The sequence below is a fragment of the Pollicipes pollicipes genome, unplaced genomic scaffold (genome assembly GCF_011947565.3).
Source record: "Pollicipes pollicipes isolate AB1234 unplaced genomic scaffold, Ppol_2.1 Scaffold_4219;HRSCAF=4965_pilon_pilon_pilon, whole genome shotgun sequence".
NCBI classification, from domain to species: domain Eukaryota; kingdom Metazoa; phylum Arthropoda; class Thecostraca; order Pollicipedomorpha; family Pollicipedidae; genus Pollicipes; species Pollicipes pollicipes.
The window spans coordinates 25,777,569-25,843,021 of record NW_023596448.1 but is presented as its reverse complement, the minus strand read 5'-3'; the positions used below and the strand labels follow the sequence as shown (position 1 = coordinate 25,843,021).

General features: G+C 50.3%; 5 protein-coding genes across 5 annotated transcripts; 1 reads left to right on the top strand and 4 right to left on the bottom strand.

Moving 5' to 3' along the window:
* The first annotated feature begins 15,282 nt into the window (after positions 1 to 15,282).
* Positions 15,283 to 35,722, top strand: LOC119095068 (caskin-1). Its single transcript, XM_037217964.1, has 6 exons — positions 15,283 to 15,463; positions 28,316 to 28,560; positions 33,811 to 33,941; positions 34,405 to 34,616; positions 35,102 to 35,348; positions 35,625 to 35,722. Exons 1-6 carry the CDS (start codon positions 15,446 to 15,448, stop codon positions 35,720 to 35,722), a joined length of 951 nt encoding a protein of 316 aa, XP_037073859.1. The 5' UTR covers positions 15,283 to 15,445.
* A 733-nt stretch (positions 35,723 to 36,455) lies between these two features.
* On the bottom strand, positions 36,456 to 43,541 carry LOC119095473 (uncharacterized). The gene is made up of 4 exons (XM_037218303.1): positions 43,495 to 43,541; positions 40,593 to 40,771; positions 37,878 to 37,994; positions 36,456 to 36,841 (listed from the first exon to the last, which is right to left on the bottom strand). The coding sequence occupies exons 1-4, from the start codon at positions 43,501 to 43,503 to the stop codon at positions 36,700 to 36,702; spliced, it is 447 nt and encodes a 148-aa protein (XP_037074198.1). The 5' UTR covers positions 43,504 to 43,541; the 3' UTR covers positions 36,456 to 36,699.
* A 3,327-nt stretch (positions 43,542 to 46,868) lies between these two features.
* On the bottom strand, positions 46,869 to 47,992 carry LOC119095067 (larval/pupal cuticle protein H1C-like). Its single transcript, XM_037217963.1, has 2 exons — positions 47,962 to 47,992; positions 46,869 to 47,639 (listed from the first exon to the last, which is right to left on the bottom strand). The coding sequence occupies exons 1-2, from the start codon at positions 47,971 to 47,973 to the stop codon at positions 46,869 to 46,871; spliced, it is 783 nt and encodes a 260-aa protein (XP_037073858.1). The 5' UTR covers positions 47,974 to 47,992.
* A 6,245-nt stretch (positions 47,993 to 54,237) lies between these two features.
* Positions 54,238 to 55,413, bottom strand: LOC119095881 (cuticle protein 64-like). Its single transcript, XM_037218741.1, has 2 exons — positions 55,383 to 55,413; positions 54,238 to 55,060 (listed from the first exon to the last, which is right to left on the bottom strand). The coding sequence occupies exons 1-2, from the start codon at positions 55,392 to 55,394 to the stop codon at positions 54,341 to 54,343; spliced, it is 732 nt and encodes a 243-aa protein (XP_037074636.1). The 5' UTR covers positions 55,395 to 55,413; the 3' UTR covers positions 54,238 to 54,340.
* Positions 55,414 to 61,712: 6,299 nt separating this feature from the next.
* On the bottom strand, positions 61,713 to 62,830 carry LOC119095066 (cuticle protein 64). Its single transcript, XM_037217962.1, has 2 exons — positions 62,755 to 62,830; positions 61,713 to 62,432 (listed from the first exon to the last, which is right to left on the bottom strand). The coding sequence occupies exons 1-2, from the start codon at positions 62,764 to 62,766 to the stop codon at positions 61,713 to 61,715; spliced, it is 732 nt and encodes a 243-aa protein (XP_037073857.1). The 5' UTR covers positions 62,767 to 62,830.
* Between the last annotated feature and the right edge of the window lie 2,623 nt (positions 62,831 to 65,453).

Genomic DNA, 65,453 nt, shown 5'->3' with positions numbered 1-65,453 from the left:
TCTCTCTCTCTCTCTCTCTCTCTCTCTCTCTCTCTCTCTCTCTCTCTCTCTCTCTCTCTCTCTCTCTCTCTCTCTCTCTCTCTCTCTCTCTCTCTCCTCTCTCTCTCTCTCTCTCTCTCTCTCTCTCTCTCTCTCTCTCTCTCTCTCTCTCTCTCTCTCTCTCTCTCTCTCTCTCTCTCTCTCTCTCTCTCTCTCTCTCTCTCTCTCCTCTCTCTCTCTCTCTCTCTCTCTCTCTCTCTCTCTCTCTCTCTCTCTCTCTCTCTCTCTCTCTCTCTCTCTCTCTCTCTCTCTCTCTCTCTCTCTCTCTCTCTCTCTCTCTCTCTCTCTCTCTCTCTCTCTCTCTCTCTCTCTCTCTCTCTCTCCTCTCTCTCTCTCTACTCTCTCTCTCTCTCTCTCTCTCTCTCTCTCTCTCTCTCTCTCTCCTCTCTTCTCTCTCTCTCTCTCTCTCTCTCTCTCTCTCTCTCTCTATCTGTTTCTCTATCTATTTATATCTCCCTTTCATACCTCTGCTCCTGGCACCCTTTCCCCTTCTCCTTTCCCTCGTCTCCCCTTCTCCTTCTCCCCTCACTCACCGTTTCTCTCTCGGGATGGGCGGCGCCGTCGGCGTGGCGCAAAAACGCCGGTGCCGCCACCGACGCCAGGATTCTCGGACGGACGAGGCCCCGCGGCGCGGGTGTGGGGACCGACACAAGGTCACACCGGCCCTGCCGCCGACAAATCCGGTGCACTAATGTGCGGCAAACACTGATGGACAGCGGCCCACTCGCTGCCAACCGGATGGGAGGAGGGGCCGGCATCTGTCACCGGCGCTGACAGACCGGAAAGCCAGCGGGCGGGCGGTGTCTGCAGAGCAATCACCGCCCGGCAAGGAGCGCCAACCTAATATATATTCAGGCAGACTGGATATTAATTTGGGTAGCACACACCTGCATGATGTCTGGAACTAAACATTTAGTAAAAATAAATTATGGTGCAACGAGGGCACGCTTGCAGGTCGACTGACGGTGAGTGTATTGGTAGCTTATATACTATGAGCGGAAACTAATGAAACGGTTGCGTCCTCGCTCGTCTAGAACTGGCAATGACTGGCAAGGTTATGCTGGTCATCAACGTTCACGGTCAAGGCAAGCGCCAGCGCTTGAAGCAGGCAGTAATGTTATGGTTATGGGTGCCAGCATTTTAGCAACGCCACAGAAATCCACATCCTCTGATGGACCGCTGTATGGATGTGAATAACATTTCTGTCCCATGCACCGCGCATTTCGCTGCCAATGCGATGACGTTCGGCATGAGCCGCTGTGGCTATTGCGGCTGAGCGATCGATTACATTGACAAGAAGCCAGCGGCCGGCGTGTTTACTCGACAATAACTCTTCTACAACGACGACTCGGCTCAAAATGGCCAAACTCAATATGTGGGTGGGGAATGATGGCAGAAACATCGGCCCACGAAACCATCATGCGTTGTTAACGCTAGTGTGATACGAACAATAAAACAGCGAAGCACTTTTAAAACAAAATACTTCGTGAGCTTTTCTCAAAACAAAAACAGCGCTGTCCGCCGCGTTTTTACACTGCTTCGCCCAGCTGTTTCATGCGACCTTGACGTAACAGTTACCAGCTACGCAAAGGTCAAGCGGCACTGAACCCGTGACCTTCCTGGCGTCTATCGTCTGATAACACGTTTGACCCGCTGATGCATGGCGCACGCGTGCGGCTGCTAACCCCGGCAGGCAGGATTTCAGTCATGTTTCGTCTCTACCCGCCAGTGGCCATCACGTGCCTCGTCGACATAGCAGGAATTTTTCCGCTGCTGTTCTGCTCGGCGACGACTGACCTCTCCCCGATCGGTGGAGACGTCAGCTGTGCCAGAGCTGGCTCATCCCCCAATCAAGGGCAGCGGACGAGGGCGGACGTTTTTTTATTCCAAGACCGCAGTGACTCCATTCCAATATGACAGCCGCGTCTTTAGAGCTTCATTCTCCGTCCGATCTACGCGTAACTTGCGTCTTACCGGCGCATAACTTAGGAGACGCGCGTTCATGTGGCAGCGGTTGCGCGTCGGCCGCATTTTGCCGCTGGCGTCGCACATAAGTCACAGAAAAGTCCGAGCTAAGCAAAGCTGGTAAGCGCAGTCCCAATGACAGGTACTGTTACGGCACGGGCCGAAACCTTATGGCCCAAACACTCATCTGAGTTACATCAAATTCTGGCCGTCGATAGACGTATGTTTTTCGTAGTTTTGGAACCATTGATTTCCTTGAAGAGCGCATGTTGATGAGAGACGATTGGACGTATAGATATATAAATGGAGAGCTGGATATGCAGTTATAAGCTTTCAAAACGTGGATTTTCTAGCCCCGCGCCAATGTACATGCAAAAGCCACGGAAGATAAAGGTACATGCAGTAGTCACAGAAGATAAAAACGGATAGCACAGATGAAAGCGGCGCACTACACGGCTCAATTTGTTCATCTCCTTAGCAAATTGGAGGTAGAGATTGTCCTTAACATTCTGAAGGTCGCATTGTTCGCGACCGCTTACACTTGCACGTCTGCAGGTAGTAAGCTCCAGTCGCCAGATATGCGAAACATGAACGATGGCGCCCAAACTCAGCTCGGACATGCGGCAGCTGCAGCTGCTCGACGGCCGTCCCTCGAGTGGTAGCTCAAAGGTCAGCTTTCGTTTAGTTCAGAATCATCGACCAGCCCGAGATTCGCGGAAATATTTCGAAGCTTTTCAGACAAATATCGCGTTAGTGAGCATCGAACAATAAGTTACCAAGTAAATTTACCTTCTGGATGAATACCATGTCACGCTTCAACGCGTTTCCTAATGCGTTCATGCTTCAATTTCGTCGGCCGTGTGCTCAAGCGAGGCACGTAATCACGGCTTTATGTTGCCAGTGAATGAACTGCATATCTGGCGAATGATGAGGCTTGTTTCAACTTGTCATGCTCAGTATACAGAGGCGTAGCTTCAGCTTGTCGTGCTCAGTATGCAGAGGCGTATCTTCAGCTTGTCGTGCTCAGTATGCAGAGGCGTAGCTTCAGCTTGTCATGCTCAGTGTGCAGAGACGTAGCTTCAGCTTGTCATGCTCAGTATGCCGAGACGTAGCTTCAGCTTGTCATGCTCAGTATGTAGGGCGTGGCGTCAGCTTGTCATGCTCAGTATGCAGAGGTATGGAGTCAGCTTGTCATGCTCAGTATGCCGGGGCGTAGCTTCAGCTTGTCATGCTCAAGCTGCAGAGACGAAGCTTGAGCCCGTTATCCTCAGTATGTAAAGGCGAAGCTTCAGTTTGTCATGCTCAGCATGTTTTTATCGAGAGTGTGACATAAAACTAGAGGCAAACGACATTGTCATCAGTGGTATTCAGGTGCGAATTCTGCATGGCTACATATTGCTATCGCCGTTTTGAATCGATGAAACTGAGCCAAAGGCTTTTGGGAAATTGTCCAGGAATCCAAATGTATATATCCTCCCTGAATATTCCGTCCCAATCACAGATTTTGCGCCCAAATCACTTGAAATTGGCAAGAGCCACTGGCTCCCGGATGAAAACCGATCTTTTCCCCTAAATGAGTTTTACGGCGCTCCATCTTTGATGATATGTGAGCGCTACATGGAATGCAGGGATACAACGCAGTACGTTGAATAGCAGTCGCGTCAGTCAGTACTCAGTCCAAATGTAACAGCACATCACTTTGGACAGCGGTCAATTGTAAAAGCACAGCACTTACGACAGCGGCCAATTGTAACAGCACAGCACTTTGGATAGCGGTCAATTGTAACAGCACAGCACTTTGGACAGCGGTCAATTGTAACAGCACACCACTTTTGAAAACGGTCAGTTGTAACAGCACAACATTTTGGAGCGGTCAGTTGTAAAAGGACAGCACTTTGGACGGCGGCCAGTTGTAACAGCACAGCACTTTGGACAGCGGCCAGTTGTAACAGCACTTGGAAGTGAGAAATCATAAGGGGAGAACAAGAGCACGGCGTTGGAGAATTGAATACATTTAACCATGGTTTAGTGTTTTCATTACATTTTGGTCGATTTGTATGCTCTTATGCCATTTAGACAAATTCATGTTGCTTAGCTCCAGAACGTAATGTCATCTGAAAACAGCTGGTTTTGACTCACATATGGGTATTTTGTGCAACCTTATGAAAATGACACGCAGCCTGCGACGTCCGACGTCAGATTTGCACGTGGGGAAAACGCTTGCAGTACGGAAGAACTCCACCGACATCTTAGGAATGTTGCAGCCCTGTTTGAGTGAGGTGACAACAGACATGATCGTCACTACCACGTGGATGATGGATACCAAGCATAAGCGATGGAGCCTGTCTGGGAATCTGTCTGTCTGGAAACCTGCACACCTCTGGAAATCACCACCACCACTACCACCAGCACCATCACCATCTTCAAACTCCTCCTCTCCTCACTCCTCTTCTTCTTCCTCCTCCTTTTCTTCCTTCTCATCCTCCTCTTCCGCTTCCTCCTCCTCTTCCTCCTCCTCCTTCTTCTCCGCCGCCGCCCCCTCTTCCTCCTCCTCCTCCTCCTCGTCCTCCTCCTCCTCCTCCTCCTCCTCCACCTCAACGTCATCATTGTCCTTATTCGACATCACACTCAGGCATAACGCCGCTAAGTGACAAAATATAATAACAACAATTATTACGAAGCAAAGGCCTGATAACATACGCTATATCGGCATCAGCCCCACAATGGTGGCGGGATTCGTCGCAGGGCACCCCCAGAGGGAGCCACCAGGTGTCCACCAGTTTGAGTTAGCTGACGACACATGTGACCAGCGGTCATTTCAAGTCCCGCTGAGACAGCAGCTGGCTATCCTGTGCGTTGACCCAGAAGCACAATTGGCAGCTCAGTTGAGACAGCAGCTAGCTATCCTGTGCGCTAGGTCCAGAAATACGCGTGGCACAATGTAAGCAATACCAAGGAGGGCGTCAACGCTGGAGTTATTCTCTGCCTTGATGTGAATGTCTCAGTTAGGCATTACAGAACTCTGCCTCGTTTTCCCGTACCCGCGAAATATCAGGGACAGTCATTAGAACGGCGTTATTCACATAGAGAGGCAGTCCAAGCGCAGGCTTATGGGCACGTTGGCCATGCCTTCCAGTGAGCCGCACCCGCCCCCTGGAGGGAGCTAGATCACAGACAAATGTCAGGGCCGGTATCGCTTCGGCATTTCAAATGCCACTTTCTCTAGAACAGCTAGGTCGTTGCTGAGGTCTCCAGCGGTCTGAGGTCTCCAGGTCTCCTACCGCTGAGGTCTCCAGCGGTAGACAGATCTAAGACAGTCTTGAGCGGTAAACAGACCTTAGGCGATCTTGTTAGCGGTAGACAGGCCTTAGACGGTCTTGTTAGCGATAGACAGACCTTAGACGGTCTTGTTAGCGGCAGACAGACCTTAGACGGTCTTGTTAGCGATAGACAGACCTTAGACGGTCTTGTTAGCGGCAGACAGACCTTAGACGGTCTTGTTAGCGGCAGACAGACCTTAGACGGTCTTGTTAACACTTTTCACCACCTTACGGCTGTGCGACTGCGCCATTCAGGTGTTCATGCCATAGTACACTGACAGGCTCGGACACGGTGTTTACGGCTAATTCTTGGCTAGATAGTTATCAAGATGCTCTTCGCGGTGTGGGGCCAGTGAGGCGATCGCCACCGCGACGCGTGATGAATGATGTGTTAAGTGCTTATCAACGCATTGGAATATCCGCCGTTCACGGGTTAAGCTGGTGGAAGGTCTCTGATGCTTAGCGTCTGAGCGTGAATTTGCAGATGACAGTGCTGAAATCATAAGGCAGGCGCCATCGCTGGAAAATGGCATTAAGTAAATATACTGTTAAATTTTTGTGACATTTGGCAGGGCTTTTCAAGTCCCAAATTCAACAAACTACGTCAACAAATTTGTTCACGCCGTCTGTGCTTTGTAATGGTGACAAAAAAGTTGCAAAACATTCTTTAATCTCAGATGAATATTGGTCATAACTTTGCTGAGCCACGAGTCTATGTAGTTTCTATGGTCCGGCTTTCCACGGTTTCCATGGGTCAGGCCATAGTAAGTTGTATCCAAGACCGGCCTCCGAAAAGGTGGCGTTGGCTGCCTCCTAGCCTGTTGCTGACGTACCATTGGTGAAACAGTGAGAATGGTTGATGATTTGCGTAGGGCGCATTCAGGCGCCGCGTGCAGTCCGCGTCACACCTTTACCTACTTTGCCGAGACTTTTACTAGTCTACTACTCCGAGTCTACTTATTTGCCGAGACTCGACGCCAGTCGTTGAAGGGAATGCTCCACATTTCTCTGGAGTTTTGAACTAAAAGTGTGGTTGCCAAGACCGGGCACCAATCATCAAAGGAAATGTTTCACATGGTTTCACAAATGTGGAGCTCTCCCTTTAAAATACGCGCCGAAATGCGGGTATGGACAGCTTCGCCTGATATCGCCAATCTGTACTCATCGGATGTCCTTTTAGTGCTATGATTGTTCTTTTGGTGCCAGCCTTGTCCTTTTCTGTATCATCAGTATAAATTTATCACACGTCGCTGCGAAACCTGGTTGCCGAGTTTTGGACCTGTTTCTGGCACCCGTTTTCCGGCTTGTTCACAATTTGAAAATGTTACGTTCTCCATATTAACCGAACGAGGAGGTCGGGGCAGTGAAGCAGCAGTGGCATCGCACCTTTGCAGAGGTACGCCACGCGTTGGGACAGCTTGCGCGCCTGGATAATACTAAAGCACGACTGAAGCAATTGTGCTACGTGTAACTGAAAGCTTCATGGAGGCCTGACCAACGTTTACAGATGTATAGGCCCATCAACACCTCTTTGGTATGCCTCTAATGAGCCGGGGTGCCCCGGATCGTGAAGGCTGTACAATTTGCGGTCAGTTGACGCTTAAACTTCTTTGGCCCCCAGCCTCGCTCCTGATTGCCGTCTCACTCAGCGCCAGTCGGTACCATTTATTTGCTGGAAATTCTTCGCTTTATCACTGTGCCACTCTATTCTACTCGACAGCGTCTTGGAAAAATGCGTGATAGCGTCATTAAAGCGAGTGAGAATGTATTTGACTCACGCCGCTTATAATGAGCATAATGCTGCCGTCCCCTCTTAAGCGTCATGTGGCGATTTAACGTTTACCTTCATGTTGCCTATGACCATAGTCTGGCACGAAATGCACGCTGCATGGCTAAGTTGTTTTCATAAGCCTTTTACTGGTGCATTTAAGATGTCGTTACCTGATCCACGCCTGTTCGCCCCCGCTGCAAACAGAAGCACCCGCGCAACCGTTTTCTACATTAAATCGATCGCACCGTCAGAAACGTTGGTCATGAACCCGCATTTATGGCAACGAGGCCGAAGGAAGCCGCTGCCATAGCAACAGGAGGCGGCTGCCGCCGGGGGCGCCGCGAAACGGGCCTGTCAGAAAAGCCCCGAGGTACATGAGTGGTGGCATTAAACCGCTCCGCCAGGCCGCGGGAGAGGTAGCTCAGCCCAGTGGCTGACGGGCGGGCGGGGCGGCGGCCCCAGCCCTGGAGCGGCGCCGGAGATTGATGATGGAACGCCCCCGTCTGGCGGCCGGCGCTGCAAACTTTGTATTACTGCGGACCATGGAAGCGATGGAAATGGTCCGAGGTATACACGCGATTCACGGGACGTGCTCTGTGCGCTGTGGCCGCTGTGTGACAGGGGAACATTGCGGCCTCCTGGCACCCAGAAACGGTATACGGGGGCACGGGAACACCTTGTTGTCATTACTCTGCCGCCGACATTGAGCGCAACCCAGGTGTAAAGCATCTGTTCGTCTTGCTTCCCTTTTCTTTTGGTGTTGAGCTTGAGTCCGAAGCCGGTGATTTATGATGCCTATAACATGTATAATGCTTTGTTTGATATGCTTGATGAAATGCGCATCGTGTTTTGTGAAATCATCATCGAAGTAATCAAATGTTGTGCTGCACGTTTGAAATGTCATGGACAAGCATGACAATTACTAAGATTTGAAATGGCAAATGTGATTACAGCAATGCATAGCTATTCTAATTTTCACTGCTTCGACAACCAATTAATGACAAACAGACTTGCTGCACCACCGAAACATAACATAAATTTAGAAAATGAACTTTGGGGTCGCGTGCGGTTTGCATGAATTTATTTCTATGGTGCCTCTGACCTAGACGCTTCTGTATCTTTGAACCGGTGAATTAAGTTTGCTCCAGACTTCTTTGCAAAATCAATGCATTCATTAAGTTCCAATCCAAAAGGGCTACCGCTTCAGAATCTATTGCAAGTCAACTTGGCCTTCATTCCATGTCGGATTCGAGTGAAAAAAAGTCTAAGGTACCTTTGTGAAACGCTTTGCATAGAGCCTAATGGGATGGTTGGTACACGGCGTCAATACCACGGAAGGAATAAATGTTTGACTTGTCGCCTTGCCAGGCGGGTTCTGTCATTCATGACGTCATAAATTCGTCACGCAAATACCGTCACCTCATTGCCCTCGTTGTGCCTAAAGCAAGGAGCAAATATGATTCGTTCGTCAGCTTGATTTGCAACATTACCGGTCGTCAATTTTAGTGTAACATTACCTGTCACAAACAGCCTTCGACCGTTTGTGACGAGTTGAGTGCAGCTTTTGAACACAAGTCACGTTTGGTGCTATATAATACAGGAACCTGCTCAGTGGTACGAATTATGACGAAAGTAAGGCTGGGAGTCGGACAACTTAAAGGGAAAGCTTCACATTTGGAGGTATTTAAGCAAGCATCAGGTATGATGAAACGAGTCCACTTATAACTATTGGTATACTTTTAAGAAGAAACGACTGCTCTAGACCGCAAAACTCTCTGTTTAGTAAGTATGCTCCTCAATGTGTCATAGTTTGATTACGTCATCGTACCTTGTACGACACTGACTGAGAGCTAATTAATGGCTGCTTTAACCGAACGTCGCGTTCATGAACGCCAGGTATGGACGCCTTGACAATTTTGCTTTTCTTGATCTTTCAGATTTATTGTGCCAGCTATATTTTTCTTGGCTGTCGCATGACTTATAGAGTGGCTGGATTCGAATGACGTTATCATGACGTCATGAACGCCAAGGTAACTTTGAAATACTCTACCCGGTATATCTTTCTCATTTTCGCGGGCGTGTGGCTCAGAAATTAGAGGGCCCAGGTCAAAGAAGGGCGGGATTGTGAACAGCACCAAAAGGTCTTCAAAATGGCTAGTTCAGTTCAAAACCCCATATCAAAGTGGAACACTCCCTTTGATACAAGCGCCATAAAGGAACATGTGAATGCAAGTAAAAAATATAAAATCACCAAAAAATATTCAAGAAAATCAATAAAAAGGGCAAAAAAGCGCAGATAATGATATAAGGGTTTCATAAACACGCGCCAGCACGCAGGCCATCTCTCGGCATGCTGAAGTACTACAGTTGAGTTAGCCGGTCTGCTACAGTGGTGATTCCGACACGACCATTTGGCAGCAACCCTGACGACACATCAGCGTTCCATTACGCAATCAGGCAATGATGAAACGAGAAGCTTATTTATTAAATATTAAAGTTTTGTTGTCTGGAGGAGCCTTTTCCACTTATGCGCATAGCAATATTAAGAAGTGGGCTTATTTGCATGCATCTAATGGTTGTCTCAATATCTCCAGATGTTGAACGCTCCCTTTATCTCATGGAAGTCCTGTGTTTCCGGCTAAGCTCTGTCCAGCACAATCACAGTGTTTGCGATGTATTTGAAATTCAATTACTTGTGCTGATTAGAATACTTATTGACATTTGATTATTCGCTACAAATAAATGGCGAACTCTAATAGTTTGCTTTCAATGCATTTGTGCTTGCATCGAAAGCATCGAAATCCGGCGGCGCGTGCCGGAGTGGACATTTTCGTCCGGGCTGGGTCCAGCCGGCGCCACTTGGCGCGTTCAGATCACATGGCTTGGCAGGACCGTTCGTGGTCACAAGCAACGCGACGTTACGAATCTACAAACGTACGCAGCACAAAGGCAAACCTCAAAAAGGGGTAAAGCTAATGCTGGGAGGGGAAGCTCGGCTGCTTTGTGCCTAGCGATCGCGCAATCTCCGCAGATTCGAAGAACACCCCAAGTTATTGAAAGGGAACTTGAAGTGTTGTGTAACACAGGCATAGTTTACGAAGAAAGGACCCTTCGCGTCTGCCAGAGCTATCCAATACATCTTCCCGCTGAAAATTTTGCGTGGTTTTCCCGTCCGAATGCGATTTATGGATGGAGCCGATTTACATTGTTTCTATAACCCAAAACGGCTTATACCGTTTCTTTAGCATTGGATGAAACAGTTGCGCAGTACGTGTTGCTATGCGAACGCGTGCAGAGCATGATCATGCAGTTGTGCATTGGCTGCAGAAGTGCATCACAACTCATCGACCATTACCCGCTAGTTCTTCGGGCCCGCGTCTGGATGGTAGGAGCGGCAGCGCAAGGGCCGAAGCAGCCTGAGCGGCCGGAGGAGCGGCCATTTTCGGAGACGGGACTGACAACGAAGACGTTCACCTTTCAGGTTTGATTTTCTGGAAAATGGTGCTGTCTTGACGTCCTGTGACCATTCAAGATGTCGGTCTGGACACGCCATTGCCTCATCCGCACGTTTCGTGAGGCTTGCTGGCTCGGCCATTGACCCCAGTGAACTTGTCCAGGTTAGAGCTGGACAAACTGAGCGTCCCGAATATTTTTACTAGTTCAATAGCATAATATTTTCGCCAGTTCAAATACTAGAAGAAGCGTCTGGACGAGTCTCGTGAACGACTGTGGTAGGTAAAGGATTTATGGGAGGGTACAATATCCGTTTTTTGTTAGTGTCCCCTGATTCTCCTTAGCTACAGTTGCAGCTTAAGGCTCAGAAATAAAAAGGAAACATCTAAATATGACGGTTTATAATGACTCATCCTGCAAAAATATGTTCGCATATCGTGTTATTGTCCATGACCGGGAGCGCTAAGCTTTGTTTCATAAAAAGGACTGATAGGAGGGGGGGGGGGGGGTCGATGTGACCACCTGCTGTTTCCCTAAGAAGGATGGATCGAAGAAAAAAGTGTGCTGGTCTCAGCAATATCTCGCGATAATTGACGAGCTTTCTATTGCTAGTTCCGTAACTGACCTTACTGTGCCTAGTCATGGGCAAGTTTTCCTGAAAATCTAACTTTTCCCCTTCCTGAAAAGCTCATACGTACGAATATCTTATATGTGCACATAAAAACTTCATATTTAAAAACCTCGCATGTACGAGGCCTGCCATGTATCTACACCAAATCTAACCAGGCGTGTTCTTTAATCAATTCCTAATAAATTGTATGTGGTTTCATGTATTTTGAGCATATTAATGTGATACATACCTCCGGCAACAAAACAGCGTCGGCCCGCCAGGCGCGTCGCGCGAAATCGTTGATTCGCCGTCCGCCGCCCGCGCCGCCCGAGGATTACGGCGCTGTGTTTCTGAAGAGCCGCCGCTTTTCCGAAGCTCGAAACACCAGTGTTCGTTTTTGTTGCCAAACACGCGCAATGGATGCTCCACACTCTGCTGAGGATTTGGGTGCGATTTCACGACTTGCCGGAGAGGTAACGCCCTAGAGGGGCGGAGGTATCAACCTCCTACCCCTTTCTATCAGGTTGAGGGTTAAGCATCATAATGCTATTACACATAACATCAACTTCTTGCAAACGACAATGGGGTTAGCCTATCAATGCTCAGGGTCCTTATATGCAAGCAGGCTAGAACGCAGTCCCCCATCGCGTAAAGACCCGATATTTTATCACACGCGATCACTTTAACCTGAATTGAACACATGGCCGTCGCATGTCATCAAGGTTCTATGACAATATTTCGCTGGCAACCTTTTAGAAGTGTCTAATTCTAATCTGTTCACAAAGCAGTCAAGGGATTACACTTGTCGTCAAAGTTCATGCCAAATAAATCAATTCTGTATGGTTGCCTATTAATCGCTTTATGAAAACACATTATAAGCATTTCACTATCAGGATTCGCATTTGATCATTTGGTTGGATCTAGCATCACCACAAAGTCTTCGTAAGCTCCGTTTGCGCACCATTCATCAAACGTGAGCTGTCATGTTGAATGATGTGTCCTGGATGCTCGACGCATTAAGTTATTACCAGTAGAGCTTTTCGTAATAAGTCCATCTTAAGGCACCGGTCATGCGCGACGGTACCTTCGACCTCGATAGTTACGGGGCTGGATGCCAGTGTTTTCACTGCGTATTTGTGACATGTTAGTCGTGCGCTTAGAGTGTCAGAAGGTGTGTCCCCACGTCTCACGACACTCAAATTGCTCAGTGCATGACGTGAGTACCATCTGCTGCTCACAAGCATGCATCGCATTGCGTAACAGAATTTCCAGGAGCGCATGACGCAATAACCGATATTGATAAAAAATAGCCTTTTATCCTCTGTTGTTTCATGCTGCACTAAGCTGGGGTGTTCGTGATCGGCTACTTGTGACCGAACTTAACACCAGGACACAGGCTCTGACAAATCTGTTGATTTATACAGACTAGCAATGTTTGTTTTGTCAGGGCACTTTCGTTCCAACGACACCTCATGCACCGCTTCAAGCTCTGTTTAAGGTGACCGAACAAACCAACAATCGCCTTCAGGACCACTGCGTCGGGAATTGCGGCGTGTTCCCTGACTTTTTGGTGGCCTTCCTTGTCCCAAAAATTTGATTCAAGCTGTATTAATGTTACAAGGCATTGGTCTGCACAGTGATGTGAAGATGAGCGACACCTGGCGATTCATCTCTTGTGACAGTGGTTTAGTACGAAGCGTTACGGCCCCAGACAAAGAGCAAATGACAATGTGTCGGTTGTTCGGGATTCATCGCGGTTGAAAATTGGCCTTTTTAATATCAATGCTCTGCTAATTAGAGTAAATGTGAAATTGCCACTCTCTTGGCAGTCCCAATCCATCTAAGACCCTGTCCACAATGTTTTACATGGAACCATGGAAGTATTAGCTCGGCATGATATGTTGACATGTATTCGGCGATTTTTTCCATTTCGTATGGCAATTACAAGTTGATAGCCAGCTACGATAGAAAATCATAGATAAGTCGACTCAAACATGCCAAAAATACAAGACATGTATTGACATGTCTTGATGACACATTCAATCATGGCGGCCTGCAAGCCCGGAATCTAACCAGCCTGTGCGAGCAGCGACTCGGACAGTTTAGCCTTAAACCGGACAAGTCCCATGTTGAGAACCTTAGATGGCTGCCTGCTATAAGCCTCGGCGCCGACAAAGCACAAGCCCTCCTTCCCCAGAGGCGGGAAGGGCCGTGTTGGGCTATAAACCTCGGACCACGTTTTTTCTCAAATGTTGCAAAAATTACCGGCTTTCATTTTTGCAAGTTTTAAGTGATGTGATGGTGTTTTCTGTTCAAATCTGTACATCTTGACAGGCGAGGGTATATATCTTGGCATGAATGAAAACCTGATTTTGTAAGAACGAGGGCTCTCGTTCCGGTAACGTTAAAACGAAAAAAGTTTTGTTTACCTCAACCTGATTTTGACCGCAATAGAAATCACCGATTCTGCAAGGAACTATCCCCTTTTTGTCGAGAAATGAATGGTAAACTCGGCACTGATTGTGTGTTTTTTATATTATAACGGTGATATATTTATACCCAGTTTAGCTGGATTATTCACCATCCTCGCTATGGCGGCCAGCCCGGCGCCCGGCCGTTAGAGCGGCACGAGTGGCCGATAGGCGCGTCAGTCCCTGACGATTCTTTGAGGGCTTAGAACGCCGTAGAGCTTCTAGAACGTTAAAGAGGGATTTCAATGCACCGAAACAGGATCCAGAGCTTAAAAGATTATACCCATGAAAAACAAGGCCCTGTTGCGACGAAGAGCAGCCCCTTGGCTAAGCCCAAGTGACTCGATTTGTCCCCTCCCAAGTGGGATCCTGAACACCTGCCTGATCGCGTTTATTCTCGCCTATGGTCGCTAGAGCTTATCACACCACCGTGTGTTACGTTGGTGATGAACCGTTTTGAAATGCCCTGTCATACCCGGTGACTGACCAATTAGTAAAACTCATGTCATATTACATCAATGTTATGATCCCTTCACAGTCGACTACTGTCCAGCTCCAACTCAAGATAACAATGTACATCAAATCCGCTAGCGTCGGCAAGCACAGCCTAATCTCACGGCTGCGTTTTAATGCAGTGGTTCGGGTCACCTTGGCCAATGGTCACGGAGTTAGTGGAGGCGCCAAGTGTGTTGACGAAGTGTGTGTTGACGGAGTTAGTGGAGGCGCCAAGTGTGTTGACGACGGGGGAGGGGGCAGCAGTACAATGCAGCCCATCTCCGAAGAAAGCTCACATTGGCAGCCGTACTTCTCTACACGAAAAAAAAACAACGCAGCATGGCGTTCCCCTTCCACCTTGTCAGCACAGCTGCGGCCACCGCGTCCGGCTGTGGCACGACGAGTGACCCCCGAGTGAGAGCCGTACCAAGTGCAGCTCCTCCTCACCGCCCCGGTGCCTTGCCGCATCGTCTCGGGCGGGCTCAGCGTCGTGAAATCACTGCCCGGCCGTTACAAGCGTTTATTGCCCACCCTCCCGTGGTGCCGCGGCATTCGGAAAATGTCGCGTGCAAGCGGCGCCTCAGTGTTTGACGGAAGCTGCCCTCTCCCATCTCTGAACCTTACACACTGCCAACGCCGACACCGCGTCGGCCCCGTGGCAGCTTCAGTGACGTCACGCGAGAGCACGTCGCACGGACCGAGTCCTTCGGTCGGCACCCACCGCACGGACCGAGTCCGTCGGTCGGCACCCGCCGCACGGACCGAGTCCGTCGGTCGGCACCCACCGCACGGACCGAGTCCGTCGGTCGGCACCCGCCGCCCGGACCGAGTCCGTCGGTCGGCACCCGCCGCACGGACCGAGTCCGTCGGCCGGTACCCGCCGCACGGACCCGGCAACCGCCGCACGGACCGAGTCCGTCGGTCGGCACCCACCGCACGGACCGAGTCCGTCGGTCGGCACCCACCGCACGGACCGAGTCCGTTGGTCGGCACCCGCCGCACGGACCGAGTCCGTCGGTCGGCACCCGCCGCGGCACCGCTGACCACGGCCCCGTCCTTCCAGACCACGTGACCGGCGGCAGCCGAGCAACGCGGCCGCCGCCGCCGGATTATAAATCACGTGACAGAGGTCCGCTCAGCGGGCCGGGGGGCGACAGGGTGCAGTGGTCAGCAGCCAGCGCTGCCGAGGGGAGCGCAGCGCGCGCCGGTTTGGGTGACGAGCGGAGCCACACTGCGCAGAGAGCGCCCCCAGCCCGGCAGGCCGCAGCAGCCGCCTCTGTCCGCCGACGGCCAGTCTAACCTTGATCTTGAACTTGGGAGCATGTCGGCAGCGAGAGCGGTAAGTGTGGAGCGCGTGGCGCTGAGGAGGGGCCCAGCGCGCGGAACCGCGGTGCAGCGTGCCAGGAGGAGGCACAGGGAGCTACTGCTGATCACAGGCTATAGCGGTGCGTCTGAGGGTGGCAGGAGAGAGCGAGCGGCGATTATGCATGGGCTTTGCAGGGAGCAGATGTCCTTGATGCTGTCTTGCGTCGGGTTTCTGTTTTGCTATGATATGCTCGTGGCCGTTGGTGCTGCCGAAGCTGGCAGAGTCCTCCGGTCTACTGGTGCATTGCCAATGCACTGGGTGGAGGACGCCTGTGATATTTTGGACATTGGATTGGACAATGAAGACGCCAGCGCATCTTAAGCAGCTGACTGATCGCAGAATATGCTAACCCGGCACTAGCAAACGTGCTGTTCAGGTTTATACATGAGGCGCGATACTTTGCCTTGTAAATGTAGGCCTGAGCAATGTAAAAGCAGTAGAGCCTTGTTTTTGCTGGAGGCTCGAAGTGACAGAAGAGCAATTGAGGTGGTTAAAGTGGTATTTGTAATCCACCTTTTTGATCAAGGCCTGTTTTGAAGGTGAGGGATGCAAGTCGAATTCTCAGAACCTATTAGCAGCTCTGTATTCCCTGCATGAGATCCCGTTTGCGGTCATCAGAAGGACTTATTGCGGCTCATGCGACAGTTTGTGCGGTTACACTGCAGTCGCCGACAGGGTGCTTCTTTGATGACAAAATAATACCGCGCTGGCAATAATAAAACATGACCATCTTCCCTTTCTTGGAGTAAAAATACTAAGCTAGGATTGCCCTGATATAAGGCATCTGCAGAGTGAGCAGCTATCGGTTCCATGGAGATGGACTTGCGTTGCGAGGCACTCCGGCTGACCGTGATTACGTGTTGATAATTAGCCCTTAGTTCGTCACTACCATGCGCCTCACTACCATTCAACAAATTTGGGACTCCTCCGATACTGTTCAAACTCCATTGGACTTCGTCTATATTCGAAAAGAGTATGGACTGCCAGACCAAAACGTCAAGTTTGACAAGTCGCTTTATTTCGGCTGATGGAAGCGTGGGCGGGCACATCAGTAAGTAATGCTCCGATATTGCCATTTTGCATACACGTCAGAGACAGAGGGTTAAGTCTGCAGGGAATGTGAAGATATGCAGTTTAAGCTATGCGGTGCTCTTCGGGGCTGAAATACTTTAGATGCTGGGTCAGCACGAGAGGGATGCGGAACTTTTACTGCGGTATCATCTCAAGCGCCGACGTCCGTGCAGCAGCTTCCAGTTTGCCCATCGCGCGCTGCGCCCCTCCTCGCACGCTCGTCACAGCGGCAGCCAGGACATCTGCCTGCGTGAGAGTGAAGGCAGGAGCCGGCCGTCACCAAGGCTGCAGGATATCGATCTCCTCCAGCCGTGGGAATTTGGACGGGGTCCTCGGGTGACTATCGGCGACAGACCACGTGACTTCTAGGGCGCCTCGAGGCCACGCACCCCGTGCAGATATCCGCACGATCCCGCCCACAGATGCTCACACGATCGCTCTCGTGCCGCGCCTCAGCGAATTGCCGGATGTCTGGAGGTGGGGGGTGGGGATGGGGGACAGCATTCACAAAATGCAGTGGTCCTTCTGCCCGCGTCACTCGGGCTCCCTGGTCTTGCAGGTTAAGGGTGTGCATTCACAAAATGCAGTGGTCCTTATGCCCGTCTCACGCAGCCTCCCTGGTCTTGTGGCTTAGGGGACTGCATTTACAAAATGCAGTGGTCCTTCTGTCCGCGTCACGCAGCCTCCCTGGTCTCATAGGTTAAGGGTGTGTTTGGTGCAGGTTAGCGCTGCTTCGGGGCTCGATAACACCAATGAACTGCTCCGTAGGGGAAACCTGGACTGAGCTGTGATTGCAGCAGTCGCATCAAGCAAACACAGCGTAAACTGTCGCTGGTGACGCGGCGGATAAAATACAACAGTGAAAAAAATCGAACGCAAACCGCTCACACACTGCTCAGAACGCTTTCTGAGGCGGTGATGCGTGAGACTGTGGGACCGTTTCCGTAGCTCCGCTAGGACGCCGGAAGCAGTGCCGGTCACGCCAGGCTGAGCTGGTGGTCAGGGGTTTGGCCAAGGGACGCAGCCAGGGGACTGGCCGGGGGGCCCGACGCCCTTAGGCCTGTATTTGTTGCGTTCCACATGAGATGGCTCTCAACAGAAGGTTAAAAACTGGCGTGATGCCAGCTACCGAGCCCTGGGCCCTTCCCTTAAAAATTCCTGACTGCCCTCCTGGCCCCTCCTGACTGCCCTCCTGGCGGGTTCGGACCAGGACTTCCGCTGCGGGGCGGCCGCCTGACGGGAGCTTTCCTTCAGGTCATTCTTCGGCAGACCCAGTGGCGGCGTCCGACTCAGATGCCTGTTTAGGTCCGGTAACGCCCCCCCCCCCCCCCCCCCTGACGGCTCACCGCACTCCGAGCAGCCAGCGTGATGTGTTTTCACCGGTAGCGGCTCATTAATGCCGGTCAGCCGACGTCAGCCATTCCTGAAGTGCTCTGTTGTGGGATGTCAAGCTCCCACGCCGGCTGAAGTTCTCTCGGCCTTGTCTTCGGATCCTGTCCGAGGCTGGGGCCCGGTCTGATCTTACTATCGCGCCAATTAGCGCCGTCCGCGACCTCTCCACTGAGACAGCTCTGGCCGGGCGACATTCCGTGGAGACAGTAAACAAACTGTCGTTCAACATCAGCGTCGATGAAATGTCGGACAACTTGACGGAGCTTGCGACGATCCCATTTTTGCTTGGCTCGCTAGCAGGATGTTTCCTTTTTGAGGGTCCCCCTACCCGGGTGCGTCGCTTTTCCTCCTCCTTCCGGCTTTCGAGAAGTGTTTTATAATCTATTGTTTTTCGTGGAAACGCGACGACGTTACTGTGCCTTCCGTCTCAGCCAGCTCCTGCAATTATCTGGGGAGACGGAGCATTACACAGCATGAAATTACATATTTCAGCCTGACTGCAAGGCCACTCCCGCTGATCTCCTGAAATTTGCAGCAACTTCTGCCGCATCCATTTGTAACATGCCCTACCGATTTTAGGTCTATGGTTGCGTCAAGGCATTGCTCTGGAGCGCTTTTGGCACTGACATGTCGTGTAGATGGCGTTTTCATGTAGCATTTGCTTAGGTAGCGTGTTCCTGCTGTCCGTTTTTGACGGCTTTTCTCCATACAATGCTCCTTCTGATGTGCAAGTGAACGCTTCAAGTCACCTATGATAACTGATCAAAGCCAACGTTGATTTAAATGCTTGTTTCGACGAAGGTTTGTAGCATAAATATCAATAAATCTCTCTTGTTATTCGACGGGGAATATGGACAATGTACTGATTTTGGTGGTGGTGCTCTGGAAATGACAGCCCGGCTTCGTCTACTTTCATGCCTGGCATTGTGACCTTCTACCCGTACAGTACCAATGTTACCGCAAAATATTATCATACGCCACTTACTCAAGCTGGCGCTCTAATTAATCCTGGTCTCTAGTGCTAAGCATGATGAGTTTGCCGTTATCCCTTTTTAATTGGGAGTGCCACTGTGACGGAATCTGACATTTCACTGCCAACGATTTACGACATTAAGTGATCACAGACTAAGGAAGTGATGACGCAATGTAGGCTCACGTGGTTTAGTGAAGGATTTAACAAGTTATAAATGTTCGCAATATATCTTGTTGGGTTTGATCTGCAGGCATATAATTTGCAGCAAAAAAAAAAAAATATTCCTACGACCAAACAAGTTACAGACCTCCTGGCTTCAGGTGCAGAAAGGAAAATAACAGACCTGATTCAGATTCGTGAGGACCATCCATCAACGGTCTTTTCCCTGAGCCCCACCACCAGTGCGATAGCAAGTGGATTGGTAGGGTTGCCCTGCCCAGCTTCTCTCGCAAATTGGCGTGGAGGGTGTCCAGCGTGACAGTCAAATAACGGTGATCATTGGGACACCACGCCACTGCAGCAGCTTCCTGAGAACACAACGTGACAGTCCATTTCGGATCTAACAAGGATCTTCCCACCTTGTGGTGGCTTTCCACTGGTACTTTGCTCCCTTGTCGTTTTTGTGTTGCAGTGATTAATTTGATGTGAGGCCGCACAATATCTATGCAGCATTACGCTGATTACCACAGGTATGCCCTTATGTTAATGGGCAAGGCTTTGGTACGCTCTCTTTCACTTATGCGACTTGATCTTAATAAACGTTTTGACGTTCAGGCGTGTATCTGATGCTGCAGCATGATTACGACGACCGTGAAAGGCTAACAAATCAGCTGACGGGAACGGCCTACGATGTTTTATCAGTGCACGTACGCAGAAAACGGTGTTTGTGCAACCTCCTAACGAAATATGGGCGACATTAATTGCAATGCGCTGTGCGCCTGCGCATAACTCTGGTTTCATCATCCCCCGTTTGAATTTTACCCAAGGCCCCCTGTTTTTCAGACACCCTGTTTCCTTGTCATCTGGACTTGTCTGACCTCGCATAGCAACACGAAAATATTAGGTCTCACATACGCAGAATATGTTGCGTCTGCGACAGCGGTGCAACTCCTGCGCACAGGAGGGACATCGTCCAAAGATAATTGGGAGGGGCTCGTTTTCGCTGAGGCCATGCTTCCATGCATCACGGAAACATAACATAGCAGCTTGACGCCACTGCCCCACTCAGTCACTCAGTGTGCCAAGTGACACCCCTGTCCGCTCAGTAGGTGTTTTGTGCACAGTGATCAGGCATGTACCTGGTTCCCAATGTTAGCTCCTCGTTCTTACTTGCCCCTTCGTCAGACAAGACCCTGGACCCTATCTTTCGCTGGTTCCGTCATAAACAGCAACTCCTGGATCCTAGATCCCACGGGTCCCTTGTCCCCCAAAGCCTTGGTGTTGGATCCAAACGGCTTCTCGCAAACACAAACACCGGTTCCTGGTTTCTATCGGTTCTTCCATAAAGCAGCAGGTTCCGGTTCTCTGTGGCCCTTTTGTATACATCAGTTTGGGTCACCATTCCACAATTATATATCAACTAACAGATATATCTTCTGTAGAAGAAGGTATACTGAATCGATTTTGACATTTTTGTCGCGCAATGCGCATGTGTATGCGTACATTGGGGAATACGCCTTCGCTCTAACACATAAGCAGTGGAGAATACGGTTCTCGACCAGAATTCCAGGTAGAAGTCTGGGCCTTGCTGACCCCAATGACCGTTTTTTTTTATTATTTTGTTGTTTTTTTTTGTTGGGTCGTCGGTATAACTCCAGACTGAACCTGGTTAGTGTTGAATCTCTGGCTGGTGGATCTTTGACAATATTTCAGCCTGGATGTTGGTCATTGCTGAATTTCTGGATATAATTCCAGCCTGCGTCTTGGTCCTTATTGAATCCCTGTACATCATCCAGGGGGAATCTTGGTTCTGTCTGGATGTCTCGGCTTAGCGTCAGGCTGGATCCTGGCGCTCTCTGGCTCCATCGGCCCAATTAGTGTTGAACTGCGGCTCGTTCTGGAATTCTTGGTTTCAAACTGGTCCCTGAGTTCTTCCTCGCTCCAGAACCAGGAAACAGTTCCCGAAAAACGTCTCGCAAACCGCGCACGTGTTTGGTCTCATCCTTTCCGCTCCGCCAGTTCCTATCGTCCCTTCGCGGGCAGGGAAACGAAGCTCGGCGGGACCCTGGATGGCCGTCACGCCGTCTAGGTCACCTTTGTCCGCTGACCTGGGCGGTGTCGCTCTGTCGGTGATGCGGGCACGACAACCCGACCCGTCGGCGGCGGTCGTCCGGCGCTTCCTGTTCCCGTCGTCCTGGCGCACGGACAATGGCAGCGGCGGCGGTCACCACCGAGCCGTGGCGGGTGCCGGCGGAGGACGGCACAGGGATTCCATGACCGCTGGTGGAAGGATGTGACGCCCCGAGATTTGCTGACTTCAGGGAGAAGGGTGCTGTGATTGACTCGACAAAGCGGCGTGGTTCTCGTGAATGCGATGATCCACAACGGAATGATAATGGTGACACTTGGAAAATATGACGACTCCAATTTGAGAACCTCTGATGCGAATGTATGGTGCTCCAGGGTTTTGACGATCTCGTACAGGACGCTCTGCCCGAGTTTGATACCCCTGAATAATTAATGGGGGTTATGATGGCCTGTGTTGCCTTGGGATATGATGGCCTGTAACGGGTGGCGCAGTTACCTCGTGGAGTGGAACTCGGGCCACAGGTCCTGTGGTAACACGAGGAGCGGGCTATGTCACGTGGTTCGTGCTGGGGTCGCAGCTCGGCGGTCAAGACGGCGATAAAGACGAAATCGTGCCAATCTGTTTGCGACCCCCGCCGCGATTTTAGATTACAGGGCCCGTAGACCAGATTCCGGACGATCTCCAACGTCAGGTCAGTGACCCCGCCTGATAGGGGCCTGCGCAGCTAATGGGTTACCGACCCCGTTGCTTCCACAGGTCAGAGGCCAGCTTATCTCACAATCGCGCGCTTCTAGCGCTCAGCCCTGCGGACGGGTTTCCACTTGGCCGACGGTGTCAACACTTCCTGATCAGCCGCGGCGGAGCGCGCCGGCCGGGCCCGCTGTCTGGCCCAGCTCGCGCTGGAGAGGTGGACGGAGGGGACGTGACATGGGTTTGAAGTCGTCTTCTGCTGGCGCACGCGGGTCAGAGCGGCTCATTTTGCTCGGCCGGGCCACGGTGGGCGCGGTTGTCATCGCCTGGCGTTGCTATTTGATCCCGCGAACAAATGTGGCTTCGCAGTCTTAAGATGTCTGGAGGACTAAGACATGCATGGAGAGTGTAACTTAATGCTGGGAAAAGAACCTCCCGGTTTTGGCAGGCCTGTCGACCTCAACATTTTTCCATAGCCAGCGCCAACGTGAAGTGATCGAAAACAACGTGAGTTGTACATTGATGCCTGGAAAGGTACGGTTAAAATGTACGGGTAGAGGGTGTTTATATTAACCCAGAGCAGTCGAAATTTCTTGAAGTAAGAATGTCGCACCATGGATTCAAAAACAGGCGAGCGATAGACGAGCCAGCCAAACGACGGGAATGGTGGTCGGGCTGGACCGCCTTCTGACGAAGGGGTAGGCTTCGGTGGAGGGCCGTGTTCAAAGGTAGCTAACTAGGTGGGGTCATGTTCCCCAGCCTGTCAATCGCAGGCCTTCTCTCCTTATGACTGACGTCCGGGAAATTGTGAATGTCTCTAGAACTCGTCTCCCTCCGGAATGAGACGCTGGCTTCGGAGGTCCCCAGAGGCACGTCATTTGTGGAGGGCTAGTAGCAGCGAAGGGTCTTCAGCCGGCCCACACTGGACGACCGACGTTAGTACTGAACACACTAAACGCTGTTAACATCGAATGCTCATAAATGGGGGGAATGAAATGCAAAAGCTGTTTGTTTTCAAACTGTTTGTTTTCAAACTGTTTGTTTTCATAAAGAAAACTTAATAGGCTTTCATGAACAAAACTTTATTTGCTTTCACAATGCAAACTCTTTTGGATTTCATCGAGCAAACTTATTTGTGCGGTTATTCATCATAATTTTTCACCCGAGTTCATTGCTTGAATCATTTGACAGCAAACCGGCTCTTGTCCATCACATCAGAAAGGCCTCTGCTGACACCGACGGTTGATTCCTAGGTATCATATATTGCAAGCCGTGATGGTGACCTGTACTTGTATGGACACTGTAGCCACCATGTTTAGCATGGAAACCATAGACCGAAACAGGACAGTGTATGTTCTTATGCATTAACAAACCACAGTGCGCTCGGTGTATTTAGGTGTTGAACTTCAAACGAAACAAGTACGCATTTTATTTTGTGACTGTTTTGCGGCCTGCGCCAGGAATGGATAATTCTATTATAATATTACAAAGTAATATTTCAGTCTTCAGCGTTGATTTAGATGGCAAAATGTCATTTGGCAGTTTATTTCTCTGGTCCTTTCCTTTTGATAAGTTGTGCCGATCATTCTCTTTTGGTGACATCAGGCACTTTGTTTTAAGCGCGCAACCATTCTGATACCGCCTTTGCGGACCGGCGTTATTTGAATGGCGATGCTGCAACCAATCGTAATATATTCCACCAGAGGTTATGGACCTGCTGGCCTCAGTCGTGCGAGGCATTTCAATGGCTCTTCTTGTCGATGTCAGTTATGTATGACGCAGCGTTATTCTACTCATGTGCAAATCATGTGCATTCCTTGTAGTGAAAGATCGTACTAGACCGTCATGGATCTTATTGCGTCGAAGATAAGGGAGAGGTCTTAATTAGGTTGTGACTCCTGGCACCTGGAACAGGCAGTTACGGACATACCAGTTTAATATTTCCGGCGTGACACCGTCCAAGATTTGATTTTGCCCTACACTGAGACAGGGTAGCGGGGAAAGTTGTCTTAGAAAACCAGATTGCAAAAATAAGCTATGCAATAACAAGTGAAAAGACGCACTTGTGCATTCCTTGACATTTAACCTAAGCCATGCCGCTATATCGCTTACATCAGCGCAGTGCATCCCGTTTTATCTTGGTGTGTTTACATGTTTGTCGGAGAACAATAGGCGCATTTTTGGCACATCTAGCCAGTCCGCTTAGCACTAAATATGGAGCTAATAATTCAGCTGTGCATTTCAATGAGGGTGGTTGTCCATCTCCAGCCCATCTGTCCATTCTTGCCGAAGATGGATGCGATCCATGTCCCTGTGGGCACCAGGATCGAATGCCGGCGTTTGGAGAGGAGATAGTTTGTATTATCATTTGTCAGATATCTCCAACGTTACATATGCATGAGGAGTGGTAGTCAATTTCAGTTCCTTTTATGGTAACCAAAGCTTCAGCTTGTGTGTGTGATTGGGGCTTTATGACGCACCCAGCTGCTGAGGCTATATGGCGTCGCCTGCCTCTCACCCTGGCAGGAAGGGCGGGCACCGCGGGGAATCGAACCCCGTACCTCTGGTTTCCCAGACGCGTAGTGGTTAACGCAAACGTGTTAAACATTACACTACCGGCACCCCTAAAGTTTCAGTTTGGGAGGACCAAAGGAATTACTGAGGGAGCATCATGCCCCTCCCCCCCCCCCCCCGCCCCCCTGGAAAGACATGGAGCTTCATCCATGCTACGTACACACGAAAGAGCTGCCGACTTTGCTTGTGGATGCGGCTGGCGTAATTGTACACACACGTTTTATGAAATGAGCTAAATTTGAAACATGCGACGCTGACTTTGCCCTTGATTTTGTTGTAGGTTTTATGGTGGTTTTTATTTGTTTTATCCTATGCGATGCTTTTTTGGCCATGTCTATCGCACTTCAATAAGCAACCCTCACCTGAGCATCAAATTTGGAATAAGCTACTTATCAACGGAACTGATCCCAATTCCTACTCACTAATGTATGGGCCTGAACTTGCTGCTGTGCACTGCTTGAACCCGAATATGGTTTAGGCAGTGCACAGCAGCTGAATTGGTTCCTGGTCCGACTCAAGGAGATTTCCATCAAGTTTGAAATTGGTTTCGATGGAGTCCATAACTGTGTCGAACATGTTTCGGTCCAATTCAGAAAAACTGTTTAGCTTGCTTTGACTCTATTGGAAAGCTACAGCCGTTTCCAGATCGTCGTAAGCAGGTAAATGGAGATTTATCACGGTCTGTGGCATGGCGGCTTCATCCCGCTACACTATCTAATACTCATGAACCGTGATCACATGGCACTCGCTCTTGGAACTGCAGATAGCGACATGCAACACAATACCCGCTCTGTTCACGAGCTGTCGGCTCTGAGAGATTTGGGTCACGGCTGAACCGCACACCGGCATTAGAATCTCGGCAAGGGGGTTATCGTAATAGCGGTCCTCGCTGGCTATGGAGCGATCTCGACAGTTTACCGGTGTCAAGCATTTTCCATGTGACTAGACCAGATCCTGATAGCGCAGTGCACGAGCAGATGGCTGGACCCGCAACTCAAAATTCGAACGCTGTTTTTCAGCTGTCATTTAGGTATGCTGGTAACCGAACGTGACCAGCGTTTTTGCCCAGTACAAACATATCACCAGAGCGTTAACTAGCGTAGAGCAAAAGCCTGTCACCAAAATATTGAGGAGCGTGATGTAAGCTAAATGTGTCCGCATGCGAATGCGTTTTGAATCTCCACAGGCTAAATGTTAACCGGTGCTATGACCGTGCCGCGCCAGGCCTCTCCGGCTGACCTTGCTGACCGTGGCTTCTAGTTCAACAACAGTATTAGCATTTCGTAACTCCCATGACAGCAAGCCCCTGTCCGCATTCTCAGCTGGGCTTGAGGCCAATGCGCCTCAAGATCAACTCCCGGAAGAGAAGTATGCTTTGGGTGTTGAGTGAACCGCAAGATTCCGCGCGATGCCCTCTGACGAGATCCCGGTTTAGCTGCAGCTTCCGCGTTGTCCATTTGGGGAAGCCGGGCCCGCCGTCGCCGGTGTAATCAATCTCTTTGCGCTGAGAGGCTTCGCAGGTGGCTCTGAGGTGATCTCATTACCTCACGGGCAGGGCTCTCGGGAAGGCCTTGAGGATACCAGCAGCGCTGGGCGTCTTTGAGCTTCACGTCTGTTTGTTCTATCGGTCCGCTCAGTCTGCCAGTGTTTTGGTTTGTCTCGGGCGAAGAGGGCTTGTGCTCTCCGCGAGCTTGTGCTCGGTACTAACAACACTCCTCCCGAATGCATAAGCAGTGGAGTGGTGCCGAGTAATCGTTTCAATATCGAAAGGTCTGGAGTTCAATGCCCACCGCAAACCAGCTTTGCTGGCGGGCTGTGGCGTCGCTGATGACAACAGCGACATTGCGCATCGATAAATAGCTGGTCTCACCTTCGAGGCGGTCAGCGTGATGGTGAAACTAATTCGAGGCGTGCCGTAGCATGATGTCCGTCGTCGGCCCACCAGAGGGACCGGCAGCGTCATCTTAGTGCCTCAGTTCGGCGCAGCTCCCAGGGAGCTCCGTATTAGCGGTAGCACTGGTCCTGGCCACCAGACCGTTAAAGTCCAAAATGTGAGCCCGTGTAGGGTTTAAACGTCTTGGCATCGGTGCCTCGACACCTGTGAGCGTCACAGCTGTCCTTCGTCAGTGCGCCCCTGCAGCTGAAGGGACTCACCGCTGCAGTGGCGGATTAGTTCGGCCGCATTGATGGATGACGGCGATGGACGGAAACATTGTTCCAGCAAAATGGAATGGAGTCCGACGAGGCTGTCGCTTCTGATTCCACCCGCCGTATAAGTCCGGCCCGCTCGCTGCATTGCATCAACAGGCGTGTGCACTGGTGGCGTGGAAGGTCAAGTTCATCGACCCGAACCGGTCGCGTCCCTGTAGCTCACCTTGACTCGTGGTGCATGGCGACTCTAGTGGCGCATGTCGCAGGTATCCGGCCAGCGGACCGCGTCCGGCGGACGACCGGCCAGAACGTCCGGCCTTGGCGGGGTGGGAGGAGATAGTTTAGGCGAGCGTTGTTTCGTGGAGAACGGGTGCTGATTTAGCTTCAATTGACGTCGAATGGCATGGGCCTTAATCACTTTTTACGCAACAGACCTTCACAAAGGTCGACGATAATGACAAAGGACGTTTGGTAAGTTCTTGTGAGAAGCAGTTCTTATTCGCACCTGGTGATGGGCGGATACATACTGCTCTCACTCGGTTTGCGGGCAATTCACACGGAGGTAGGACCCACGTGTTCAAACTGATATAATTGGTTATATATATATATATATATATATATATATATATATATATATATATATGCTTCCGCGAGTTGACGTGGAAATTGATCAACAGATCTTACGAGTACTAAGCGTGTGTGTAACCCATGGTGTCAATGCAGAGAGGTTCCTAGAATTCGGTGCTTAGACATCAGATGAATCGACTGCCTGTACGGAGAAAAACTAGCCTAAGTAGAGAACAGTCACGGCTTGGTCACACGACTTCGGGGGCGTGAAAAGCAGCTTATGAGGAATGGGGACAGAACCAGCAACAGTTATGCTCTCAGAGCAAAGTCTCCCTAAACCGGAAAAAGTGTCTAAGGCTTTCGTTGACCGTGTCGGGCGAGTCCAAAGGAAGGCCAGCATGGCGCTCATCCCTCAACGCTCCACCGCTATTGAGCATTCGTCCCTGACAAAGACAGGCTCACGAGCAGCCCTCGGCCCCCGCCTGCAGATGTTGTATGGAGGTCTCGAGGAGAAGGGGAGGGAGGAGGCAGGACGCTGACGTGCAGCGGCGGCGTCGGTTCGCTTGCAGCCCTGGAGCGACACAAGGCAGACCGCAAGGGCAGCTGCAAGGCCATCGCCGGTTGACTGCGCGATTGGCATGACCAAGCTGTGGCTTCTTGTGGGCGCTTGACAGAACAAACTGCTCCCGGTGTTGCACGTTGGACGGTTGTTACGGTTCTTCGCTTTTGCGTATGTTGCGCGGCAGTGCTGTGGAACAAGGCGTTAGCCGCGCGTGCGGAGTCGTGTCAAAGTTATCCGCAGCAAGGTCTAAACGCTGATTACCGCAAACACATGAGCAAAGACAGGCTTACCGGTAGGCTCGTAACGTATTTGTACCTTAATGTTGTTTTGTTTTATCCGTCATCCAAATTTTTTGATCGCGTGAGGTACTAGAACGACACACCAGCCGCCTTAATTTTATCGCATCAGTGATTACGGATGACGTGCAATTGGTGTACTCAAAAATGATAAGCCATCATGGTACAACATTGCCAAGAGCCTACAACCCTTTTTCATAATTATGGTTACCGTTTTGGATGGATGTATGGCCCATTGAGGGCGAACTTCTCACGAGCCCGCCGACGCCAGCGCCGTCACCAACCCTCACCGCCGTTGCAGGTGGGGCCGTGCCTGGCACTGGCTCTGTGCCTGAGCGCCCCAGTCGCGGCCCAGTACGACAGCGTCGTCCTGGAGGTGGCGCCGGCCGTCGAGCCGGGCCGGCCAGCGCTGCCGCTAGCCAGCGAGCGGCTGGGCCCAGCGCCGGCCGACGGCTCGCCGGTGCTGCGTTCCTCGCAGGGGCCCGAGGGCTTCGCCTACGAGATCAGCCACCCCGTGGAAGACGCCGACGGCGAGCCGGCCACGGCGTGAGTCCTCCCTCGCTCCGGTGACTCTTGTGTTCGTGCCCGTGCCCGTGCCCGTGCCCGTGCCCGTGTCCGTGCCCGTGCCCGTGCCCGTGCCTCTAGTCCCGACCACGTGCACATGTCCAAAATGGAGTTGATCGTCTAAAAGCCTCTTATCAGTCCCGGCGTCTCTGCGATCTCAGCCGGCGGCAGCGGCGCTGGCTCGCAGTTCGCCCTCTGGCGATGGACTCTCGGCACCGGATTGCAGCGGCTCCCCCCCCCCCCCTTCCCCCTACCGCCTGCTCGCTGTCGGATGCTCTTGGCATCGACTTCGCATTAGCTCGGGCCCCTTATCTGATATGGCGCGCTTCTACGGATCATGAACGGCGGAAAACTACTGAATCACCGAAGCGTTTAGCGTTTCTGGCTCACGGCGGAGATCGCCGATCAGATCTCCGACCGCACGATGGAGACTATTAAACGGATAGGTGGGCGGCGAATATCCCATCACCTGCAGCTTCCCCCCTCCTCCCGTCCCACTCTTCTCCCCACCACCCCAGCTCATGACTCTCAAGTGCTGTCCGGATGTGCCCATCGGACCAGGGTTTGTCACTTGGCATCTCGCCAGCTCTTCTAAGCCGATGTAATGTCATGGCCATAGCAGAGCATAACGGTGTCCGTGGCATGCGGTGGCACAAGTTGGGAAAAAAGACGGGCTTGGCAACTATCTGCCGAAGTGCACCAGACTCAGCAGCGAAGAACGCCTCTCATCTCAGCGCCAACCACCGTGATACATCAGCATGGCTGATGAGGTGATTGTCATGCACGCGTGTCTCCATGACTAATTCGAATTCAGCTGACCACCGTGACGTCACTGAGTCGCTGAGCGAATCACAAATTGCGGCAGCGCCGTTGCCCATGTGGCATCCCGTGGCGATGGGAGAGTCACGCGGCAACAGACGCCCGACCGAGAGTCGGGTCAGCGAGCTCACAGCGAGCAGCAACATTGAAAGCACGGCGGGAGGGGAACAAATTAGACGCGTCCCGCTGCGACGTGATGTTCGTACCAACAGCCGGCAACACTGGTCGACATCACCAGGTCAACATCATGAACATCGGCTCGCGGAAAAACCTGGCCCGTATCCGATCCAGTCATTTCAATTCAACCGCCGTCGCCAGGCTGGGAGCATTCTTGCTAAGCGTTTGCCGATCTGCGCTAGCACAGGCACTGATGTCATCTACCTCGCACTAGCACAGGCACTGATGTCATTCAATCTCGCCTTAGCACAGGTACTGATGCCGTCCAATATCGCGCTGGCACCAGCGCTGATGCCGTCCAGTATCGCGCTGGCACCGGCGCTGATGGCGTCCAGTATCGCGCTGGCACCAGCGCTGATGGCGTCCAGTATCGCGCTGGCACCAGCGCTGATGGCGTCCAGTATCGCGCTGGCACCAGCGCTGATGGCGTCCAGTATCGCGCTGGCACCAGCGCTGATGCCGTCCAGTATCGCGCTGGCACCAGCGCTGATGGCGTCCAGTATCGCTCCTCCCGGGCTGCATACGTTCCGTTAGTTTCTGCGACGCTCTCCGTCACTGTTCAGGGCCGGGCACCAGAGGCAGACGGTGGGGTCGGGTGACCGGCCGGCTGCAAGTCCGTTCAGTCAGACTGCGCCTCACATACGGCCCGTTGTGGGTCAGATGTCCTCACATGCACTTATTGTCGAATGGGATAGCCGCTGGAGTTGGTCGGCAATGCTTGGACTGGACAGAATGCTCCTCACCCACATTCCTCTCCGAACAGGATGACCCTCGCTTATATTCCTGCCAGATTGTTCCTCGCTTATGGTCCCGCCAAAGCATGATGTTCTTGACCCTCCGCCTCATTCGAGCCGAATTCAAGCCTTCTCCCCAAATCTCACGGTGGGAACAGCCGAAAAGAAGTCCGCCGGACCCACGGCTCGCACCCACAGCGGATCCCAGCTACCAAAACCTCCCCAGCGTGTGACTCCTCAGCAAAGCATGGTCAGTTGCCCCACGAAGCGGGCCCAACCCGCCATTGTTCTCAGCCCAACCAAGGACCATTGCCTCCGATGTCGTGGCGCCACACGCCGCACTACAAGGGTGCCGGCGCCTTCTGAGCGTTTGGCACCGATGCTGACGTATCCTGCTGCAGGGTTGGTCCCATGCATCCGCCAAGATAACGACACGCGAGTGTCCCGCTCCGACTGGATTAGACACAACGGAAGCATTTTTGGCGTCAGCGCTGATGACCGTCACGGCTGAAGTCGTTTTCCAATATCACGACACCGCGTTAAGTTCACCGATATCCCTGCAAAGATTGCTGATGCTCTCACGAGACAGGGTTTGGCCAGAGGTATCCTAATGGTTTAACCTTCAGCGGTCTGAACGTGAGTTAGTTGAGGCATGCTGCCCCGGCCTCCATGCACTGGACCGCGCCTTCCTTCCAGCGTCCTTCCGACTTTGGCTGTTTTTGCCACCGAACTATCCATTGCCATTCCATGCCTTTGATGGGCGTCCGTGCCGGGTAATGTGGTTTTTTATTCCAGTGTCGCTCGGCACTGGCATGGAGCTGGTTTGATCGGAACGAACGATAAACGAGCTTGACAGCTGAAATCGCCTGAGCAACAGTATCCTTACGCCTGACAAACAGCTGTTTTAATTATGGTCGTCCATCATAGGCGGAGTGTGTCAGTCATATTACCGCCATGGGCGCTTAACACCGCTCAACCCCAGCATATCGCAGATGGGGTTAATGCGCCAAGAAGGCGCACCCGATAAACATAATGGCTGCTTCGTGACCCTGCGAATATAAAAAACTGGGTAATCGACTATGAGTGATTACTAAGTACTCAGAATGAATGACGAGTTTCCAGTCTAGCCCGCTAGCGACGATGTTTGTGGTTAGCTCTCGGTGAGTTAATTGACCTCTTAGTTCACGTCCGAATGCTTGAGTCGCATGGCAGGATGCAACATGACACGGCTTTTACTTCGGGCTGATCACACGACATTAAAGCGGAACACAACAAAGCGAGGCACTTCCAACTGGTCATGTAACGTACAGCACGAAAAGAAAATACAGAAGTGGAGGTTGTGTGTTAAAAAATGCGAAGGGGAACGTTGCTAGTTACACGGAGGATGTCATGCTCAACTGAAAAATTAATTATATAAGTAAATAATTAATCAAAAAGGTACATGGAGTCGCCTGCTTCTCACCCTGGCAGGAACGACCTGTACCACAGGGGAATGAACTTCGTACCGGTTTCGTAGACGTTAAGTCTTTATACAAACTGTATCGCATAGCATACGGAGATGGTATCGGAGTTCATGCCAAGCACAATTTTTATGGAGGCACGACCAATATTTGCGGACAGATTTTAGGGTGATTCGCGCTGTCGTGGCACGGGCGCCATGATCTAAGTGTGTTACTACCGCAGGTGCGTGACCAAGACTTACCTGGCGGACATTTGCCATTTTTTCTCCAATCTCCTGTGAATTTAGAACAAATTTCTGAAAAACGCTCAATATCTAATATGAATTTCTTAGATCAAGGGAATGAAATATCCCCGTCTAATCTTTATCCCCCCTCCCCCCCCCCCCCCATTCCTTTGGCTACGTCTCTGGTATCTTAGCCGGCCGCTGATAAGGCGTCAAAGCAAACACAAGAAAAGCTTTTCTCGAATGCAAGCCCACATTCTTGTCACACAAAATATGTTTCCACTCATAGATAGCATCCATCTCCGCGTTGCAGCTGCAATTAATGGGGAGGCACCAGTCTGTGATCGCTCTAATCGTGTGCATTAAGTGGAAGCTTTCCACCAATTTCCTACCGGTTTTCTCTCCCTCTACCTCAGACCGGCTGTCAGTGTTGGAGCTCTCAAACTGATAATATCTAATACGAGACTTTCATATGTATCTTTACCCAGTAGCTGATAATAGCTGAAAAGTTTTTGATCAGTCGCGTGCCGCTTTTCCCTTGCAGCTTTGAGCCTGATGGCATCCGATTTGAGATATTCGCCACTTCAGTGTGTCTGTGTGCCTATCCGATGTTCATCCCATGGTTGTTTGGCCTTCGATGAGCTGTTAGGATATTTTATTATAAATTGGTATCAATATCTATGCTGTATGCTAATATCTATAGCCTTAAACACTTTTGATGAGTGCGTCTTGGCATCTAATTCACGGCGAACACGCCTTGGTATCTAATTAGCTTCTTATTTTTCGTCCATCTACTTATCAAAGTTTTAGGGTTCCTTTCTTTTAGCACTGTCGTGTAGCCAATTGTTTCGTGGCCAGCAGCTACAATGGGCGAAATGGAACCCTCTTTGATGACAAGTGGCATGCGTCCTTTGCTTATAAAACCGCTGGTAGTAATGAGGTTTCGACGTTAAGCTCACAAATGCAGAACACGCACAAAAATTGGCACTTTTTTGCACCCCAAACCGGTGTTATGGTGTATCTTCCATGCGTGTACGAGATTGAGGTGCCGACACCGCCGGGCGGCTCCCCCTGAATACGCGCCGGCTTGCTGTAGCCCATCTCTAGGCGGTGGAAACAGCACATCGAGTGGAGTTTGCCTTGAGCTCAGCAGCTCAAGGTCACCTGGTTCCAGTTCAAGTTCTGCCGATTGATCGGATATGGTCCTGGCAAACTTGTCAACTTCCCGCGCTTTGGTTCCTGTGAACCTTCCGTCCGATGCCTTTGTTGACATACATTTGCATTGGTAGGAGCGCATAACTGATGAGTTTCCATGAGAACCATGCTTAAAATTAAAAAAATAAAGGCTCTTAGCCCCTGGTTTTTCGGCACCATGAGTTCAGAGTTGTTTTGCTGAGTTATCGACCTTCAATATGCCAGGAGGTACCGCACTCTAATATTTTAGTGCTCAAGTGTTCAAAGACAGCGCTTTGCTTATCCACAAGACAACCATGCTTGCGATTTAACGTCGTTCAGCCCGTACCTTATGGGATATCGAAGACCGATAACTCGGCAGAGTAAAAGTGAACTCATAATAAGCAGTATTTTGGAGTGTGAGCAGTATTTTGGAGTGTGTTTGAGACCCGACCAGCACCAGAAAAGGCACCCGATATGGTTTGGGCACATTTCTGACAAACAGCGCCTCTGTCAATTCCGTTTACCCAAGACCCGTCAGCACATCCTGAAAAATCTCCTTAAAATATATCGACGCGGTAGCTGGCAGCAGCATGCGCCATCTTTGAAGCGGATCCGGTTATAACCGGATGTGCGCATCGGCAGGACGCAGTACCATGCTCAAGACGGACTGGGCAGGTACCGCTACAGCTACAAGCACCCGGGCTCCGCCCGTGAGGAATACGTGGATGAAAACGGCCGCATACAGGGCAGCTACTCCTACAGGGACCCCAACGGTAAGCAGACCGCTGAACTCCGTGTGTGGCGGCGACGGTAAAGCGCATGGTCCAGTTTTGACCACTCGTCAGAGAACGTTTGCATTGTTCTTTACGTATGGCGCGAATGTGGCCCTTGACATGCATTTAGGTTGTCGCATCCGCATGTGAATCACATAAGGTGTGGAGCACGGTGGAAAGCACAGCGTGTGGTTCATGGCCACGGGTGAACGGGCGGCTCATGACCTGGAGTTTAAGCCAGCCTCAACTGTCCGTTTTTAAGTGATGCCCGTCGTGTGACATCTGCTCTTCTCATCATCATCATCATCATCATCATCATCTCACGGAACTGCGGTGGCACGATACGGACCTATTGCAGACGTTTGAAAATACTCACAGAAGCTATTTGTATGTAGCCCCCGTTCCACCGAGCATAGCTTCCCTCTGACCTCTGACCCCTGCGTGACCCCGCACCTGCGCCCAGACGAGAAGCTGTCGATGACGTACTACGCGGACGACACGGGCTTCCACGTCAAGAGAGCCGTGCTGCCAGATTTGGCAGCGCGGGCGCCGCGCGACGAGCCCGCCGTGGCGGCGATCAAAGCGGCGCACATCCGGCTGTGGCGCAGCATGTGGGAGCGGGCGGCGGCCGCTTCCATCGGAGCTCCCATCGACCCCAACGAGCCACCGCGAGAGGTCAGCACCGGTCACTTACAAGGCGCGGCGGCCGGGGGACGCCGTGTTGGGGTTGCGTGGAGCAAGGCTCGGCGGTGAAGGGGACGCTGTGTTGAACGTTGGGTGGAGCAAGGCTCGGCGGTAGGGGAACGCTGTGTTGGGGTTGCGTGAGCAAGGCTCGGCTGTAAAGGGGACGCTGTGTTGGGCGTTGGGTGGAGCAAGGTGCGGCACTCAGTGTTGCGGTATTTCTGTAAATCTACGGGAATTAGAACCTACTTTTGGAGAGTTTGAATGCTAGATTGCCATGATGTGCCGTGATATGTGCAATTATCAAACACAAATTAGCGCAATTTTAAAATGTTTCACGTCCGTGACGCATATTTGTGCCTTCGTCCCGCGCTACAGCGTTTGCTGCGCATTTGATTGCCCTCCGGAACACCACCTTCTCCGCCATTGATCTCGAACTAGCCCGCATTGCCCTCACGCCTACCAAACCCTCTCCGCAGGAGTACGTGCCCTTGCCCGAGGAGATCGCTCCCCTGGACGCCGAAGTCATCTCGCTGGAAGACGAGGTGCCGCCGGCCGCTGTCCCCGACCAGCCGCCGAAGTACGACTCCGCGCAGTACGAGCCCGCGCAGTACGAGCCGTCGGCGAACGAGCCGGACGAGCCAATCGTGCCCATCTACCCGGGCGCGCCGGACGCGCCGGCGCAGCCCGTCTCCAGTGCGCCCAAGCCGCTGCCGGTGCAGAGCGGCGCCGGCCTCAGCAGTCCGGACGCCGAGACGGTGGTGGTGGAGGCCCGCGACGCCAGCGCCCCTGGTGGCGGCTCGCGGCGGCCGGCGCAGCAGTACCCGGAGCGGCCGCTGCAGCGCGCCGGCGTGCCGCCGCCGGCGCCGGCGGCGTGGGGCGCGCTGCCCACCGGCGCGTTGCGCGTCTCCGATCAGGCGGTGCGCGCCGCGCGTGTGCCGGTGGCGGCGCGGCATAACCTGGCGCAGGTGCGGCCGTCGCAGCGCGCGCCCGCCGGAGAAGCGGCGCCGCTGCTGGAGGACCCGCTGCTCTACTACTACTCGAGCTTGCTGTACGAGGCCCGGGAGGCTGCCAAACCGCCTAAGATCATAGTCGTGTGAGCGATGGGAGAGGAGGCCGGCTGACGCGTGGAACACCAGATCACGAGACAAAAACGGCGCACTGCTCCGGCGGTGGCTGATGTCGAGACGGGCATTCCGACGAGGTGATTAGAGAAGCAAGTGTAGTTCTATCTAGTTCGGAGTCATGAATCTGTCACTTCCATTGCATACCATATCAAGCAATAAAGACACTCAATGTTGCAGATGCACAACTGGCACGTATGTTTTCGGAGACTGACGTGTTGCAAGGTAAATAATGACAGTGGATTGCTTATGTTTGCCAGAAATGGTTTCAGTGCGCGTCGAACGCCAGTGAATAGCGCGAATAACCGCAGGATAATGTCCAAAACACTTAAACCCGCTGCAATCTCCTGTTCCGTGTGGTGCAGCTAATACCAGACTTATCTTGACTGCATTGCAAGTGGAAAAACATGCTAGTTGTGATGACAGTTATGACGTTATCCCCCCAAACATGCCAGCCTCTTCGCTAAGACGCCGGTAAGTAGCATGCGCCGGCACTTTTTCCGGATAAGCAGTTGAAACCATGGATTTGCAGCAATTTATTTACTGTTATAAGACGCATTCTTTTATCTACCGGAGTATCTGAATCAGTGTAAAGCCTTGCCGTACCTTGACATATGACGTATGTCATTTGAAAAAGTATGTCTGCAATGGTCGCGGCCAGCAATCGGAAACACGTAGCCTAAACTCGACGCGTCGCCGTTGAGGCAAGTGCCAAGCTCAGCTTACAGCATTCGAAAAAAACAGCAAAGGTTCTTGTTGAGAAAAGGATGTACGAAATAGACCCCACAACCACATTGGTTATTTTTGCAGCAGTTAGAATGCATTATAGTCAGCTGTGTACGCGTCAGTTATGCGCAAGACATTTCCACGGATACGGAAGACCCTCCACGACTAGCCACGACCGTCCAGCGCTGTACGCGACAGCCTGGTTCAGCAGTTGCGCCTGTCCCGCCCTAGCTGAAGTACTCGGGGAAGAGCTGCAGGTTGCGCACCAGTTGCGGCAGACCCTCGGGTCCAGCAGCGCTGCGCAGGAATGTCGGTACCTGCTCCGAGGTGTACGGCTCCTGCTTGTACCCGTACCCCTCATAGCTGTACCTGCATCAGACGGATGAGCGGGCTGTTATGGTTCAGCTGGGCGTTGAGTTTCGCGGGCGAACAGCGCTGAAATTCCTTCGAGCGATACTTTACGTGGCACGCACGCATGCTTTGGTCCAGCTAACCAGAAGCTTAGCGAGAGAGGTTGCAAGCCTTATCCTCCTGCCCTCCCCTCCCCCCCCCCCCCCCCCCGCCCGCGTAGCGAGAGAGGCCGCAAGCCTTATCCTCCTGCCCTCCCCCCCCCCCCGCCCGTTAAGTCGACGAGATGCGTTCACGGAGGGCCAAATAAGAGTGGATAGGACAATGACGTAGATGAGTGCTAAGATTAGGGCAGTGGTATTGCCAATAGCTCTGTATGCGTGTTGCTAGATTCCATCATAATTGACCAAATTTCATGGACTGCTGGCATCGCAAGCAAGTCAAAAAATAAATCGCACAGAATAGGCTTGCACATCCCAGTAAGAGAAAGATTCTAAGTAATGACGCACAAAAAAACGCCTGCCAGTGAAATCACCGCAAATTTGCGCATCATTTGAGGTGGCGTCCTCGATTTGCCAGAGATAGGCTCGCAAAGGACGTGGATTGTGAGCACAGTGACCCAAGGGTCACCAAAGCTCGCAAATGTCCGCTTTCGACTGCTGCTGCGCTAAAAAACAACCCTATTCCCTTTTACTCGATTTTCGACTCTGCTGACCGCTTGAGCAGTGTTCATAACCCAAGCGTTCCATACTTACTTGTCTCGATAAGTGTGAACTGATTTGATGACAATTAAAATGACAAGGAATATATTTTGGACCTCTCAGTCAAAAGTTAACTCAGTATTGGAACTGTGCATTACTCATCGGTCATCATGACCACAGAAGGAGCTAGTCGGCTAGCCGAAGGTCCCTGGTCATATCGCCGCCACCCAAAAACCGGCTGGTGGAACGCTGTATACAAATGCACGACGTTCGAAACAAGCACCATGTATGCCTGGCGGCGGGGATGATGAGCCCTTCCGCAACCGGGATCGCAGCTTGGGGACGGGATCGCCCACCTGAACCCGTCGACCACGGTGCCGTCGGCGGCCCTGGTGCCCGCGATGCCCCTCAGCTGCCCGCTGCCCAGCCGCTGCTCCACCCGGAAGCCCCCGTCCTCGTTCTCGTAGGCGAATCTGGCGGCGGGGGGCGTAGAAATCAGTGGGCAGGCTGGGCGATATATGGGGGAATCTAGCCGAGTGTCGCAGCGGGGTTCGAATAAGTCTGGTCATGCCCAGACACAGGTCATGGGGAACTAGATATCATAGCCAGGTCACGGCTAGATATGAACTATGCATTGATGAGCAGTCAGCAACGGTCGACTATTGACCAGAAATGACGCCACTGATGTCCGCTGATGACGTCACTGTTGCCCGCTGAGTTTTCTTTGGAGTTATCTCGGAGGATACCGTGATGTTATCATGGTCAATGATCTACATATGATGTCTTTTGATTGACACATCATTAATTTTGCTGCATATATATATATATATATATATATATATATGTGTGTGTGTGTGTGTGTCTGTGTGTGTGTGTGTGTGTGTGGTGTGTGTGTTGTGTGGTGTGTGTGTGTGTGTGTGTATGTACAGAGAGTGAAAGGGAGAGTGAGATAGAGAGCGAGAGAGAGAGAGAGCGGAGAGAGAGACGGAGCGAGGGAGAGGGAGAGAGACAGAGAGAGAGAGAGAGAGAGAGAGGAGAGAGAGAGAGAGAGAGAGAGAGAGAGGAGAGGAGAGAGAGAGAGGGAGAGAGGATATGACGGAAGTGGATGACTGGTTTCGAAGTCTCCACTCCTGTACAGATTGCCGATTTGCTTTCTCAACCCTAGGAAAAACTGGCATAATTTTGTCAGTCAGAATGAGTCATCCAGTAGAAGTGCTTTTGCTTAGTAGTGCAGAAATGTTGTTGCACCTTTCACAATATATTCCACGCGATTTGACTGGCACGAAACGATTCTGAACGAATCGCGTTTTGAACTAAATTTTGCTCGTCATATTCAAACAAGTCGAAGGAGACCTAAGCCACAGGGTTTAAGGATGTGTTGCCGCTCGTCTTTACAATACAGACCACAAAAATTAAGCACATCAAAGCCGGTTACCACAAAACTTACAACATACGTTTTTTTCCAAAAACTGCTTCACGCGTGTGGGTAGCAACAGACAAGTCTTCATTAAGTGAGGCAATGAAACAGCCACGTGATCTGAGACAGCTGTGCGCGCAACCGCGATAGCATGCGGCGCCTTCTTTTGAACATGCGGTCAGATGAGCAACGGCATTTTTGGGGTAGCAGAAACAGGTGTCAAAATATCAAAACTAAGATGCAGTTACGTGGAAAGCGATAACGGATAGCCCGCGCAAACGTAATCTTACATCAACGGTTTTAACAAGCCACGTGTCGGCACGAAGTAGACGGGGGTGCCGGTAACGTAGTGGTTAACGCGTTTGTGTTAACCATTGCGCATCTGGGAAACCAGAGGTGCTGGGCTCGACTCCCCGCGATGCCCGTCCTTCCCGCCAGGGTGGGAGGCAGGCGACGCCCTATAGCCAAAGGAGCTGAGTGCGTCGTAAAGCCCCAATGATGACGTCGATGGCATGAAGTAGCCACTGCACGGTAAGGGTTGGATAGACCGTTGGATAGAAGGACGTCATTGTAACTATATCACAACCTGGTGGGATTTTGTACAAAACAAGCGGAACGGATTGCTCGTGATGTTTGTACTGCATTGAAACATAACATATTCTTGCATTGGTTATTCTGATAATTTCTTCCTATCTTTATTTAACCAGTACCACTGGCATATTGCGGGTCGGCTTTTGTTAATCAGCACCCCTGGCATATCGCAGATATGTTAGCTGTCGGCAAAATAACTCCTATTGCCGAATAGCCAGGAGCTGAATGTCTTTCTCGCTTACACCAAGTTTAACTTAACTATCGGCGATTCGAAAATGTTTTTACGCACCTACACAAACATGTAGAAGTAGACAACAAAAGAACACGTTCAGCAGAATAACTCATAGAAAAAGAACTTGCTGATAGTAAAGTTATACTTTATGGAAGTGAGGAAGATATTGAGCTTCTGGTTGTTCGGCAATAGAAGTTATTATGCCGAGAACCAACAGATATGCCAGGGGTACTGGTTAAAGAAGCCAGAGCCGCGATACACCAGGGTATATCACAGAAATCTGGCACCATGACACATTCAGAAATCGCCTGGATTTAAGAGAGTTTTAATTTACACGCCGTTCTTAAATCAATTTGCTTAACTGCTAGCCTCCATTTAACTGCACTGAACGGCGTGGTTCAAACTGATCTGGTAGTTGTCCCGAAACCTAAACCGATCTCGCCAATAGTTACGAGTAGTTTAGTAGCAGAGTTTAGTACAGTTTGCTCGGCTGCCCCCCTGAAATTCAGCGCATCGTCTGTCAGCGCACTGGTGCTGGTTCTGCAGATCAAACACACAAGTTCTCCAAGGTGTGAAGCAGACGGCTATACACTATGCGATTTTACAGGACGACAATATGTGATAACATGACTATATAACAATCTTAGTGGGAAATATGAGGCACAAAAAGAATTTATCCATGAGCCACTAGTTACACCCGCCGTGTGATGTGCTCAGCTGCTGGTATTGGCACCCGGATCTGAAAGGTTTACCGTTACAGTTACTTGTGGTTGACATCGGCTAATTTCACCTGGTGAGGCTGGTATCCAGTAAGTTAAACGTTACACCCACTTGTAGCTGCCGTCTGCCGGGTTCAGCTGCTGGTACTGGTACCCGGGAGGCTTCTCTGGCTCATCGGAACCAGGCACGATAAACACGACATCAGAGTCCACAGCGGTGCTGACGTCTTGCGGCAACGGGAGGGATATAGATGGCGTCACCAGCGTGAACACCACGAGCAGGAAAACCGTCTGAAAACAAGATGGAATTAGCACATTTGTTCCAGGAAATGATGGTTACCCTGAGCTACAGCATTACGCCTAAACGCACGGGCTGAACCCATTTCCAGCAGCTCCTTTAATGCAGAAGATTGGTGGAGATAAAAATCATCACGGAAACTTCATGGTATTACTTCACTCGTGAAAATAAGCCCTTCTCGACTCGTTGAGTACGTTCATACTACAATGGTAACCCAGTGATAGCTTGAAATATGTTAACTAGCAGCTCCTGATATCCTGACGGTCATCCAGTTTGAGCGCAAGAGCCGAGGACGCAAGGGACAGACTCAAGAACAGAGCCGAGGATCGGCGCTAAAAAGGAACTCACATCGGTCAACATTAGACTCACCCTCCTTCCACTCCACCCAGCCACCCCCTCCCTGAGATGCTTCAGCATCGTTCCCCTCTATCCTGAGCACTGCTCAGTGTGGAGAGCCACCGCCGGCCCCACCTCTGCATGCGGACCCGACCGGGCAGAGTATGGGATGTGGAGAGAGCAGCAGGGTCACGGCGGCCCCTCCACCAAGGCCAGTCGTCGGACATTATCCCACCGGGCGACCGCACTGGGCCGGCCACTGATGTCAGACACCACGTCACTCGCCGCGGCTGCCGCCGGATCCGCACCCGGAACCGCGCCTGGGTAGGGGGGGGGGGGGGGCAGGAACAGATCGACGAGAAGGTGCTGGCTCCGCCCGCTTTTAGGCTCCGTTCGCACGGAGTGCGTCACAACGTTACGTATGCATGATGGTGCCTGCTTATGCCACTCCTGTGAGGGGCCTGAGAGGGTTCTTTTCTTTCGGCCTTGGTTTTGAAATGTTTGAGAGGGAGATTGAAGAGTCCACTTTTCCAAGGTCACCCTTCAGACATTCCCCAAAAGTTTGTCGCTATTTCGTTAATGGTGGCTATGGACCACTCTGATGGAGAGGTGTCTTTCTCTCCCATGGGCGTATCTTTAACAAATGCTTTTGCCAGCCGAACAGTAAATGTGGCTATATATATCGCTAAAACATACAAAAAATGGATTGCCACCCGAACTTTACCGACCTTCCTCTTAAAGTAGGTGGCCAGAAGCCTCCAATTGAGTGCGAAAATACAACTTGACTTAGCGTTTAAAGACAGGCTAGAAAAGTGAAATGCCCGTCACTGCTGCTACTGCTGTAAAACGCTGCAGCCGGTGGTCAAGTTATAAGTAGATTTCATTCAAGACATGTCAGATCTACTTGAATGAATGTACTCAAATGACGCGCGGGCATAAACAAGAATGGTAGCAGGATAAGGATCCAGGGAGTATAAAGGGCAGGCAAAACTCAAAAATTTAGTAATTTTTATACAAAATTGGCCCCGGTTAGGTACTTTTAATACATGATCTGCTAGAACGGCAGTCTTTGCGCATTTTCAAAATCTGTGTTTCTTCCGTACCTTAAATTTGGAGATTTTGTTCACACCAAAATTTTACAAGAATGCATCAACTATTTGGTCAGTAAAATATGTGTTTCGGTTATCTCCTGAACCGATTTAACTGAATTTGCTACTACTGGATTCGGAGGCAACGCAAGAGGGGAGTTATTTATTTATATATATATATATATATATATATATATATATATATATATATATATATATATATATACATCAGTTTTAGTCCTCCACATGTACATCTTCCCAGATCAGTTTGAGTTTGGGCACGGCTCGGCACCCTTACGGTGAGCTAACGTCACCCCCCTCCCCCCCTCAGGGTTGCTCTAATGAGCCACAGAGATCGCCCACTCAGTCTGTGCACATACGCTCAGAGGCTAGGTTCAGGTCCCGAGAGCGGAAAACTCACGTCCGTGGCCCCTAGCACTAACTAGTTAATAGCATAGTGGGCTCGTCTGTGTGGGCCCGTCTGCACTGACCAGCTAATAGCAGCCTGGTCAAAACAGCTCTATATCTTAAGCGGAAACTTAGCCGTCTTCAACAACAATGCTGTGAAAAGCACCTACAGCACTGGAATGATTATCAGTTGGATGGCCTTCCCTCCACTAGTTTTGAGAACAAAACGGACCATATTTAGAGAAAACCTGTTTATCTTCCTGGCGTATATTAGGGGTAGGTTTCACCATTTTCCCCTGCTTATTCCCTTCTTATACTGCGAAGCTGACCTAAGACGGCATTACTGCATGGCTGCTCAGCATCCAGACTAATGGTGCTAAACAACACCAATTTGGGATAACGGCCCTATCTCCAAGGGGTGACTTTAGCGGGTGCCGAGCACGACGCTAGGACGCGTCCTATAACCAGGGGCCGCGGGTTCCCACCTCACTATGCCGCTGCCGGCAGTGACTTGTCGTCCCGCTACGATCGGCGTACGATCTTGCAGCCATTAACGGGAGCAGCAGATACACGGTGACATGATCGAATAAGGGCAGACATACCACATGGATCTCACCGCGCCGAATAACGTAGTCACCAAGCATTCGCCTCAAGCGCAGCCTCCTATCGCAACCCGACCTCAAGGTCAACTAGACGCATCACATCATCTGCGGCGCACGAGCGCGGCTGTTGCTCTCTGCTGTCAGCGACTGGCAGCGTGCTTGGGCGCTGCAACACCTCACAGAAAACCGACCGCACGACGCCCCAGTGTCGGCATCGGCCCCGCACCGGCAGCCGTCACAGAACACCGCTCTCCGCGGAGGCCCGCCAGGCCCCACACTCACCACCGCCATGTTGTGTCGCAGACTGGGAGCGTCTGCCGCCGCGGGCTCGCCGGCCGCGAGTGAGAGCCGTGAGAGGCAGGGGGGGGGGGGAGGGGCGGCGCCGCCGGGCTGGGGGATCTCCGGGAGGGCTGGATCTTACGAGAAAGGACCTCCATTGACGCGGTTGTTGTGAGCTGAGAGCATGTGGCGAAGGGATCGCTCACCCCATTCCTGTGAACCATCCCTTCGCCATGCCAGATATGGGGGGGGGGGGGAGCTTGGAGTCCATCAGGACCTCCGGCCAGAGTTTCTAAACCACTCTCGACATGGGTGTAAAAATGAAGGTGGTCGGAGGGCCCATGCCCCTTATCACATGTTCCATACGCTTCGTCCGCCTCCACACTTTCCGTGGATTGACGGTAGACTGTATCCCGTCCCAACATATTGCCGAGCGAGCCTATTTTGCACTTAATCTAGTCATAATCCTCATCGCTTTGGACCTTTCCGATCCAGTCCGGAGCAACGAAGTAGTAAATGAATCTCAAATCAGCGGATTTCCCTCTGTTGAGAGCTTTACGAAGCATTATGTTTGATTAGATTATTCACAATGATGGGTGCGAACTGGCGTATCCCGGCAGGTATCAAGTTAACCCGCCTCTATATGGGGCACAGGGCCCGAATATTCTGCGTTTACTTGTTTGGGATACATACTTGGCATACATTTCAGTCACAATTTTGATGCAAGTCAGTGGTAAATAAGCAGAAGTTTTTGTCATCAACGTTAGAAGCTATCCAACGCGTTATTAAGTGTTATATCAGTACTTGTGCGGGATGCACGTGCACTACATAACTGCTTCGATTGCTAGGTTATTTTCGTCGCGGGGATATTTGCTTGATCAGGGCAGGCAGAACCGCAAGCCTTTTCAAACGTCAAAGGGGTGTGGCGGTGCATAATGATGTATGCATGTCACAAATTGCATGAATTTTCTATTGCATGCGTATGCTGAAACGAAGAAAATATTTATGATAAATATACATATAACATAAATAATGACATTTCGAGAACATATATTTATCGAAATAATAGCAGAAGTGAAAAATCACAACTTTGAATTCGCCTTTGCTATTGTTTCGATAAAAGTATGCTGCCGAAATACCAACCCAACTATATCTCCATTCTCCTGGTTTTTATCCGAGGAATAACGTATGCTCACTTATAATTGTTGGTTTACTTTTGGGTGGAAAAGGCTGTTATAGCCGCCACGATTTCCCTTTTTAGTGAATATGCTCCTCAATACGTCACTGGTTGATCACGCCTTTGTACCTTGCACAACACCCATTGAGAGTTATTTACGGCCGCTATACCTGGAGACCGTGCGCACGAACACCAGATATGAACGGCTAGTCAATCATATTTGTTCTCGTCCTTGATCGCTGCATGGCGTATGGAATGGCAGGATTTGAATGACGTTATTAGGGCGTCGTGGATGCCTGGATGACCTTGAAAAAGTCTCTCCGAAAAAGTCTGCACAGCTTCGCGAATGTGTAGCACATAAACTAGACGGCTTTAGGTCTTAAGACGGGCTGGGCTTTGAACTGCATCGATTTATCCTGAGGGTGGCTATTTCAGTTTAAAACCCCGTGCAAATGTGGAAAACTCCCTTTAACACGCGCCCGGGTGGCCAGCTGAATGCTCCTCGCTCGGATGGGATTTGACTCGCCTCAGATCTCAACAATTAAGAAAGCTAGAGACCCCAAATTTGCAAGGTGTGTCTGTATGTGAGCTCACTTGTTTCAAAGTTTGAGGCTCCTAGGCTGTGACCTTCTGTTCATAAGGTTAAACAAGTTGTTAAGTGCGTTTTCGAGTAACATCATTCACATAGATGAGATAAAAGTAATAATCTTATTCTTCGGTGAAAAATCAGGAGAATGGTGATATAGATGGTTTGATATTTCTACATCATGCCTTTATCGAAACAGTAACAGAAGACAAGGGCAAACTCCAAATTGATATCCAGAGTGCACCCAGACGTTCTCATGCAACCATCGTGAACCTGGATGCATGTTCAAAGCAAATGCTCATTGGTGCTAATCTCAGGCCAGTGACCTTGTTTGACCTTTACGAGGTCATGGTGACCAAAATCACACAAGATTGCCTTAGCATTTGTATTTGAAGCTTCAAGGATTACGCTAAGCGGTAGGTTTCCAAAAAGATGGTTACGTGGGTCCATTTAGATCAGCGACCTATTCCAACCTCCAAGAAGTCAATGAAAGATATGTGATGCGATCCTGCCGTCAATATGTTTAAATGAACAACAAGAACTACCCCATACAGCAAGCTCTCAAGTGAAAAAGCAGGTTGGTTATGACTTTGGTCTGTCCTTCATAACTCACCCTAGGTTAATGGAATTTGCTATCTTAATTGTTGTGTTGTCTAAGGAACTCTCTCAAACATGTATCGTTTCGTCTGACACTCCACTGTTGCATCAGATTGAACCATTTCCTAGAGCCTGCCTTCGCTGAATCCATGGCCTGACATTGACATTCAATAGGTCAACGACCGTACAGATTACATCAAAGCAACTAAAATGTTTCACGAAGACCGCTTACATGTTATTTTAGCTCACCTCCAACGACAAAGAAGAAGGTAAGTACCGAATGCACCCTTCTGCACAGTACCACGGAGAAGGGTGAAGTCAAGCCTGGGCAAAAAACTGAAAGACTTCAATCGGCACTGTAAACATAGCACAAATCTGTCACCATCACAAGAGAGTAACACCACGCGCTGCGCCCGATGTCCGGCAATCCGAGCACAAGCAGACAAGAAACGACGGGCTTTGATGATTCTTTATCGTCAGCCTCAAAGCGTCACCTGCAGTACATGTTTTCCTGCTAATGGCTAAGAAATGCATGATATCTGAGACTAGTGGCTGTCGCTGGCGAGCCATGCTTGTCGTTTATGAGCATATCCTGTATGAAATATGAAGCGCATGTTTCGTGCGCGTTCATTGTCCTCTACAAGCAACTGCCAACTTAAACACGGGGCAACGCACGCATCACTTCACTTCATTATTTAGAGCCATTGGAGCTTTATGACGCACTGAGCTGCTGGGACCATATGGCGTTGAATACCTCTTAACCTGGCGGGAAGGGCGAATACCGCGGCGAACCAACCCGGACCTCCGCATTTCTTGACTGCATTTGCTGAAAAAACATTCGTTCACGACTCTTGTGTATTGGTACAAAAATATAACATCGTGAAGGGCGCTGACGAAGGGTGACAGACTTGACATGAACTCAATGCACCTGGTATTCAGCAGCACCAGCGACAATTCAGGCGTCTCTCACTCAAAGGCACGCCTGAAATTTTCGCCAACGGGTGGTAGCTGGAGCGTTTAGTCGGACTTCTCGACGGCGGCGTCCTTGAGGACCAGGCCGGAGTAGCCGTGAGCCAGACCGGCGTATCCGGCGGCGTAGCCGTGAGCCAGACCGCTGTAGCCGATGGCGGCGGGGGCGGCGGCGGCGTAGCCGTGGGCCAGACCGCTGTAGCCGATGGCGGCGGGGGCGGCGGCGGCGTAGCCGTGAGCCAGACCGCTGTAGCCGACGGCGGCGGGGGCGGCGGCGGCGTAGCCGTGAGCCACACCGGCATAGCCGATGGCGGCGGGGGCGGCGGCCACGTGGGCGGTGCGCACGGCGGTGACGGCGTGGCGGACGACGGGCTGCACGACGGGCTGCACCACCTCGGTGGTCTCGACGACCGGGGTCACGGCGTACGGGGCCGGCACAGGCACCGGGCGGCGCACGGCCACGGGGCGCGCCACGGGCACGGGCACGTCCACCTTCTTGTACGTGATCTCAGGCTCCACGCGGGTGATGTGCGGCGTGATGCGGGTGACGGGACGGCCGGCGGCGGAGATGGCAGTCTTCTTGACCAGCGCCGGCAGACCAGGCGACAGGCCGTTGGTGGGCAGGGGGGCCGGCACGGCGGCGTTCACGTTGCTGTAGGCGACGGCGGCCGGGGCAGCAGCGTAGCCGTGGGCCAGGCCGATAGCCGGAGCGGCGGCGTAGCCGTGCGCCAGGCCGGTGTAGCCGAGGCCGGAGTAGCCGAGCGCGGCGTAGTTGCCGGGCGCGGCACTGGCAATCGCCACCAGGGCGCTGAGAACAACCTGCGACAGGAGACGGGCGGACAGCGTTAGCGGGCGGACAGTGCAGCCGTCTGCTGGACAACCACGTTGGGCTGGGCGTGTCGCCGACGTCTGCGAAACACTGGCCGCGCCTGTGTTCACCTTGCTGCGAGAAACGCAGCGGAATTATCAGAGATGGTCGTTTACCGTGACTGTTGCAAACTTGATCAGGCTCGATTTAGCGGTATATAGCTGTTTTTAGCTCACGATCTGGAGGCATCGAATAAAAAGGCAGGCTTTTTGGTGTTTCATGTGTTAAGGACTTTTGTCCCCTGCACAGGCCTCAGCTTTCGCCACAACTCACCAGGGGGTTCATGACTGGAGAGGAGGTTGAGTGAGATGTGCCTACCGGAGCCGGCCGGCCCGTTTTATACTGACGGCCATTGTGCGACCCTGGGACGGGCGGACGAACCAATGAGGGCGCGGCGCCGCGGCACACTGCGTTATTTCGAGTTCAGAAGTGGCCGAAACCTTTAGCTCGGTAGCCAACCATCACATAAGCGTCGTCTTAAGTTCATATGAAACCAAAAATGTGCTTGTCTTGTTCTCTGGCAATGTTAGTGCTATAGCTCATGATCGCATCATGAGCGCCAAAACTAAGCTCAATATACATTAGTTTTGCTGCTTTTTAAACTTTGATGTGTCATTGACACCCATAGTCTCACATGACGGAAATCAACGCGTTACAGAAATTAGCACCAAACTGGATAATATATCACATCAAGATTGCAGCAAACATATTAACGCGTGCGTCTCATTATTTTATGACGTGTCGTGGAGTAATGTCGTCTGCTATGTTTGTCACGCCCGATTTAACAAGCGGGATCTGTTTAGTCTGGGTCGTAATAATCAGTTCAACTTCAAAAACAAACCATGTGAAATTAAACCAAAACAAGAAAAACGTGTGTTAGCATCAGCTAGCCAATTGCAAGCTATGCATGTTAAACTTCAAACGGCTCGACAAGGTTAGCTCGTACGCACGACCACAGCACTGCATTTCGCTCATCTTAGTCCGCCGTGCTGTTTCACCTCTCGACGCCGTTGTGCACTCTTGTCCACTGTGCTCGAGCCGGCCCGCGGACTACCGTCGGCGCCTGGGTCTGTCGATGTCGGGTTCGATGATGCCGGCGATCAGTGACTCGGTGGTCACCAGCGGATATAGGAGATGGTCCACTACCGGCTGCGTGTGTTTCTGGCTTCCCGCACTTCCTCGCTACGCATGCCAATGGGCCGTGGCAATGACTCGATCACGTTCACTCGATCACGTTCACGCTGATGACTTGACCACGTTCACGCCATGAACCAGCGCTCTGTGAATTGACTATGGTATAAAGTGCCATTAGCGTACCGACATGTACAACTAAGCCGTCTTCGTGGCGTGTTGTGCGTACTTCTGAATGTCGAGAGAATATAGCCAGAGCAGACAGTATGTCGGCCACTCTTACAAAAAAACTATCTTTTTACACCCATCGCCTTCCTGAGTTTGCTGACATCTCGGAATATCCGACGTGCCAAGATGCCGTCGTTTTGTGGCGCTTTCCCCTGATCATGACTGGTCACGCAGCAAGCTCAATATTTCCCTCTATCTAAAACACCTGTCCATCAATATGCTTACGTCCGTTCACGACAGCGTTGCGACTTAAAGCAACCACATAGATCTTGGGCCGAGTATGTGTATCAATTCCTGTAATATTGTGACTCTATATAGTACTTAGGTGACATTTAACGTCAAAATGTGACAAAACATTCAGGCAATCCTTTTCATGCCAACACATTTTGGCCTTGAAACTTTTATTACTAATGAACGCACAGCAAATTTACTGTCTACTCATTGAAGAGAAGAGACGTCAAATGACAACAAAACTCCCAGCTTAATACGCATGCAAAACCAATACCAATATGTTAAGGCGAACAGTCTGAGTAATCCGTCGCTAGAAAAAGACGAGGGCAGACATCTTTCGACATAAATCGAAGGGAATTAAAGTGATTTCCGTTAAAAAAAATCATACACGTCATTGTCCCTTAGTAAGTTGCCCTTTCAATCAATTTCCGGTCAGGAGCCCTGCTCGCAGAATAGAAAAATTTAAGCTTAAAGAGGACATCAGATGCTAGCCAGCATTAACAGCGCCTTTTTTCTTACCAGCACACACGTGATCAAATGGCATCTATTTCCCACACTTTAATTGAACAAGTTATAGTTGTTCACAGAAGATTAAATCACAAGATTTGTACACATCAACACCATATTATTCTACAGGGTAAATCACTATGCGGATTTTCATGATATTCGCGTGCGGAAAGAAAGTTTTTACCAATGTAAGTCAACATTATGCATATAGAAAAGATAGTATTAATAGCCTTATTTCTCGTAAAAATAAGGAGAAATAATGGTTATGAATATACACACACACACACACACACACACACACATATATATATATATATATATATATATATATATATATGTATGTATATATATATATATATATATATATATATATATATATATATATATATATGTATGTATTCTCAGTTAAATGTATGTCTTCATTCTTCGTTTTGCTCCATGGGGAATATGGCTATTACTACCGTTTTAATCGAGATGGAGCGCGTTCCAAGGAGTTTTGGTTCTGACACGTTCTACCAGCAATAAGATGATTATTTTAGACAGCTGATTTCCATGCATTCACGGATTGATCCCGTTGGTGTTAATGGTATTCCTGCTGATGTTGACGCTGATGTTCTTGTTGATGATGATGATGTTCCCACTACTATCGTTTTTATTGGTGTTATCTATCCAGTCGATGTTGTTGTGCGCCTTCCTGAAAAAGGCCCTGTATAATTCTTCTAGCAGCTTATGCCTCCAACATGTTTTGCACTTTTGGACACGAGCGGTCACTTGCAGCGGCATTTGAAGATGCTTCATGGAACGTCAAGATTTTGATGATACCTTTTTCTTGACATCAGCATCGTCATCAGCATCATTAACGAACTGTTTATGCTGGTATCCGGGATGTTTACCCAGCTCCTCCGACCGAGGCTCGATCAACACACCAGGGTCCACAGCAATGGTGACATCTTGCGGCAGCGGGGAGGATATAGAGGGCGGCACCAGCGTGAGCAGCGAGAGCGGAAGGACTGTCTGGGCCGTTTTGAAATAATGTGGAATTAGCACAATGATTCCGCGAAATGATGGTTACTTTGAGCTACTGCATGACGCTTAAACGCGCGAGCTTAACCAATTTTTCAGCAGATCATTTAATGCAGCAGTTTTGAGGAGGCAAAGAGGACCCCGGAAACTTCATGGCGTTACAACACCAGTCACTATACACCCTTTATGAACCGTCGAGCATTTTCATGCTAGGCGTATAATCCCATGGTGGCTTAAATATTCCTTATATTACCTCCTGGTATGCTGGACATCATTTATCTTTAGCGCAGGAGTCCAGAATATCGGAAACCAGTGTTGTGAAGTATGCATAGTTTACATCAAGTGATGTCTTCGCCTGGATTCAACAACAGTGATTGGCGTTAAAAGGTAAGCTACATTGGTCAGCATATTAGCTGAAACGTATTGCAATCCGTATAGCTTTGGGGCTCTCATATTCAGTCCGGAGTAGTCCATGACTAAACATGTCCTAATTCTATGAATTTCCCTCTTCGTCAACAGATGTCCGTAGCGTAACTCTTGGTCAAATTATTGTCAATGCTGTGTGCAAACCGGCGTATGGGTGTCCGAACAGGCATGGAGTTGACCCATCTCCATACAAAACACAGTGCTCGAATATTTTGCGCATGCTTGTTCGGGAAACATGCATAGTATAAGCCTGCGTCAAAAATTTTGTGAAAGCTGGTGATAAATAGCAGAAGGTTTTCTCATCCCAGTTAAGAGTTGTGTTAAGCTATGAAGTGTTATGGCTGTCACTGTGTACGATGCACGTACAATGAATTACTGCTTCGACTGTTCCATTATGGTGGTCACAAGGATATTTGCGTGATCAGGGCACGCAGAATGGGTTGCATTAGTTTGCAATAGCATACATGTGCTGAGACCAAAAATGCATGCAGAGTCTGTAAGACAGCATCACGGCAAGTATTTTTAATACCATCGATGTCCAAGGTCGAGAGAGCTTGACTTAACCAATGAGATATACGTATTTGGAGCGGCCTGACCCACGTCGCCACCAGCGTTATGTCTTCTACAGGTTATGATATCTTCAGCCACTGGTCGTGTCTTCCTATAGTTTGCAGAAGGAATCAACCTGCCTTTAGGAGTCGCATCGCGAATGTTTTTCATAGCCTGATGCTGGTGAGCTGACTTTATGCTCTTTAAGTTAAACATTCACAATTTATGTTTGAACGTGGACCAATGTCTAAAATGACGTCTCAAGTTTAGTGTGAGCTGCAGTAATATTATGTCGTAAAGAGTTACTTACCTTTGGGATTTGATTCGCACTGAGATGGCAGAGTGGTAGTGAAGGCCGAAAAAAGTAAGTGAGGCGAAAGAAACAGCTCATTTGATCCAGTATGACGAGGAGGATAAAACAAAAGAAGATACAATCAACAAGCCTCGAAGGGTACAGCAGCGGGTACTCAGTTGTGCTGTGGATCGCTGGTGTTGAGTGTGGTGAAAAGAATCGCTTGTTTGGCCAAGTATTTTCAGCACGATGATGAAGCAGGTAATGCAATTTATTAGTTTTGAACGATGCAGGAGAGGGTACGCAGCTGGCCGTGAATGGCTGATGGCATGACGTCAGTACTGCTGACGACAAGGCTGCGTCATAAAGTTGACGGTGGACCAGTCGTGCTCCTGGTCTCTGCAGTGAGTCACGTGGAAGTGGGCAGGAGCGTGGAGTATTAACGTGGAAATAAACCATAAACGTGGTTATCAATAAACCATAAATTAACCATGACCACAAATTAACCATAAACCATAAAAATTCACCATAAAAACGTGGAATATTCCTCGCGGGGTGACAATTTCGCCGGGCCAGCTTCGCAGCACCTTGACGTGACCTAAGTGTTCCCTGACGCAAGCAAGTAATGACGTATTGGGCAGCATACTTACTTAATAGAAAAATCGTGTTGCCTGCAGCAGCCTTTTCCACAAGTGTACCAGCAGTTACAAGTGAGCCTATTGCATCGTATCTTATGCTTGCTTCAATATATTCAAATGTTGAAAATTCTCACAAAAGCAGCCCTTATTTCTACACAAGCTTTTCAAACGCAGTGCCCACGCATTCAAAATACTAAGACTACGCAAGGACCGATAGGGTGCTTGGGTACAATGGCAAACTTTAGTTTTACAGTGTTTTTCTGGACTAAAAAACATTTTCAGATTCGAAGGAAATCGTCAGCAGCTTTACCGGCCTGTCGATATCTTGGGTATATTTGTGGTCTCCAGGGCCACAGTTTGAGACCTCAGCACCGCCCCTCCAAGATTTACGACACCTGTTTGTTCTTCTAGCTGTCCGTTTAGCTGTTAGAACACTACTTAACATCTAAGGGAACTGTTGGAATCCAAAGGGGCGACCATTTTGAGGGCTTAGACGTTCCTCCGTTCTAGCAAGCATTTTGTCACTGCCATGACATTTCTCGTGCGTCGGAAGCACCCTGTGGGTGTCACGAGAGTGTATCCCTTCAGGTTGTCAGGCATCAAGACTCTTTAGATCGCCCTTCCAGCAATCGCGTTGCATTTTTAGGACGGAAAAGCACATGCTTTGGTTCTTCAGCATCGTTTTTCCGTGCTTTGGTGCATTGTTGCATTGGTTAGGATGTTCTTCTTGCCCTCTGGACGTATCTTCAAGCTGGACATATACCACAGGGGAGCTCCGATGATTTACATGGTTGCGTTCCAGTTTGGGGATCGGAGTGCCTTTTCGTTCTTCGAGATACCCTTCTAACCTTTGGAACTTATTCCCAGACCATATTGTTGCGCTTTCAGTGCTTTTGTTCTTCGCGTTACTTCATCCCTTGAGGTTTGGGGCATCTTTGGGTCTGCATTACCGTTCACTTAGATGAAGCGCGCTGACCGGAAAAGACTACCGAACGACTTCAATAAGGGCACAGCACATAATCCTGCCAACATCACAAGAGCGTTGCACCTAACGGCGCAACCGATGTCTCACAACACGAGCACAAGCGAAAAAGTGACGTTGGGTTTGAAGATTTATTATTGTGAGACTGAAAAATACATGCAATACCTGATTGCCAACTATTGTCTAGGGAATGCGCAATATTGGAAAGTAGTGGCCGTCTCTAATGAGCTTTGCCTTACCCCGTTCGTGCACTTGCATTGTTCTCTCCAAACGATTGCCAGCTTAAAAACGGTACAACGCACGTATCACTTCATTTCATGATTTGTTGCCATTGGAGCTTTACGATGCACTGAGCTGCTGAGACTATATAGCGTTGAACACTTCTCAACCTTGCGGGAAGGGCGAATACCGCGGCGAACCAGACCCGGACATCCGCATTTCTTGACTGTTTTTACTGAAAAAACATTCGTTCACGACTCTCATGTATTGGTACAAAAATATAACATCGTGAAGAGCGTTGACGAAGGGTGACAGACTTGACATGAACTCAATGCACCTGGTATTCAGCAACACCGGCGACAATTCAGGCGTCTCTCACTCAAAGGCACGCCTGAAATTTTCGCCAACGGGTGGTAGCTGGAGCGTTTAGTCGGACTTCTCGACGGCGGCGTCCTTGAGGACCAGGCCGGAGTAGCCGTGAGCCAGACCGGCGTATCCGGCGGCGTAGCCGTGAGCCAGACCGCTGTAGCCGATGGCGGCGGGGGCGGCGGCAGCGTAGCCGTGAGCCAGACCGCTGTAGCCGATGGCGGCGGGGGCGGCGGCGGCGTAGCCGTGAGCCACACCGGCATAGCCGATGGCGGCGGGGGCGGCGGCCACGTGGGAGGTGCGCACGGCGGTGACGGCGTGGCGGACGACGGGCTGCACGACGGGCTGCACCACCTCGGTGGTCTCGACGACCGGGGTCACGGCGTACGGGGCCGGCACGGGCACCGGGCGGCGCACGGCCACGGGGCGCGCCACGGGCACGGGCACGTCCACCTTCTTGTACGTGATCTCAGGCTCCACGCGGGTGATGTGCGGCGTGATGCGGGTGACGGGACGGCCGGCGGCGGAGATGGCAGTCTTCTTGACCAGCGCCGGCAGACCAGGCGACAGGCCGTTGGTGGGCAGGGGGGCCGGCACGGCGGCGTTCACGTTGCTGTAGGCGACGGCGGCCGGGGCAGCAGCGTAGCCGTGGGCCAGGCCGATAGCCGGAGCGGCGGCGTAGCCGTGAGCCAGGCCGGCGTAGCCGAGGCCGGAGTAGCCGAGCGCGGCGTAGTTGCCGGGCGCGGCACTGGCAATCGCCACCAGGGCGCTGAGAACAACCTGCGACAGGAGACGGGCGGACAGCGTTAGCGGGCGGACAGTGCAGCCGTCTGCTGGACAACCAGGGCTGGCTGGGCGTGTCGCCGACTTCTGCAAAACACTGCCCGCGTCTGTGTTCACCTTGCTGCGAGAAACGCAGCGGAATTATCGGAGATGGACGTTTACCGTGATTGTGGCAAAATTGATCAGGCTCGATTTAGCGGTATATAGCTGTTTTTAGCTCACGATCTGGAGGCATCGAATAAAAAGGCAGGCTTTTTGGTGTTTTTTGTGTTAAGGGCTTTTGTCCCCTGCACAGGCCTCAGCTTCCACCACAACTCACCAGGGGGTTCATGACTGGAGAGGAGGTTGAGTGAGATGTGCCTACCGGAACCGGCCGGCCCGTTTTATACTGACGGCCATTGTGCGACCCTGGGACGGGCGGACGAACCAATGAGGGCGCGGCGCCGCGGCACACTGCGTTATTTCGAGTTCAGAAGTGGCCGAAACCTTTAGCTCGGTAGCCAACCATCACATAAGCGTCGTCTTAAGTTCATATGAAACCAAAAATGTGCTTGTCTTGTTCTTTGGCAATGTTAGTGCCATAGCACATGATCGCATCATGAGCGCCAAAACTAAGCTCAACATACATTAGTTTCGCTGCTTTTTAAACTTTGATGTGTCATTGACGCCCATAGTCTCACATGACGGAAATCAACGCGTTACAGAAATAAGCACCAAACTGGATAATACATCATATCAAGATTGCAGCAAACATATTAACGCGTGCGTCTCATTATTTTATGACTTTTCGTGAAATAATGTCGTCTGCTATGTTTGTCACGCCCGATTTAACAAGCGGGATCTGTTTGGTCTGGGTCGTAGTAATCAGTTCAACTTCAAAAACAAACCACGTGCAATTAAACCAAAACAAGCAAAAACGTGTGTCAGCATCAGCTATCCAATTCCAAGCAATGCATGTTAAACTTCAAACGGCTCGACAAGGTTAGCTCGTACGCACGACCACGGCACTGCATTTCGCTCATCTTAGTCCGCCGTGCTGTTTCACCTCTCGACGCCGTTGTGCACTCTTGTCCACTGTGCTCGAGCCGGCCCGCGGGCTACCGTCGGCGCCTGGGTCTGTCGATGTCGGGTTCGATGATGCTGGCGATCAGCGGATCTGTGGTCAACAGCGGATATAGTGGTCCACTACTGGTTGCGTGTGTTTCTGGCTTCCCGCATTTCCTCGCTACGCATGCCAATAGGCCGTGGCAATGACTCGATCACGTCCACTCGATCACGTTTACTCTGATGACTCGACCACGTTCACGCCATGAACCAGCGCTCTGTGAATTGACTATGGTATATAGTGCCAATAGCGTACCGACATGTACAACTAGGCCGTCTTCGCGGCGCATTGTGTGTACTTCTGAATGTCGGGAGAATATAGCCAGAGCAGACAGGATGTCGGCCACTCTTACAAAAAAACTATCTTTTTACACCCATCACCTTCCTGAGTTTGCTGACATTTCGAAATATCCGACGTGCCGAGATGCCGTCGTTTTGTGGCGCTTTCCCCTGATCATGACTGGTCACGCAGCAAGCTCAATATTTCCCTCTATCTAAAACACCTGTCCATAAATATGCTTACGTCCGTTCACGACAGCGTTGCGACCACATAGATCTTGGGCCGAGTATGTGTATCAATTCCTGTAATATTGTGACTCTATATAGTACTTAGGTCACATTTAACGTCAAAATGTGACAAAACATTCAGGCAATCCTTTTCATGTCAACACATTTTGGCCTTGAATCTTTTATTACTAATGAACGCACGGCAGATTTACTGTCTACTCATTGAAGAAAAGAGGCGTCAAGTGACAACAAAACTCCCAGCTTAATACGCATGCAAAACCAATACCAATATGTTAAAGCGAACAGTCTGAGTAATCCGTCGCTAGAAAACGACGAGGGCAGACATCTTTCGACATAAATGGAGGGGAATTAAAGTGATTTCCGTTAAAAAGATCATATACGTCATTGTCGTTTAGTAAGTTGCCCTTTCAATCAATTTCCGGTCAGGAGCCCTGCTCGCAGAATAGAAAAATTTAAGCTTAAAGAGGACATCAGATGCTAGCCAGCATCAACAGCGCCTTTTTCTTCCCAGCACACACGTGATCAAATGGCATCTATTTCCCACACTTAAATTGAACAAGTTATAGTTGTTCACAGAAGATTAAATCACAAGATTTGTACATATCAACACTACATTATTCTACAGGGTAAATCACTGTCCGGATTTTCATGATATTCGCGTGCGGAAAGAAAGTTTTTACCAATGTAAGTCAACATTATGCATATAGAAAAGATAGTATTAATAGCCTTATTTCTCGTAAAAATGAGGAGAAATAATGGTAATAAATATACACACACACACACACACACACACACATATATATATATATATATATATATATATATATATATATATATATATATGTATGTATTCTCAGTTAAAGGTATGTCTTCATTCTCCGTTTTGCTCTACGGCGAATATGGCTATTACTACCGTTTTATTCGAGATAGAGCGCGTTCCAAGCAGTTTTGGTTCTGACACGCTCTACCAGCAATAAGATGAGAATTTCTGACAGCTGATTTCCATGCATTCACGGATTGATCTCGTTGGTGTTAATGGTATTCCTGCTGATGTTGACGCTGATGTTCTTGTTGATGATGATGATGTTCCCACTTCTATCGTTTTTATTGGTGTTGGCTATCCAGTCGATGTTGTTGTGTGCCTTCCTGAAAAAGGCCCTGTATAATTTTTCTAGCAGCTTATGCCTCCAACATGTTTTGTACTTTTGGACACGAGCGGTCACTTGCAGCGGCATTTGAAGATGTTTCATGGAACGTCAGGATTCTGATGATACCTTTTTTTGACATCAGCATCGTCATCAGCATCAATGACGAACTGTTTATGCTGGTATCCGGGATGTTTACCCGGCTCCTCCGACCGAGGCTCGATCAACGCATCGGGGTCCACAGCAATGGTGACATCTTGCGGCAGCGGGGAGGATATAGAGGGCGGCACCAGCGTGAGCAGCGAGAGTTCAAGGACTGTCTGGGCCGTCTGGAAATAATGTGGATTTAGCACAGTGATTCCGTGAAATAATGCTTACTTTGAGCTACTGCATGACGCTTAAACGCGCGAGCTTCCAATTTTTCAGCAGATCATTTAATGCAGCAGTTTTGAGGAGGCAAAGAGGACCCCGGAAACTTCATAACGTTACAACACCAGTCACTATACACCCTTTATGAACCGTCGAGCATTTTCATGCTAGGCGTATAATCCCATGGTGGCTTAAATATTCTTTATATTACCTCCTGGTATGCTGGACATCATTTATCTTTAGCGCAGGAGTCCAGAATATCGGAAACCAGTGTTGTGAAGTATGCATAGTTTACATCAAGTGATGTCTTCGCCTGGATTCAACAACAGTGATTGGCGTTAAGAAGTAAGCTATATTGGTCAACATATCGGTTGAAACTTATTGCAATCCGTATAGCTTTGGGGCTCTCGTATTCAGTCCGGAGTAGTCCATGACTAAACATGTCCTAATTCTATGAATCTCCCCCTTCGTCAACAGATGTCCGTAGAGTAACTCTTGGTCACATTATTGTCAATGCTGTGTGCAAACCGGCGTATGGGTGTCCGAACAGGCATGGAGTTGACCCATCTCTATACAAAACACAGTGCTCGAATATTTTGCGCATGCTTGTTCGGGAAACATGCATAGTATAAGCCTGCGTCAAAAATTTTGTGAAAGCTGGTGATAAATAGCAGAAGGTTTTCTCATCCCAGATAAGAGTTGTGTTAAGCTATGAAGTGTTATGGCTGTCACTGTGTACGATGCACGTACAATGAATTACTGCTTCGACTGTTCCATTATGGTGGTCACAAGGATATTTGCGTGATCAGGGCACGCAGAATGGGTTGCATTAGTTTGCAATAGCATACATGTGCTGAGACCAAAAATGCATGCAGAGTCTGTAAGACAGCATCACGGCAAGTATTTTTAATACCATCGATGTCCAAGGTCGAGAGAGCTTGACTTAACCAATGAGATATACGTATTTGGAGCGGCATGACCCACGTCGCCACCAGCGTTATGTCTTCTACAGGTTAGGATATCTTCAGCCACTGGTCGTGTCTTCCTATAGTTTTCAGACGGAAGAAACCTGCCTTTAGGAGTCATATCGCGAATGTTTTTCATAGCCTGATGCTGGTGATCTGACTTTATGCTCTTTAAGTTAAACATTCACAATTTATGTTTGAACGTGGACCAATGTCTAAAATGACGTTTCAAGTTTAGTGTGAGCTGCAGTCATATCATGTCGTAAAGAGTTACTTACCTTTGGGATTTGATTTGAACTGAGATGGCAGAGTGGTAGTGAAGGCCGAAAAAAGTAAGTGAGGCGAAAGAAACAGCTCATTTGATCCAGTATGACGAAGAGGATAAAATAAAAGAAGATACAATCAACAAGCCTCGAAGGGTACAGCAGCGGGTGTTCAGTTGTGCTGTGGATCGCTGGTGTTGAGTGCGGTGAAAGGAATTGCTTGTTTGGTCCAGTATTTTCAACACGATGATGAAACAGGTAATGCAGTTTATTAGTTTTGACTTGAGCGACGCAGGAGAGGGTACGCAGCTGGCTGTGAATGGCTGGTGGTGTGACGTCAGTACTGCTGACGACAAGGCTGCGTCATAAAAGTTGACGATGGACCAGTCGTGCTCCTGGTCTCTGCAGTGAGTCACGTGGAGGTGGGCAGGAGCGTGGAGTATTAACGTGGAAATTAACCATAAACGTGGTTATCAATAAACCATAAATTAACCATGACCATAAATTAACCATAAACCATAAAAATTCACCATAAAAACGTGGAATATTCCTCGCGGGGTGACAATTTCGCCGGGCCAGCTTCGCAGCACCTTGACGTGACCTAAGTGTTCCCTGACGCAAGCAAGTAATGATGTATTGGGCAGCATACTTAATAGAAAAATCATGTTGCCTGCAGCAGCCTTTTCCACTTATAAGTATACCAGCAGTTACAAGTGAGCCTATTACATCATATCTTTTGCTTGTTTCAATATCTCCAAATGTTGAAAATTATCACAAAAGCAACCCCTATTTCACACAAGCTTTTCAAACGCAGTGCCCACGCATTCAAAATACTAAGACTACACAAGGACCGATAGGGTGCTTGGGCACAATGGTAAACTTTAGTTTTACAGTGTTTTTCTGGACTGAAAACCATTTTACGATTCGAAGGAAATCGTTAGCAGCTTTACCGGTCTGTTGATATCTTGGGTATATTTGTGGTCTCCAGGGCCACAGTTCGAGGCCTCAGCACCGCCCCTCCAAGATTTACGACACCTGTTTGTTCTTCTAGCTGTCCGTTTAACTGTTAGAACACTACTTAACATCTAAGGGAACTGTTGGAATCCAAAGGGGCGACCATTTTGAGGGCTTAGACGCTCCTCCGTTCTAGCAAGCATTTTGTCACTGCCATGACATTTCTCGTGCGTCGGAAGCACCCTGTGGGTGTCACGAGAGTGTATCCCTTCAGGTTGTCAGGCATCAAGACTCTTTAGATCGCCCTTCCAGCAATCGCGTTGCATTTTTAGGACGGAAAAGCACATGCTTTGGTTCTTCAGCATCGTTTTTCCGTGCTTTGGTGCATTGTTGCATTGGTTAGGATGTTCTTCTTGCCCTCTGGACGTATCTTCAAGCTGGACATATACCACAGGGGAGCTCCGATGATTTACATGGTTGCGTTCCAGTTTGGGGATCGGAGTGCCTTTTCGTTCTTCGAGATACCCTTCTAAACTTTGGAACTTCTTCCCAGACCATATTGTTGCCCTTGCAGTGCTTTTGTTTTTCGCGTTACTTCATCCCTTGAGGTTTGGGGCATCTTTGGGTCTGCATTACCGTTCACTTAGATGAAGCGCGCTGACCGGAAAAGACTACCGAACGACTTCAAGTAAGGGCTATAGACACAGCACATACTCCTGCCAACATCACAAGAGCGTAGCACCTAACGGCGCAACCGATGTCCCACAACACGAGCACAAGTGAAAAAGTGACGTTGGGTTTGAAGATTTCTTATTGTGAGACTGAAAATTACATGCAGTACCTGATTGCCAACTATTGTCTAGGGAATGCGCAACATTGGAAAGTAGTGCCCGTCTCTGATGAGCTTTGCCTTACCCAGTTCGTGCACGTGCATTGTTCTCTCCAAAGGATTGCCAGCTTAAACACGGTACAACGCACGCATCACCTCATTTCATGGTTTGTAGCCATTGGAGCTTTACGATGCACTGAGCTGCTGGGACCATATGGCGTTGAATACCTCTTAACCTGGCGGGAAGGGCGAATACCGCGGCGAACCAAACCCGGACATCCGCATTTCTTGACTGTATTCACTGAAAAAACATTCGTTCACGACTCTTATGTATTGGTACAAAAATATAACATCGTGAAGAGCGTTGACGAAGGGTGACAGACTTGACATGAACTCAATGCACCTGGTATTCAGCAACACCGGCGACAATTCAGGCGTCTCTCACTCAAAGGCACGCCTGAAATTTTCGCCAACGGGTGGTAGCTGGAGCGTTTAGTCGGACTTCTCGACGGCGGCGTCCTTGAGGACCAGGCCGGAGTAGCCGTGAGCCAGACCGGCGTATCCGGCGGCGTAGCCGTGAGCCAGACCGCTGTAGCCGATGGCGGCGGGGGCGGCGGCGGCGTAGCCGTGAGCCAGACCGCTGTAGCCGATGGCGGCGGGGGCGGCGGCGGCGTAGCCGTGAGCCACACCGGCATAGCCGATGGCGGCGGGGGCGGCGGCCACGTGGGCGGTGCGCACGGCGGTGACGGCGTGGCGGACGACGGGCTGCACGACGGGCTGCACCACCTCGGTGGTCTCGACGACCGGGGTCACGGCGTACGGGGCCGGCACGGGCACCGGGCGGCGCACGGCCACGGGGCGCGCCACGGGCACGGGCACGTCCACCTTCTTGTACGTGATCTCAGGCTCCACGCGGGTGATGTGCGGCGTGATGCGGGTGACGGGACGGCCGGCGGCGGAGATGGCAGTCTTCTTGACCAGCGCCGGCAGACCAGGCGACAGGCCGTTGGTGGGCAGGGGGGCCGGCACGGCGGCGTTCACGTTGCTGTAGGCGACGGCGGCCGGGGCAGCAGCGTAGCCGTGGGCCAGGCCGATAGCCGGAGCGGCGGCGTAGCCGTGAGCCAGGCCGGCGTAGCCGAGGCCGGAGTAGCCGAGCGCGGCGTAGTTGCCGGGCGCGGCACTGGCAATCGCCACCAGGGCGCTGAGAACAACCTGCGACAGGAGACGGGCGGACAGCGTTAGCGGGTGGACAGTGCAGCCATCTGCTGGACAACCGCTGCTGGCAGGGTGTATCGCCGACGTCTGTAAAACACTGGCCGCGCCTGTGTTCACCTTGTTGCGAAAAACGCAGCGGAGTTATCGGAGATGGACGTTTACCGTGATTGTGGCAAACTTCATCAGGCTTGATTTAGCGGTATATAGCTGTTTTTAATTTACGATCTGGAGGCATCGAATAAAAAGGCAGGCTTTCTGGTGTTTTACGTGTTAAGGACTTTTGGCTCCTGCACGGGCCCCAGCTTTCGCCACAACTCACCAGGGGGTTCATGATTGGAGAGGAGGTTGAGTGAGATGTGCCTACCGGAGCCGGCCGGCCCGTTTTATACTGACGGCCATACTGCGACCCTGGTGGCGGGGGGACGAACCAATGAGAGCGCGGCGCTGCCGCCAGACCACACCCAGTGCGGGACTGAGCGAGGCGGAGGACCCCCGGCGTAAGACTCCAGTCCCCACCGCCAGCTGCCCGGCTGTCCGATATTTCCAGCCACTTGGCAGGGCAGTTGGCAGCTGCTGGGAGCCGCTCGCTGAGATCCTAAAAGCAGTAGAGGGTGCTGATGCTGTGCTGGCATAACTAAACGCGCGCGACCAATGATCTCACTGAGCGCAGAAGATAATTGCCGCGAAACATCTGCGTAGATAATGTAAATTGTCGGTCGATATGTGAAAGGTTTCTCACTTCATGTGGTTTTCGTTCGCCTAACGTGCGCTAGCTTCGGCGGCTTTACCGTATTCGCAACAGGACACGCCGCGCCGAAAGAGCCTCATACCAGCTGAGTGCCGATTGTAGGTATCTTTGCGGTGTCGACCTTTGAGAATGTGATAGTTGCTCAACAGCAAGTTAATGACAATATCATGGCAGATGCGTCAAACTGAGCTACTTGTATTTCATTACGTCTGCTGGAAAAGTTCTCTTTTTTAATTCGGCAAAACGGAAGGCCTTGCTCCCACACCTACATATACTCCCTCCCATTTCATCAAACGCATCTCGTTTTCTGGCGATTATTCTAAGCTGCATTTGCAACCGTTGCAGCGTTGAAACCGTTTAGGCTCTCCGAAGTAACTCAATGCAGCATTGTCAAAATCGCGACTCCGACTAGTGATTTAGAAAAAATGAAAAGTGATTCGACGATCTTTCGAAGCATAAGACTTCGGGTTTCCCAGCGCCAGGCCAAAATGACAAAGCGGGTTTCATCACCGATGGCGTTTTTCCAGGTTTTTTTACGTTCATACATGTTTTTATCGCTACAAATTACCTATGAGCCCTTACATGATCATGTGCTTACAATGGCCGAATAAGAAGTTCAGGCCATCACATTCCATGTCCTAGTTAACTTCACAGATCGCTCTCTGGTGTGAAAATTGGGTTTTCGTAATTCTCTTGTTTGCACATTTTGCATGTGGATTTCTGCTTGTTGGTAGATTTGTTTTTTCGTGAGCGCAAAACAAGCAAATTAAAGCAATCTCATGTCACATTGCGTCAAGTCACACGTGACACCAAAATGATAAGATCAAATACAACACTAAAGTTATCTTTTTAGTTTCCAAGTTTGTTTAGCGTTAATGCATGAAAATTGCTGGGTGTAGATTGACCATGAGTCATGAGTCGTTCATGAGTCAGTCATGTGTGGTGGGCATTATAGGCCCGTGCACGCCAGTTCAAACTTCAGGTCTTCCTAGGTTATGCCAACTTGATAAGAAATTTGATGGCTCCCTAGCTGGAAAATCACAAAACAAATTCTAAAAAATGACCAGTGACTTTATCACCCCGTGGAACAGCCTGCATACATACCCTCTGCAGGTTTTTTGTGATGGGTCTAAAAAATCTGGCCTTCTGTTGAATTCAATCTGACCTAGCACCATGGAGAGACATTTGGAATCCGGCAAGACGCTGTGGAGACCATTTTATTGAGCCTGACGCATGACGTCATTTGTGACATGTAGTTCAGTAGTCACGTGCCGATTTCGTATGATTTCAGGGCATCAGTCGATCTGGATAGTTGCATCTGGAATATTCATTGGCAGCGTTGAGCGTACCATCTCATTAAGTTTTAGGTGGCAAACTGGGATCCCTTTGAGGTCTGCAGCGTAGACACAGCTTTCGGTTTAGCAACTTTGATCGGCTGAACCCTGCAGCCTTTTGCCAAGTGATGGGTTGAACATGTCGGCTTTTAGTAAACCAGCAAATTTAGGAGATTTTAAGCGCATGTCTTGAGAAGTTTTATCTAGTCATTGGCAAATTCCACAAAGATTGTCACGTACGATCTCATTTCATAATCGAGTATGATAGGCATGTGCGGAGAAACTTCAAGGACGTTGGGAAGGATGATGACGCGATGTTTCTGAACGTTAACATGAAGCCTACGGGCCTGTGGGGAAAGGAATCGATTCCCTGACAAACCACCCCCTCTCCCATCCGATTCCGATCGTTTTGAAAAAAACTCCTTTTCATGTTGTGACAGAAAAATGACTGGCAGACATGGTAGGCACTATGTAGAGGATAGATAAAACAGTCAAATCACGATGGTCAAATTGGGGTCTTTTTATGCCCCTGGATGTTAACAAAAAAAGCTTTGCAGTCAATATAACTTGACTATTATTTCAGCAGTTCCATTTTGTCATTAAGGGATCGTTTACGGTGCTTGGCTGGAGTTTTTATGTACGTATCATTCAAGTGTAGCTAGCAGGCTGCAAACAGCTATTTCTTGCCCACGTTGTGTGCTAAGTTGACTCCTGTTTTAATCCTAGACATGCACAATAATGTCTCAGTTAATATAAATGAAATGCTTTTGAATGACGGAGTATGCCATAGGCCCCCTGGACACATTGTCATTGACATAAATCAACTGGTGATGAAGTAACAATAAGAAAAAAACAGCTGGCAAAGGCCCATCAAAGGCAGCCTCTCCACAAAAAAGAAATGCAGATGCATACTAGACTCGCAACATAGAATAACAC

Excerpts from the sequence above, each read along its gene's own strand:
- LOC119095068 (XM_037217964.1), top strand. Across the intron at positions 33,942-34,404 it reads CTCCTACAGGGACCCCAACG|ACGAGAAGCTGTCGATGACG; the intron begins GTAAGCAGACCG and ends ACCTGCGCCCAG. Across the intron at positions 35,349-35,624 it reads GCCGCTGCCGGTGCAGAGCG|CGGCGCCGCTGCTGGAGGAC; the intron begins GCGCCGGCCTCA and ends CCGCCGGAGAAG.
- LOC119095473 (XM_037218303.1), bottom strand. Across the intron at positions 37,995-40,592 it reads CCGGCAGACGGCAGCTACAA|ATTCGCCTACGAGAACGAGG; the intron begins GTGGGTGTAACG and ends CCCCGCCGCCAG. Across the intron at positions 36,842-37,877 it reads ACCGTGGTCGACGGGTTCAG|GTACAGCTATGAGGGGTACG; the intron begins GTGGGCGATCCC and ends CGTCTGATGCAG.